Raw genomic sequence first — 72,089 nt, forward strand, 5'->3', positions numbered from 1 at the left:
TCCAGCAGATGAATGGACAGCATTCATTGTAGCAGCCACATCTTATAATATTTTTATAAAAACACAAGATATCTAGACAATGTTATAATTTTCTGTGCTGAATAAAATTCTAACCAATAGATTGTCTTATTATTCTCATTCATGAGATTCTTATTTCCAAAGCTGTAATGATTTCTTAGACACTTAGAGATCATGTTCTATTCTGATCCCATAGAAACCTAAAGAGCATGACTGTGACCAGTGCATAATTGTCTCCTGTTTTCTCATAAAGCACAAAGATAGTCTATATGTAGACAACAAATCAACAAAAAATAAATATACAAATAAATAAGAAAGCAAACATATGAATTGATTTCCTCTATGCATGTTTAACTTCAGGCTAAAATGTAACTCTTTCTAGAACCAGCTTTGATTTTGTCTTAATAACATCTCAATCAAATCTCCAAGGTGTTTATATTTAATCCTCTGATAGTAGAACCTTTATATATAAGCTTTAACTCCTATTATTTTAATGTAATTTTAGTCTTAGTCTATAATAATGCATAGGTTATGATTAAAATAATGCATTTTTCCAAAGTACCTTTATGTCTGTAATTATTTTTTCAGGTAAGAAACATCCATGGGTAATGGGCATATTAATCAGCTTATCTTCATTGAGTATGATCTCACTTATTGTCTATTTTCATTATAAAAAGAGAGGTATGTGTGATCAAAATAGTCAGAACTTCTTGAAAATATTTTCTTTCCTTAGTGGTCAGTATCTGACAAAATACCCAGCCAAAAAAGGAATGATAATTGTTGGGATAACAAGAACAATGAACAAGTGGACTACATAACTAACAATAAACAAATGGGCTACATGTATTCTAACCTATTGAATTTTTATTTTAAAAAGTACCATTCTTATGCTCCATAGGGGAAAAATATTTCACTCAATTTGATAGCTATGATTTTCAATAATACAGTCACCACTTAACCTAATAAATTATCAATTCTTCTTATAATTTTAGCCTTGAGGCGGTAATAATTCAATATATTTTAAAGTTTGGGAACTGCAGACTTCTTTTAGAATTTGATACAAAGCAAAAGGCATTCTTCTCAAATAAATTCATACGTTCACATATATTTTTCAGTATAAAAGCATGTGAGAAACATATAAATATGCTGATTCACTATTGTCTGAGCCCTTTGTCCATATCCACTCAGATCAATCTACCCCAGAAAAGATACTTTAGAGCGTTCATCTGCTTCAGTTAAGAGAGTCATTTTTGTAAACTGTGAGAACTCTTCCATTTCAGAGATGGAGCTCACTGTCACTCCTAAATATGCCCACAGAAGCTGATGAAGAATATAAAGGGGTGATGTGTCTGTCTGTCCTCATCTCAGTCCTTTTCCATCCTTAGCACAAACATACATCTCCTGGATGACCCACATAACCTAATCTACTTCTCCGGTCATATAACTCAGAAATGTGCAGTAGTAAGTCTTCAAAAAGTAAATATGTAACCAGCCTCCCTTGCTCTGCTGTGACCCTCCTCATTCTTGTATATCTCTCCAGCTCCTGTTTCAGTCGCACATTTCCAGTTGGATTCTATGTGGCTGGAAGATATAACTGTGATCCTGTGTATTTTGATTATCTTCATCACCATGCTTATTTCTTACATTTACTTTAAAGTCAGAGGTAAATGGGATTAAAAGGTTGCAAGCTAAAAACCACTCTACCTCTCACTAATATACAGTTGTCCAAAGGAGTGCCCTTTCTACTCTTAGTGCCCTAGCCGTGGAAGAAATAAATATGCTATATATATATGTGCTTCTAATTATAACCTTTTTCAAGGTTTCTGCAAGTGCTAGTGTTGTCTCAGTTTTAAACACAGATAGTTCTGACTTCTCAAATATGTCAGCTCTCTGAAAGTGAACTTGGAAGACTCAACCATTTATTTGTTTGCTCATGTATTTACTTTTTTTGTCATCACTTGAACTTCACTGCTCTTGGGTGACTTTTTCATATAGAAAGAGTGAAACAGAGAGAGGTGGGGTGAGGGTAAAGACACCACTGCACTGACACTCCCTTCAATGTGACAAAAGCCTAGTTTAAATCTGGGCTGTAAACATGGCAAAGCAGGTGCACTAGCTAAGGGAGCTAGGTTCCAGCTCACTCTGCAGTTTAATTCGGAAGCATTCACTAAACTCATTGCAAAACTTGAGTGTTTTCTTCTATTCTGAATTCAAAGGTATAATTGAAAACTCAAAAATATGTGAAAATTTAATCAGAGTAAAACAAAGTAAGAGAATAATTAAAATAAATTTAATGTAATATGAGAATATTTCTCTAAAGACTAGAAATATGGGCCAGGTAGGGCACACCTGGTTAAATGTTCACATTACAGTGTGTGAACTCATGTTCAATCTTACAGGACCTGGTCTATATCTAGGTTTTGGGACTTTGTTAGGAAGTGAAACACCTGGAATGGAATTAGAGAATACCATGAAAGGAAAGGTATCACCCATGTAATGACGGTGAAGGGTTGGCATTCCATGTCTGACATCTCTGGACACAGTCTGAAGTGAAGCATGCTGAGATGGTACTTGTTGAATAGATTAGGTTGTGATAGGCAGATGCAATATCATTTGGTATAACTTGAGAGAAGCATGCAGGAAAGTGAGCCCCACTGTAGAGGTTCCAGGACTTGGGGAAATATAGGCTCTATAGTGGAAGTGGGAGGTTCCTGCTGTCTTAGAGTTTAGAAGACAATAAATAGTTATTGCTATAATCATATTGTTTGGCAATTGGGTTAACTCTGAAAAAAATCCCTTTGTTAGGATTTGTTGTATCACACACACGGTCATCATATTTTATGTTCTTTGACATTATTTGTATATAGTTATACCACCGGTTGCTTCTGTTATCCCTGGACTAAACTTTTAAGAGGCTAACAAAGTCCCAAAACCTAGATATAAACTGGGTCCCATAAAATAGAACATATGTTCACATGTATCCATAAATTAGGGCAAAATATATACCTGAAAGCAAAAAGAAAAAAAGAAAAAAAAATAGTCTGTAGTGAGTCAGTATCAAGTTCATAATGAAATAGTGTCTACTTAGACTTAGATACCTTCCTCACCTACTTCCTATTACTGTTCTTTCACTCACTCCAAAGCTAACCTTAGCAAAGCAAGGACTGAAAAAGCTGAATAAGGGCAAGAGACTGGCATACTTTAATGATGACTCTTTAGTCACTATCAGGCTACCCCTCAGCTTGGGCACTAGTCTGGGAGTCCTGAAATTCCCAAACAGACATGATGGGCCTAGGCCTCAAATAAATCCCTCTCTCCATTGTTACCGGCCATTTCTATCAGGAACAACAAAATAGATCCCTTTGTGGGCCCCCATAGGACCTTGCCCTCAACCTGGATCAATAATGGTAGAGAATGTATATCTTTCAGAGGATGGACAACATACTCTATGCTACAGCTGAGGAAGATGGGTCAATATTGGGGCAGCATGGAATGTTCCTACTCATGACCACAGAATGTGAGCTCAGATCTACAGGGATGCAGAGATCACATAGGCTCCTGAGCTTATTATAGGCCCCAGATCAGATCAAATCGATGGGGTTTACAGTCAACAATATTTATACCCCTTTCCCATATTAGGGAGCTACTCTCTTCCCTGATCAAGCTTTCTTGTCCTTTTTCCAGCCATGACATCATCTCCCCAGACAATAACTCCATATTCCATCCTTTCCTATTTAACTCTCTGGGAGTATGGACCCAAGGTCATTGTGGGATGCAGAAGGTGGAAGGTGTGGCTTCTGTAATTGCTTCCCCACTGAACATGGGCATTGACAGGTAGATCCATACTCCCAGCCTGCCTCTCTCTTTCCCCAGTAGAGTGAGGCTCTGGGGAAGCAGAGCTCCAGGATACATTGGTGGGGTTGTCTGTCCAGGAAAGTCTGGTCGGCATCATACTAGCAGCTGGTGGCTGAAAAGAGTTAACATACAAAGCCAAACATATTGTTGAGCAACCACTATTCCTAAAGTCTGGAATAGTGCAGATGAAGAGTTGGGGGGTCCTCCATTTTGTAGATAGCTAGTAGGCATATTTTAGTTAAATTCCAAAGGACCTGTGACTATACTAATTTTTTGTTTTTTATAATCTTTCTGCTGCTTCTCCAGTCCTCAGGGTTTCTATCTTTTTAAAAAATTTTTTTAAATACTTATTTATTCCCTCTTGTTGCCCTTGGTTTTTTTTTTTTGTATGTTTGCTTTTGTTTTTTTTATTATTGTTGTAGTTATTATTATTGTCAACGTTGCTGGATAGGACAGAGAGAAATGGAGAGTGGAGGGTAAGACAGAGATGGGGAGACAAATATAGACACCTGCAGACCTGCTTCACCACTCCCATGTAGGTGGGGAGCCGGGGACTCGAACTGGGATCCTTGCACTGGTCCTTGAGCTTTGTACCACGTGCACTTAACTAGCTGCACTAATGCTGGACTCCCAGGGTTTCTATCTTATCAATAAAAATGTTAACTAGAATTTTCAGCAATAAATTCTTACATTCTTTTGCTGGTTTACAAAAAGGTATAGATGGAGAGAACAGATTAAGAGTGCACAGAGGTGCATTGTATTATTTCTTACAATTGCTAGAGCAACTATAAGTAATTCCTAAAATGCTTAGTTTTGTAATAGAGATTTAGAGGAAACTATGTATATGGAGTCTCCTCACCTGTGTCCAGAGCATTGAACTTGTGACCCCAAAGGAATGAAACTTCCAGCCATTGCCCTGGAGGAATAGGTGACAGGAGGTTAATGAACTGGGACAAACAAAAGGTAATTATTGGTCCTAAATTGACTGGAACTGTTTTACAAGGAGCAATATCTTAGAGGTGAATTTGTAAAAGAAAAGGACAAGGACTGGAAATTCACATCACCACCCTGTTCCTGACTGCCTTGTTTTCTGAGAATAATTAGGAGAGTTTACAACTGCTTAGTTACATGGTTACAACCCTTGTTTTAAGAGAAAATGCAAGGAAAGGCCATCAAGATCTTTAGAGTTCTTCTCTCCCCACCCCCTCCTCTCCTTTTCTTTCCTTCCTTCCTTCCTACTAGAGCATTCTTCTTCTTTTTTTTTTTCTTTATTGCTCATTCTTGTTTCTTTTCATTTAAAATCTTTTAGGTTAAGTTTAAACTTTTATTTTTTATTTTAAATATTTATTTTATTTATTTATTCCCTTTTGTTGCCCTTGTTGTTTTATTGTTGTAGTTATTATTGTTGTTGTCATTGTTGGATAGGACAGAGAGAAATGGAGAGAGGAGGGGAAGACAGAGAGGAGGAGAGAAAGATAGACACCTGCAGACCTGCTTCACCGCCTGTGAAGCGACTCCCCTGCAGGTGGGGAGCTGGGGTTCGAACTGGGATCCTTATGCCCGTCCTTGTGCTTTGTGCCACCTGTGCTTAACCCGCTGCGCTACAGCCCGACTCCCAAGTTTAAACTTTTTAAAAAATTATTTTTGGTAGTGATTTACTAATGATTATCAAGATTATAAAATAACAGGGATACAGTTCTACATAGTTCCTACCACCAGAGTTTTGCCTCCCATCCCATCCATTGAAAGGTTCTCTGTTCTTTATCCTTCTGTGAGTATATACCAAAATCTTTATGGGGTGCAGAAGGTGGGAGTTCTGGTCTCTGTAATTTCTATTTCCCTGAACATCGGTATTGGCAGGTCGATCCATAACTCCAGTCTCTTCTTTCCTTCCTTCTTTCCTTCTTTCCTTCCTCCCTTCCTCCCTTTCTTCCTTTCTCTCTCTCTCTTTCTCTCTTTCTCACTCTCTCTCTCTTCTTTCTTTCTTTACCATATTGGTAGGTGGCCATTTTAATAAAGTAGGAAACTTATTTAATAGTCATTGTCAAGGGCAGTTATTTGCCAGATTAGTATTTTTCTTTTTTCCCCCTTCCTTTTATTATTATTATTTTTTGTAGTTTATATAATTTATTATAATACTGCTTTTGTGGTACTGGATAGTGAACCGGTTTCTATACTCACTGTTGCAAGCAAGGTATAAGAGTAAGGACCCACTTGGAGAGCATGTCGGGGTTAGCAATAATTCTTTACTTATTTAGATGCCAGAGAAGGGTCACAAAATTCAGACAACACACACAGGCAACTCGATACCTATCCTTACTCAGTAGCTGTTTTCAGGTAAGGCTAACGATGTGGTCACCAGCCGCTGTGCTGCCCAACTGTAGATCCTTGTTTGCTGTAGATCCACCAAATGAATGAGGGTCTCTGGAAGCTGGGGAAACAGCTACTTAGCCTAGCCACACTTGCTTAAGTTTTTCAGCACCACCAGCAGAATCCTGGTTAGTAGTGATGACGGTGCTTCATTCAGCTGGTTTCTGAGCCTCTTTTTAAACTAACTTGCCTTGGTGTTTAAGGTTATATCACCATTGGCCAACCAGGTTCAGGCTGATGCCTTATCCTACTTATATATATGTTTCTGTCTTGTCACACTATGCAGGCACACTATGGTTACATGTTCACTATACTTACCCACCAAGTATTGAGTTTACTTAGAAGATTTACTGGGGGCTGGGTGGTGATGCTCCTGGTTGAGCACAAATGTTACAATGTGCTAGGACCTGAGTTCAAGCCCCAACCCCCAACCCCCACCTGCAAGGGAAAAGCTTCACTAGTGGTGAAGCAGTGCTGCAACTATCTGTGTTTCTCTCCCTCTCTATCTCTCTCTTCCCTCTCAATTTCTGTCTCTATCAATTAAAGATAATTAAAACAAGTTAAGAAGTTTAATTGCAGGAGTTGGGCGGTAGCGCAGTGGGTTAAGTGTACGTGGCACAAAGCGCAAGGGCTGAAGGATCCAGGTCTGAGCCCCCAGCTCCCCACCTGCAGGGGAGTTGCTTCACAGGAAGTGAAGCAGGTCAGCAGGTGTCTCTATTTCTCTCCCCGTCTCTGTCTTCCCTTCCTCTCTCCATTTTTCTCTCTCCTATCCAACAACAATGATATCAATAACAACAACAATGATAACTACAGCAACAATAAAAAGACAACAAGGGCAACAAAAGGGAAAATAAATAAATAATTTTTTTCAAAAAAAGGTTTAATTGCATATGCTAGGATAAAGCACACATACTACACAGATAACATCTATAACATATCTTATCTCAGGGTTAATATTTTGGGCAGTTTCTAGGAGCCAGGAATGTTAGCAGAATGCACATTCGTTTTGGACATTGAGGGGAGGAAAGGAGCCCCTCTTGCCAAAGTCCAAACTACCTGACAGTCAAGATTTGGTCATTTTTTCATTGCTCTCCCCAGCACCTATTATGAGAGTTTCTGAGAGCAGAGACTACTGTTTGGACTGGTCCGCTTGCTGCTTGCTAGAGCTTCTTACCCCAGCTCAACCTGATTCCTTTAGTAAAATTTCCAGTCCTCTGTTTTCCTCTGAATAGCGAAAGTGAAAATTGAAATATAAATCTAACATTCAGACTTTGGTATGGGTAGGACAGGTTTCTCTAGTCACTGGTATAAAGATGCCTGAGGTCACTGAGGACGAAAGTATTGATAGATAAGCTGGTGCTCCAGGTGATCTACAGTATAGCACACAAATAACAAGGGAGCAAGAGATTATGAGATACTGCTAACATTTCAGGAAGTATATTTGAACATATACTCAGACTAGTTGCCTTTCTCTGTATAAAATAAAAAGGAATAAAATTGATCCAGAAGTAGTAGCATCAACCATGCATAAGATTCAGACATTGCATACACACACACATACACACACACTCATACAGTTTTATTTATTATTTATTTTTTATTTATAAAAAGGAAACATTGATAAAGCCATAGGATAAGAGAGGTACAACTCCACACAATTCCCACCACCATAATTTGTGTCCCATCCCCTCCACTGATAGCTTTCCTATTCTTTAACCCTCTGTGAGTATGGACCCAAGCATTATGGGATGCAGAAGGTGGACGGTCTGGCTTCTGTAATTGCTTCCCCACTAAACATGGGTGTTGACAGGTCGATCCATACTCCCAGTCTGCCTCTCTCTTTCCCTAGTAGGGTGGAGCTCTAGGGAAGCAGAGCTCCAGGACACACTGGTGGGGTTGTCTGTCCAAGGAAGTCTGGTCAGCATCATGCTAGCATCTGGAACCTGGTGGTTGACAAGAGAGTTAGCATACAAAGTCAAACAAATTGTTGATAGTTATGTACCTAAAGGCTGGAATAGTGCAGATGAAGAGTTGTGTCCTCCATTTTGTAGATAGCTAGTAGGCATATTTTAGTTATATCCCAAAGGGCCTATGGCTATATTAGTTTTTTTTTTCTTTTTTCTTTTTCCCCCCTGAGCCTGAAATCTGATATGCATGTGTATCCAAGTTAAGGAACCAGGAGACAGCTTACCTGACAAAGTGCACAACTTTTCACAAGAGGACTGGTTAGAGACATGGTGTTGCATGGGAGCACCATGAATGATAACTAGCGGACCACCATAGATGGGAGAACAATGCTGTGCTAGCTCTCCTTTTTCTGTTTCTTTCCACTTCTATTTCTATCTGAAATAAAATGCAAATTCTCACCTAGTAGCAGTTTAATCACTGGAATCATTTTGAAAATAGTTTGACTTAATGTGACATTGGATATCTCGCCATCACTGGCATCCTTGGCAATAACCATTCTATTCTTTGATTTTTCAAATTCCACATACAAGTGAGATCATGCCATATTTGTCTATCTTTATCTGACTTATCTCACTTAGCATAGTGTCCTTCAGTTTCATCAATGCTACCTCAAATTATACCATTTTGATACCAAGAAATTTGTGTTATAGTTGACCTCAATGAACTACTTTATTCAACTTCCTCTAGTGCTACTGTGTGCTGGGGAGTAGGCACTGGTTTGCTAGAAGATTTTTTTCTCAACATGCTTGTCCTACCCAAGTTGTCAGATTTACTTTGATCCTCATAGTAGAGAAGTCTCTGTGTTCTGGTTCCTCCCTTAATAGTAACCTGCTATCACTTGTTGCTTAAAACTTGCTACCCTGGTTTGGGGGATGGAAGTGTGTTCTCTACTGTCTTAGTTTGTCTCACACACGGGAAGGTTTTATATGTTTAGGTTTCATGTGGGCAGGGTTTCCCAGATATTCTGTCCTCCAGTTTCTCCAGTCCTCCAGTCCTCAAATTTCTCCAGTAAGAGTTGTCTTTACAGGTTTAAAGCCTGCCCCTTCCCACCCCCTGCGCCTTATCCCCAGTAGAAAGAAATGTTTCTACTCCCTTAATCAGTCTTTACTTCTGACCTGTGGTTTCACAAGTTTTTTTTCTTTTGAACCTCTGTCATCTTAGTATCTATGCTTCATAGGGAGAAGATCTATTTGTAGTTTCTGTTTTTCCAGACAGCTGTAAAGTACCCTTTCTGCAGATTCAGTCACAGGAAGGATTTTCCAGTCTCTTGCCCTGTCTTCAATCATTTTTATAAATGCTAACTGAATTCTGCAGTATAGATCCTGTAAGTGGGTGCAAACTTCCTCTGTGTCTACATCTCCTAGGAATCTATATATTCACACTAGTCCACACTTGCTTTTTATCTATATATCAGAATTTTAGGTCATCTCTTTACACCAGTTTTTAGATTGACTCTTCTGTGTTCTGATCTAGGAAATCAGTGCTTGCAGCTTATATTCTTGGGAATTTTGGGTTACTTTCTTTTTCCATGAAAACTCAGAAACAATGTTTACTTCTTATAAAACTTTTCTTTGTAACTAGATTTGGAGAAACACTCCAACTTTACAGATGAAAGCAGAAGTCAAAAAACACTAGCGTTGTGTTTGAATGAGAAGATATTTAAATTTAGATGTGGTTTTATTCACCATTCCTTTCCTTTTGTACTTATTATTTATGTAAACAATCTAAGAAACATTTTATGATATTGATTTTTATGAAAGAGAGACAAGCATAAAAGAGAGAACAGAGTAGTGCTCAACTCTGGCTAATGGTGGTGGCAGGAGATTGAATCTGGCATCTCCAGGGCCTCAGGAGCAGGAGTCTGCTGTACTATCATTGCACAGAAACTTCTGTAGTTGAGAAAAGTCTTCCTACTTTTATTGGAGGCTTCTCATCAATCATGTTGAAGTTCTTGCGCTGTAGACTGAGAGTAAAGCCAAGTGGTCTCATTAGTGGAAATAATAACACATGAGCTCATTCCTCATCTGAAGATGAAGCTTACATTTTTAAACACAACAGCCTCGCATGGAGAGCTAGAGGATGATAATAGTTATCTAATGCCAGAGTCAATAGAAGTTAGGAATTAATTTGACACTTCCAATTAAGAAAACTCTACTATTTAGAATTCTTCCTGTCATTAAGTCCAGCAAAAATGTCAAGTGTTAGGTTACTCAGCTTTAGAGCCTCTGTTTTATTTATTTATTTATTTTTAAACTTTTTAACTTTACTGTATTTGATAGAACAGAGAAATTGAGAGGGAGGGGAGATAGAGAGGGAGATACCTGCAGCCCTGTTCCACTGCTCATGAAGCTTCCCCGTGCAGGTGGGGATGAGGATTGAACCAGGTGTGCCACAATTAGGCGCCAAGCCTCTTTTTTACATGAGTGACACCTGGGCTTGATATCTGACACCAAATGAAAGCAAAAATAGTAGAATTCCAAGAACAGTGAATTAACATTTATGTTCTCTTTCTAATAATCTATACCTCTGAGTTCAATTTCCACTTGTATGTATACTGTAAATTTATTAACCACTCATCTGTGGTCACAGGATATCTGGGTTGTTTGTAAGTTTGCTATTACAAATTTTTCTACTACAAACATAAGTGTACATAAATCTCTTTGGATAGGTGGTGCTGCTTCCTTTGAATAACTTCTGGGTCATAGAATAAATCCTTTTCTAGTACTGTGAGAACCCTCCAAATTGATTTTCACAAGAAAGGAATCAATCATGCTAAAGAAGATAAGCCAAAAAGAGGTGGGTGAATATTGAATGATTTCACCGTAGGTGGAAATTAAGAAAGAAAGGGAAACACACAACATGAAATGTGGACTGGGTATGGTATATTGCACCATAGCTTATAATTGTGGAAGAGAAGAAAGGAAGGTTGGAGAGGGAGTTGTGGCCCTGCATATGATAGTGGAAAAGTACCTAAGTTCGGGGTGAAACTATTTTGTAAACACTTAACACACTGAAATGAGACATATGTCAACAACCACACTGAAAACCAATATCTTCCTAACAAAATGATTTATAGAAGGAAGTGGGGGGGGAACATCATGTCACATAAAAAACAAAAGAAAAAATGAACTAGGAATGTGGTTTAGTGGTCAGATGAATCAGCTAATCCCTGATTTCTATCTCCAGCATGATATAAATAATTAAACATATCAAATACACAGCCTATATATTAAAAAGATTCAGTTTGTGTTTTGAGAAACTTTGAGACATACAATTGATTTTCCCCCTCTCATATTAATTAACTACTGATTTATATGTCTACATTTTGCTAGGAATGTACATAAACACCATTCCCACCACCAAAGGACTGTGACCCATCCCTCCCGCCCACTCCCACCCCCCACTGGCCCAGGAAGCTGCATGCCTATCCCTCACCACTTGATATGCGGACTCTCTCAAAAGCCTAGACCAAGTAGATTAGAAGCATCCAATAGCACAGCTATGTATAAGATACTGGATACTGTACAGCAAACCATAACAAAGGGACTTTTCAAAGTTAACCCAATTAACAAATAATGTGATGATAACATTAACTATCGATTGTTTTTTTGAACCCTAAGACAGCAGGAATCTCACATCTCCACTATAGAGCCCCTACTTCCCCCAGTCCTGGAACCATTGGATAGGGCCCACTTTCCCATATGCCTCTCCCAATCCAAACCAAATAATATTGCATCCGTCGATCACAACCTAATCAACACAACGATTGCCACCTCAACATGCTTCACCTCAGACTGTATCCAGAGACTTCACGTGTGGAATGACAACCCTTCAGCTTCATTACTCGGGTGAGACCTTTCTTTTTATAGTACACTCTAATTTCATCTCAGGTAGTTCACTTTCTAACAAAGTCCCATAACCTAGATATACACCAGTTTCTGTGAGAGAGAGCTTATGTGCACACGTATCCGTAAACTACTGCAAAATATATACCTGAAAGCAGAAGTACACTAGAGTTTGCAGTGAGTACCTCCCTAACACTTCCTCTCCACTATTCCAAGCTTGGGATCCATGATTGCTCAACAAATTGTTTGGCTTCATATGTTAACTCTCTTTTCAATCACCAGGTTCCAGATGCCACCAGGATGCTGGCCAGGCTTCCCTGGATTGAAGACCCCACCAATGTGTCCTGGAGCTCAGCTTCCCCAGAGACACACCCTACTAGGGAAAGAGAGAGGCAGACTGGGAGTATGGACCGACCAGTCAACGCCCATGTTCAGCGGGGAAGCAACTACAGAAGCCAGACCTTCTACCTTCTGCAACCCTCAACGACCCTGGGTCCATGCTCCCAGAGGGCTAGAGAATGGGAAAGCTATCATGGGAGGGGGTGGGTTATAGAGATTGGGTGGTGGGAATTGTGTGGAGTTGTACCCCTCCTACCTTATGTTTTTGTTCATTAATCCTTTCTTAAATAAAAAATTAAAAAAAAAAGAAAGGAAATAAAAAAAATAATAAAATAATAAATAATTAAACAAATATTTAATGTCACATACATTCTTATTAGCTACAAAGGATTAGTTTCTAGTCTTTGTGCAATAAACAATATGGGGGAATTTTTTAAATGCCAAAAACATCTTTAATCGTCAAATTTATAAATATGGAAACTGGGGCTATCTAAAAGTCATCTTGGAGGCTGCTTTCTTTACCATGTGTTTGATCTAGTTCTAGACCCTGGTCTACCACATGTGAGTACTAGAATAATAAGGAATAGTTTGGTGCCATGATATCTCTTCTCTCTGTATGTCTCTTGTCTCCATCTGACAGTGTCAGCCCAGCTCAGTAAAACATCCCGTGAGTACCCATTCATTGGGGAAACTGACGATCCTTCCTAGCCTACTGAATACACATGGATCCCAGTCACTTTCAAAGCCAGCAACAAGCAGCTCCTGACAGCTTTCAACCTGACGCTGTTGACTCGCTACTGAAGAAGGGCAAACGCTAGAAGAAGAAGTAAAGCATCACTGAGGGAAAAAAATTATCATAGATAACAGGAACTGGAAAGTGTAATAAATGGTGAAATATTGCTATGGAAATAGATTTGTAACTAGCATATTATTTAATCTAGTTAACCAAATGTCAAAATTTGGGAAACAACCTCAAAATATTCAATTTTCTCATTCTGTTAAATAGACAGACATAGACATAGACAGACACAGACACAGACATCACTGGGTTATCACACACATATGATTTTATTACTTTTTTATTTCATTTCATTATCTTTTATTCACCCAGGAGACAGTGAGAGAGACAAACAGAGAGGAGAGATACCACAACATTGAAGCTTCCCTGTTTCCCTAGCTCTTCTTATGTAGTGCTAGGACTTAAACCTGAGTAACCTGCACAGTAATGAAGACACTCTACCTGGTGAGTAACTCTTTCATTCCCAATTCTATATCCTAAATAAAAAAGCAGATGTTCCAGTTCTGCTTTGGATAATCTTCTAGTTCAGTTAGAATTTTCCCTGTAATATTTCCTGATTATATATATGTATGTATGAATGTGTATCATATATATTTACATGAATATATATTCATATATGTTTGTATTGTCTATATATAACATAGTTATATCTTTATAAATATACATAAACAAATACATATACAATACTTATATCTGTACATTTCATACATAGTTAAATATGTGCATGTAAACATTTAAATATAAATATTATTATGTATATATAAGCATGCATATTTAAGTATATTTAATTATAAATAGTTTTCTTCACATGTTCAAAGCTTATTTATGTGGATATAAGATAATAATCATGCATAGGTGTTATCTATATTATATGAGAATTTTGCATATGTGTGTATATATGTATATGGATGTACTATATGTACATTCCTTATAGTCACAAACTTCATCATTTTACCTATTTCTTTACAAGATCCGGCATGTTCAGGATGGTATGGCCATAGATCCTATTTCTCTCTATAGATCATATATCATTCTCTAATCATATATCTCTTTATATCCATAGTATACTACTTGAGGCTTTCTGAATTTACCTTCTTCTCTTGTTTCTTTTCAAGCTACTAGTACTTCAGCTTGGATGATCTAAGTTGCTGTTTTTCTTAACTGGGGTAACAGCTCATTTTCTTTCAAGGTGTCACTCAGCATATGACCTTGTTGAAATTTTCCTCAAATGCCTAATCCTAATTTATTGTCTTGTGTTTGTGCTTTTGCAATTCCCCCATTTTCCTAAGGATAAAATGCAAATTGTGTTTCTTGATATTGGTTCTTTTATTTGGCAAAGACTACTTGGAATGTATAAGTCAGGTCATAAGTTGTTTCCTTCCACAGTGAGGCATGTTAGCACTTGTGATGTCAATATAGTGATGCCAGGTGCAATCACTGAATTGGCAAAGACAGCAAGTCTCCTTGGAATTCCCCTTGAAAAGGGACGTAAAGCTAGGATTGCAGAAACATGTTTCAATAAGAAATGGCAGCAGTGAGAAAGGATTTTGGAAGATTGTTTGGTCCTCATCAACTCTGCTGCTGTCAGAACTTCAGGTGACTCTATCTGGGACTCTGTATCTTGTGACAAGATAGATCTGACTTGGGGTCATTGTACTTAAGTAAGTGTAAGATTTTTATGACACAATTTTCTCTGTATATGATTATTATTATTTATTTTTTGTCTTTTCTTCCTTGTAACTTCTGGGATGTATCTTTTGCCTACTTTTCTGTAGAGGTGGCAGACTAGTATTTGAAGACTACTTAAATTGAGGGGTTCCAAAAATATGTGATTTGAGAAGTCCCTACCACCTTGAAAGAAAAGCTATTCTCAATTCTTCTTTGTATCATTATTTGAAGTCTAACCCATAGTATTGTGTCACAGTGAGTAAGTATAGGCTCAATTTCTGGAGTCTTGTTTAATCAGAATAAAGTATGATTACTGCTTGTTATTTTCCATTCACATAATAATAAAGTGCTTAGTTCCAGTTGTACAATATTCTTTCAACCAGAATTTCTAAGCTGTGATGTGGCAATATAAAAAATATATAAATATTAATAGTTGTTATAGACCCAGCTAATAACAAAACTATATAAACAAAGTCATTCTATTTACCTTCTTCCACTGCTCATTCAGTCTTATATTTACTTTCTCTTTCTTTTTCCTTCTCATTCTTTTTTCTTTCTCTTTTACACCGGAGTCTCAAACATGTGCAATTTCACTACTCCAGGAGGACTGTTTTCAAATATATCTATATAGAGAAAAAGGCAGATGGGGAAAGAGAGAAAGAAAGAGTGAGAGAGAGAAAGGGAAAGACATCACAACATCAAAACTTTCCCTACTTCTGATGGTATGCCAGTGACTCATATCTGGGCCATGTACTTGGCAAGCCTGACACTTCCAGGTGAGTTACTGTACCTGTCTTTATCATCATCACTTTCAATCAGAAGCTGCATGAAATTCTTAATTTGGTGGGGCCCTTCAAATATTTGTTTATGTGGATCTTAGTTTTAAAATTTTTTAATATTTTATTTATTTATTTATTGGATAGAGACAGAGAGAATTTGAGAAAGAAGGGGCAGAGAAGAGAGACACCTGCAGCACTGCTTGACCATTCATGAAATTCTCTCCTGTAGGTGGGGACCAGGGATTTGAACCTGCATCCTTGCACATAGTAACACATATGAGCTCAACCAGGTGTACCATCTCCCAGCCCCTTAAATTGTTTGAACTTTTTTCAAATTCCTTCAATTTTCTTTTTTATATTTTTATTTGTCTATTATTGGATAGAGACAGAGAGAAATTGAGAGGGGAGGGGGAGATAGAAATTTAGAGGGGAGGAGGAGATAGAAAGGGAGAGGGAGAGGGAGAGGGAGAGGGAGAGGGAGAGAGAGAGAGAATGCCTCCTATAGCCCTGCTTCACCACTCATGTAGCTTCCTTCCTGCAGGTGGAAACCAGGGGTTTGAACTAGGGTCCTTGTGCACTATAAAGTAAATGTTTACCCAGGTGTAACACCTCCTGGTTCCTCAGTTTTATATTAACTATTACTAGTGGTGCAGACACCTATCTGGATCAGTCTCTCCAGCCCTTCACTGATCTTTTTTTTTTTTTTTGACTCTTGGTTCAGTGCTATGATAAGACATAAATGGCCATTGGATATTATCAGTATCCAATTAAAATTATATGAACTTGTGAAAAAAAAAGTTAGTCAAACTGCCTCTTGGATTTTATGACAACTATGGTGGTTGTATTTGTGTTGGGGGTGGGGGGCACCTTAATATTGTAATCATAGTTTCTTAACCTGATCCGCTTTTTTCACAGGTTGTAATGGAAAGTACAAAATTATCTTTCTCCAGATGCTTAGCTATTATGATACTCTTGCAAATGACAGCAAGTTCAGGTATGAAGCTCTTGTCCACTCCTATAAGCCATGGTAATATCTTGTATGAAAAAAAATGATACCAAATGAAGGATCATTGTTTTTTGATCTTCAATCCTCAGGTGTTTTAAATTTTATTTATAAAATAAAAAAAACATTGACAAGACCACAGGATAAGAAGGGTACAATTCCACACAATTCCCACCACCAAAACTCCATATCCCATCCCCTCCCCTAATAGCTTTCCTATTCTTTATCCCTCTGGGAGCATGGACCCAGGATCATTATGGGGTGCAGAAGGTGGAAGGTCTGGCTTTTGTAACTATTTCTCCATTTGGAATGGGCATTGGCGGGTCCATCCGTATTCCAGCCAGTCTCTCTCTTTCCCTAGCAGGCCTATGAAGAGGTGGGGGTCCAGTGTACATTGGGGAGGTAGTTTTCCTGGGGAAGTCAGGTTGGCATCATCTGCAACTAGGTTACTGAAAAAGCATTAAGATATAAAGCAAAACAAATTGTTTAATAACCAGGAACCTAAAGGTAAGAATAGAGCAGATGATATTTGGGGTCTCCATTTTGGGAAAAACTAGTACGTCTACTTTAAGTATATTCCAAGGGGCCCATGACTATTAATTTTTGATTAGCCCAACAGCTAAGATGCAGGTGGACCAAAGGTATTGTCTGGGAAAATGGTGTCAGAGTTGGAAATGATATTAGAAGGCTGTATCAGGGAAAAGAATAGCTCCCAAATATGGGTAAAGTATATAAATATTGTTAACTGTAATGAGGTCATCAATTTTATCTGGGGCTCTTATTCAGTGCAGGAACCTGTGTAACTTCTGCATCCCTGTAGTTCTGAGCTTGCATTCTGTGGTCACAGCTAGGAACATTCTGGGATGCACTCATTGCAGGACCCATCTTCCTTTTTTTAAAATTTTTTATTTATTAATTTTTTAGTGGTAGAGTATGTTCGGTATGCTGGCCCAATCTCCCTTTAGAGAATGGGGCAGTTCCTACTGTTGTTGAACCACATTGAGGGCAAGGTCCTGTAGGGGCCCATAGAGGGATCCATTATGTGGTTCCTGATGGAGATGACCAGTGACAGTGGAGATAGGGATCTGTTAGAGTGGGAGTAGTTAGCATAATGGTTATGCAAAGACACTCTGATGCCTGAGACTTCAAATTCCCTGGTTCAATCCCCTACACCACCATAAATCAGAGTTGAGCAGTATTCTGATAAGTTTTTTTTAAAGGGAAAGTTTAAACTTACCTCAAGAACATAAAAAGGATATAATTATGAGTGATCAGTATAAAACCCTTGTTAATCTAAGCAATAAAAGTACACTGGACAGTTTTATATAAAATGAATATTTACTAATTTTTAGAAGAAAATTCATATGTCATGGTCCAGGAGATGGTGCAGTGGATAAAGCATTAAACTCTTAAGTATGAGGTCCTGAGTTCAATCCCTGAAAACACATATACCATAATGATGTCTTTTTCTCTCCTCTTATCTTTCTCATTAATAAATAAGTAAAATATTATAAAAAATGTGAAAAAATGAAAATAAAAGGGAAGATCCAAGATGGCAGCTTGGAGACAACACCTGGCATGGGCTCTCCAAGGAGGCTGAGACTTGTTTGTGAATTATCTTGTGGAAGAAGTCTCACTCGGAATGGATTCTTTCTCTCTCTCCATTTTTTCCTTTCCTTTCTAATCCCACTATCTCTAGAATTTATATTTGATAGTTTATTTTCATAACTGTCTATTCTTGCTTTGTCTTTTTTTGTTTTTTTGTTTTTTTGTTTTTGAAGTGGAGGTGTTGCTTGGCTAGCTAGTTTTGGGAGAATTGCATTAATCTTTGCTTCTGTTGTTACAGTTGTCCTGTCTGAGGTTTGTGATTTCATTTGTGAAAGGACTTTGGTTTAGTGTGGCTTGACCTCACACAACACAACAACTGAAAGATGACAGGAAAGAAAAACACAAACCACACCAATAAAAAAAAGAGAGAGAGAAGAGAAAAGAATAGAAGAGAAAATTGACATGTCCTATGGTCTGACAATTCCTCTCCTGGGGATATATTTTTATGAAATAAACACATCCATCCAAAGAGATCTATGTGAACCTGTACTCATAGCAGCACAATTTTTATTTTTTATTTTTATTTATTTTTAAAAATTTTTTATTTATGAAAAGGAAAAATTGACAAAACCATAGGATAAGAGTGGTACAACTTTGCACAATTCCCACCACCAGAACTCTGTATCCCATGCCCTCCCCCTGATAGCTTTCCTATTTTTTTTAAATTTCTTTACTGGGGAATTAATGTTTTACATTCAACAGTAAATACAATAGTTTCTACATGCATAATATTCCCCAGTTTCCCATATAACAATACAACCTCCACTAGGTCCTTTGTCATCCTTCTTGGACCTGTATTCTCCCCAAGCACCCACCCCAGAGTCTCTTACTTTGTTGCAATACGCCAATTCTATTTCAGATTATACTTGCGGTTTTTTTTTTCTTCTGATCTTGTTTTTCAACTTCTGCCTGGAAGTGAGATCATCCCATATTCATCCTTCCATTTCTGACTTATTTCACTTAACATGAATTTTTCAAGGTCCATGCAAGATCGGCTCTGAAAGCAGTGGTCACCATTTTTTACAGCTGAGTAGTACTCCATACCACAACTTGCTCAGTCATTCATCTGTTGTTGGACACCTGGGTTGATTCTAGGTTTTGGCTATTACAAATTGGCAGCACAATTTTTAATAGCCCAAACATGGGAGCAACCTACGTGTCCAATAACAGATGAGTTGCAAAGAAAGTATATGCAGTGGAATACTACTCATTTATTAAGAATGATGAAGTCATATTTTTCACTTTTTCTTGGATGGAGCATGAAGGAATCCTACTAAGTGCGATAAGCCCAAAAAAGAAAAACGAATATGGTATGAGATCCCTTTGAGATCCTGGTATATGATGATGGAAAAGGACCTAAATTGGAGGTTGAAAATGTTGTGAAGACACCTATTATGGCAAGATAATTTGGAATCGACATGGGGGCTACGGAACCATACTGGGGCACAGTATTCTGCAGTGGAAGAGCATAATGCCAGAGATGATGATCGTAGTGTGGAAGTGCTCGCGCCCCATGAGGAGCTGGCCTTGCAATGCTGTTATTCCTTGCGCCCACCTTTGCTGCAGTTTTTATGAGATGTTTGTGAAATGACAGAGTGCGATCGAGAGTAACGCCAAGATAGACTGGCTGGCCTTCACACCGGATTCTCGTACCGCCAAGCTGCACATTAAGCTCACACGAGGCCAAGGCATGGTGTAGATGGAAAACAGATGATACCGTTTTTGCAGTGCTAGGGATTAGTCGCCATTTTTTACAGTAATCAGATATCAGAGACATGTCTTTCGTGAGTGTTTCCTCGAGGATGTTGAACTTGGATGCCTGAGTTGCACAGCAGATGTCATCGGCGTAGATGAACTTCCTTGAAGAAGTTTCTGGGAGGTCATTGATGTAAATATTAAATAGCGTAGGAGCCAGAACAGAGCCCTGGGGGAGGCCACTTGAGACAAGTTTCCATCTGCTAGACTTGTCACCCAGATTACGCTCGACCGGACCTGCCAATATACGCAGATATCTTCGCCCACCCTGTTCAACGCTTGACGTCTCATCACCCAATCTGGTCCCCTACGCCTACACTGAACTTCTCTGTTCCAGTCTCTTGGAAACAGAGCTGGCAGTCAGCTGAGGTAAAGAACAAACACCTCATCACAGACCCCTGCAAGCGTCAACCCGGCTTTGACCTAGCACGTTATGATTGGGCCCTCCTCAATCGCTATCGAACAGGCCATGGCCAGTGCACCACTATGTTCCACCGCTGGGGAGCCAGAGTCAACCCGAACTGCCTCTGCAGCTACAGACAAACTATGACCCACATAGTCAACGACTGCCACCTTTCCAGATTCAAAGGAGGTCTCGAAACTTTACATCACGCTCAACCTGCTGCTGTTGACTGGCTACGGAAGAAGGGCAAACGCTAGAAGAAGAATGGCAAGATAAAAAACTGTACCCATGTGTCAACAACTGTACTGTAAACCATTAATCTCCCAATAAATAGAGATAGTATAGAAATACTTTCTATGTAAATGGCAATTTAGGTTAGATAACCAGCAAATAAAGACACACAGTACTGAAGCTCCCTCCAGTACTAGGAGACTAGGCTCAAACCTCAGTCATGTATGTGGAAAAAAAAAACTTTACCCTTTCATGCTGGTTATCTATCTATTATGTGTCTATCTACCTATATATCATCTGTCTATCTATCTATCTATCTATCTACCTACCTGCCTGCTGACATACCTATCTATCTCTATTAATTATCATCTATCTACCTGAAAAAGTTGACTCAGAGAGGTGAAGCCCCAGTAAACACAACAACAAAGTCCAGGAGATAGCTCACACAATAAAATACACATCTTATTTTGCACAAGGTCTTATGTTTGAGCCCAAAGCCACACGAGGACACCACGTGGCACAGAAGTGCTTCATGGATTGTAGAGTGATACTTTGTTACCTTACTTCTCTTTCCTTTAAAATTTGTTTTATTTATTTATTTATTTTAACTAGAAACAGAAATGAAATGAAAAAAAGGGGGAAGATAGGGAATGAGAAAAAGAGACATCTGAAGAGTTGCTTCACTATTCATGAAACTTCCCCCTTTCAGGTGGGGTCCAGGTACTTGAACCCAGGTCCTTGCACATGATAACATGTGTATTCAACTGGTTTACCACTTCCCAGCCCCTCTTCCCTCTTTCCATATTTTCTGCTCTTCTCTCTTGCTCTCTTTCTCCTGTCCTCTCTCCCCATAAAAAAATGAAAAATTTGGCATAAGGAGGTGACTCAGTGATAACACAAACAAGTAAAATCTCCATACCTCATGAAAAAAAAAATCTTTGTGAAGAACTGCTCCAAGACAAACTCACATTCAGGCTTGTGATTGTTCCTCACAAAACTGTGCACAATCAATTTCAAATCATTATGTGTAAGTAACTAAAGGTGATAAAAAATAGGAGTAATTATAAACAATAAAAGGATGATGATATAATTTTAAAATCAAAATTTAAACAAAGAATGATTAAATTAGATAAATTTTGTATATTATGCCATACTGATTTTCAAATTGCTACTTAATTGTAGAGAACTTATAATGTGTGCCTTAAACCACTAATCTTCTAATAAATTGATAAAAAAAACTATTGTTATTTAGAAATTACTCATAAATGGGTTACTAAACTGTTACTTTTCCATTAGTCTACAAAGTAAAATAATACATGGATAATGGATAAAATCATAGGGTAGCTAGAGTAGAACTACCTCTCAGAGAAATTCCACAAGGTGTTGTATAATCCTGTAAGGGATAGAAAAACAGTGTTTTTAAAATTAATTTATTTGGCCCGTTAAGAAAATTTCACATGAAATAAAAAGAGAAGAGTTAGAACACCTTCTGATATTTTTAATGCTGGGAATTGAACCAGGAGCCTCAGTCATGCAAGTCTGATGCTCTACCAAATAAGAAAATTCACCTGCCATGAGTAGATGTCATTTTTCAGGGTTTTCTGTAGTGAACAATAATTGAAGAAAAGATGAATTGATCTGGTGTCAAAATCAGTTTGAACTTAAATTATAAAGCAATTGTGGGAGAGATAGACACCCCACACCTCCCACCCCACCCCCGGGCTGGGTCAAGGCCTATCATTTCTACATCCAGTCTTGAAAGGGTAGACTGAGCCCTCCCCAAGAGAGGTGGTAAGCGTATCCCTTCTCGATCATGTGGACCAAAGATGGCACCTAGATTCCAGACTGGGGGCGGAGACTCCCTCATCACAAGTTCCTTAAGTCAAGACCAAGAGTATGGCCAGCACCTGTTAGGGACGTATATGTCTTATGCTATGGGCATGGTGGTATAGTATGAGGTGTGGCTCTGTGATTGGATCACTACTACTTCCCCTTCCCTAAACCACAGTATATTAATCCCACCCCCTGTACAATAAACTAGCTGTCTCTCTGAAGCACTCCCAGAGGTTTGTGTCTTTCTCTGCACATTCACCCTCACCACTGGTTTCCCTGCAGTTGTGTGTTGCCCTTGTGGTGGTGTGTCACCCCTTGACCAGAGCAGGCTGCCTGCATGAAACAGGCGACAAACAATGATCACAAATATGTGTATATGTGTATGGTGCCAGGGAGTGTATCTCTGATTTTTAACTGAAAAGCATATACTCAGTCCCTGAACCTTAGAAAATAATTGAATTTCCCTTGCAAAGCAGTCACTCAACATCGATTAATTAAGGATTAGATAGTGAAGAATCCTTTGTTAATGACTAAGTTTAATGAAATACACTTACTTATTGGCATATGTTCTTTTTTCCTGATTTAATGAAATTTCTCTCTTGAAACTATTGTTATTAAAATATGTATCATTTTCTTATTTTTTCTCTCAAATAATTTCATTAGGGGGAATAATGATTAATAACACAGTGTTGATACAGAATATAATTTTTCTTCTTCCTGTGATAGATGTCTGCAAACCTTGAAATTATTTTAAAATAATCAAAGAAAAGGAAAATACTAGCAATTCACAGGCATGGTACTGAAAAGTAAGACAATCCTGCAGGTGTTATTTGGAAGTGATGAATTCCCATGGATTCCTAGAAAAGAGCTCAGATTATCTGTAATAAATTATGTTGTTAAATTAATGTGAAATTACAATGTGTAAGCTATTTAAATGTGGTAGAATGTCCACCAAAGCTACACTGTGACATGTGTAATGCTGGTGTGTATTTGTGTGTGTTGTGTATATGGATAATTATTTAAACATTGCAGAGAAGGCATTCAAACACATGCTCTAAATTTTGGTTCCCTTCTCCTTTCCCAGAACAGTTCACAGTGAATGGCTTACAGAGTCAAATTATAGCCCCACTTGGTGGAAGAATTGAGCTCAGTTGCCAGCTTTCCCCACCACAAAGTGCAGAACACATGGAGATACGGTGGTTCTGGGATCGCTACACACATCCCATTCACTGGAAAAATTATTACCAAGTATGGAGCGGACAGAGCTCCTGAAAGAATCCATTAAAGAGGGTAAAGTGACCCTCAGGATCCTGAATGTCAGTGTTGAGGATGATGGCCAGTACCACTGCTTATTCAAGGATGGTGAATTCTCTGATGAAAACATCTCAGACATGAAGGGCACAGGTAGGTATTTATCCTTCGGGACTTTCTACACATCTGTGATTCTCAGCCCAATAGAAACTGAGTATCATAAATTTTTTCAGTATTTTGTACCATTTTCTTTCTTTTTTAAATATATTTTTAAATATTTATTTCCTTTTGTTGCCCTTGTTTTTTTATTGTTGTAGTTCTTATTGTTGTTGTTACTGATGTCGTCATTGTTGGATAGGACAGAGAGAAATGGAGAGAGGAGGGGAAGACAGAGAGGAGGAGAGAAAGACATCTGCAGACCTGCTTCACCACTTGTGAAACGATTCCCCTGCAGGTGGCAAGCTGGGGGCTGGAACCAGGATCCTTCCACGGATCCTTACGCTTTGTGCCATGTGCGCTTAACCCACTGCGCTACCACCTGACTACCATCGTACCATATTCTTTTTTTTTAATTTTATTTTTTATTTAAGAAAGGATAAATTAACAAAACCATAGGATAGGAGGGGTACAACTCCACCCAATTACTACCACCCAATCTCCATATCCCATCCCCTCCCCTGATAGCCTTCCCATTCTATATCCCTCTGGGAGCATGGACCCAGGGACATTATGGGTTGCAGAAGGTGGAAGGTCTGGCTTCTGTAATTACTTCCCCACTGAACATGGACTTTGACTGGTTGGTCCATACTCCCAGTCTGCCTCTCTTTCCCTAGTAGGGTGGGTCTCTGGGGAAGCAGAGCTCCAGGACACATTGGTGGGGTCTTCAGTCCAGGGAAGCCTGGCCGGCATCCTGATGACATCTGGAACCTGGTGGCTGAAAAGAGAATTAATATACAAAGCCAAACAAATTGTTGAGCAAAGATTTGAATAGTGAAGAGGAAGTGTTGGTGGGGTACTCACTGCAAACTCTAATGTACTTCTGCTTTCAGGTATATATTTTGCACTAGTTTATGGATATGTGTGAACTTATGCTCTCTTTCACAGAACCTGGTCTATATCTAGATTTTGGGACTTTGTTAGAAAGTGAACCACCCGGGATGGAATAAGAGAATATTATGAAAGGAAAGGTCTCACCCGCATAGTGAAGCTGAAGGGTACCATTTTCATGTGGTTTGTTTAGCAAGTTTTAATTAACGTACTTAGTCTTTTAAAGTGTGTGTATTTACATTAAAGAGAGAGAGAGAATCACTCTGGCAAATCTGATGCCAGGGATCAAACGTAGTGTCCTGTAACTGCAAATCTGGATCTCTAGCCACTATGCTATGTCCAGATCACTCAAGTATTTAATCTTACAGTTGTAAAGGGTGAAATAATAAGAAACTAGGAGCTGGGCAGTGGTACACTTGATAGAGTACACACCTTACCATGTGCAGGGACTGAGGTTCAAGACCCCAGTTCTACTTTCAGGGGAGGAAGCTTCATGAGTAGTAGAACAGGCATCTCTGATATAAAAGAAAGAAAAATGAAAAAGAATGACCACCAAGAGCAGTGAAGTCATCTTGTAGGCACAAATTCCCAGTGACTAAATAAATAAATAAATAATAACAACAGGCATAAGAGAGTATACTGAGAGAGACAGAAGATAATTCACACTTAAACATGCTCAGGGACCAGGGTTCAAACTCTTTGCCACCACATGGGAGCATTTGTATTGTTAGACTTTTCATCAGCAGTAAAGCAGTGCTGTAATGTCTCTCTTTCTCACTCTCCCTATCTTTTTTGTTCTATAAATAAATAAATAAGTAAAAAAAAGGTATTTCTTGCCCTGAATTTTAAAAAAATTTAAAATTATTCTTAGTTATTTACTAGGGAGAGATAGCCAGAAATAGAAAGGGAAATGGTGATAGAGAGGAAGAAAGACATAGAGACACCTGCAGCACTTCTTCACCACTCACAAAGCTTTCCCTCTGCAGGTGGAGACTAGGGGTTCGAGCAGGGGTCCTTATGTACTGTAACAGTTGTGCTCAACCAGATGTGCCACCACCTGGCCCCTCTTTCCATAAATTTTTATGAAAAGGATATTTTAATGTTCATTTATTTATTTATTTTGATAGGAGTGAGAGGAATTGAGAGTGAAAGGAAGATAGAGAAGACAAATAAGGGTGAGGGATATAGCATAGTGGTTATGCAGAGAGATTTTCATGCCTGAGGCTCCAAAATCCCAGGTTCAATCCCCTGTACCACCACAAGCCAGAGCTGAGCAGTGCTTGCCGGGCTAGCTTTGCGGGTGGTAGAGAGAGACGATCAGGAACTCATGGATGAGTGGTACGCAGTTCAATCTTTATTCATGTGGAACGCAGCACAATCTAAGCTGTCTCTAATCACAATCCTGTCATTATATATATTCGCCAAGTAGGGTGGAAACAGGATGTGACATAGAAAGGGTAGAGCGAAAAGAGACTGGTGAAAATCAGGGTGTACTAGGAGAGGGGGAAGAGAAAAAGACATCGTGAACCAGTGGGATTAAACCAATGCCCTGGAGGCAGGGTGGTGCTTAGTTAACAGTGGTTTATGTAAATAGAATACAATGTTAAGCAGGGGGGGTTAAACCAATGAAACAGAAGGGGTCTTAGAAGCACACCAACATTTCCCCCTTTCTTTTTTAATTAATGGCCATTAATTAAAAAAAGTTTCAGGAGTGTGGGGTGAATAGAAACCTATATCGTACAGGTGTTTTCAAAAGAACAGGCATAAGACATGGAGGAACAAAATAGGAGAGCAGCAATAATCAGTGTGATGCCAAGGGGAGGCCTGAAGGGGTGTTTCTTGCCTCAAAGGGCAGTGCCTAGCAGGCAAAAGGGCATTTCTTGCCACTGGGGGCATCTATTGCCTCAAAGATCGTTTCCTGCCTCTGTGGGCATGACCCAGCAAGGAGGGGTTCCTGCCTCTGTGAACATTGCCTGCAGGTGAGGGGATGTGGCCTATAGAGTGCCAAGGCTCTGGCTGCAAAGTCCATGGACTGATGCAGTCAGTCTTTGAGAAACCCAGCAGCATAAAGGGAAGCTGCTGTAAAGTTGTATAAAGTGTCTAAGAGGTGTACCAGTAAGTTCAATAGAAGTGTCAGTCCAAAGAAGATGACCACTGAAGAAATGCCAGGGGATGTAACGCTGCACTTCTGTCTCGATGGGGAATGTCAGCCACTGGAATTCCTCTTTTCTGTATTTAGTGAGCTTTAGAGTCTGTGGATCTGTTTCTTCAGGTCGTGCCAGGTCACATCATTGGTTTCGGGGGGGGGGGGCTGCTGTAGTCGTGCCATCTTGTGGGCAATGTCAGAGAATAGGGGTCCAAATGGATTTCCGGGGATTTCATTTGAGCAGATGCTTTTTCATGTGAAGACTTGACAGCTATAATTCACTTACTTGTCAAACAAAACTTGTAGCAGATTAGAAGTTTACTATAATTGACAACTCCATTATAATTGGAAGTCCTTTCTAGCATGATTTTCCAAAGCGAGCACATGATTTTAAGGTTGTTTAAACAGTTTAAACTCAATAAAATGTGGAAAGGTAAACAGAAGAACCATGGTTAGAAGCCTTAAGCATGATAATAATTAGCATAACCATTGTGCTATCTACCCCACCCATACTCATTCAATTTTCAGGATTAAACAGTTCACGTTTATGACAAGATGTAAAAAATCAAAAGAGAAGAAAACAATTTTTGGATTGTTTCTGGGTGTCTCTAGAAATAATGGCTGCATCCAGCATTTTTTTTTAAGTCAATGTCATACAAAAATTCACTCATTCAAATCACTCTCTTATGAAACGCAACTGAAAGCAGACAGCAAACTTAAGATACTCAGAAAGAACAATGAGGGGGGAATTGACAGAAAAGCGGTAGGCAGTTTTTGCTTCTTTCACCTTGAACCAGATTATCCAGATCTCACCATGTAGTACCATGTAGTATCATGAGTCCCCGGAGGGCGTCCTAGTCCAAAAAGCTCCTCGAAATTCCATTTAGGGTGCTTCTGACGGTTCCTGCTGGATTGCTGCAGGCACCCATTTTTAAAAATGTCTTCCTATTGAAGAAAGAATCAAACCAGGAAGGTAGAACTAACCATGTGTCTCCATTCTTGGGGACTGCCAGGGTTTTCATGGGTATAGTTTCAGTAGATCCTCTACTAGATCCTCTGCCTCCACCAAAGCCAATTGCCCTGCCTCCTTCCATCTAATAATCACTATAGTTATCACAAAGTCTAGGAAATGGTATGGTTACTGCTTTTTTGCTATTAACAGAAATGTCCTCATCAAAAGAAATGAATATACATTATTTTCATTGCACAAGGAATATTCCTGCAGACTGACTCAGATTGGCTATACATTGTAATAAAAAATAGTCTTAATATGTATGTGAAAATTAAAATCAAAAAGTGCCATTCTATCTATAATAGCATAAAGCTAGGTTGTAAATAGTGTAACTATTAACAAATGAATGCATGCACTCATCCAAAAATGTGTTTCATGTCCTTTGTATATATAAATAGGAGAGTTATTGCTACATCATAAGGTATTTTTTTGTTTGTTTGTTTAAAGGTTTTCTATACTGTTTTCCATGGGGCTGCGGATGTTTGCATTCCCACTAACAGTGTAAAAGAGTTCATTTTCCCTCACACCTTCACCACCACTTATCATTTATTTCATGTCTTTTTGATGTATCCTATTTTCACAGGTGTGAAGTGGTATCTCCTAGTGGCTTTAAATTGCAGTTCTTTAATAAAAACTAATGTGGAGCTTTCCCCCCCTTTTGTTGCCCTTGTTATCATTATTTTTGTTGTTATTGATGTCATTTTTGTTGGGAAGGACAAAGAGAAATTGAGAGAGGAGGAAAAGACAGAAGGGGAGAGAAAGACACCTGCAGACCTGCTTCACCTCTTGTGAAGCAATCCTCTGCAGGTGGGGAGCTGCGGGCTTGAACTGGGATCCTTATGCCGGTCCCTGCACTTGGTGCCACATGCACTTAACCCATTGCGGTACCACCTGACCCCCCAGAGCACTTTTTAAAAATATCTCCTTTTTGATGTATGCCATTCTTACAGGCATGAGGTGGTATCTTAGTATTGTCTTAATATGCATTTCTCTGACAATCAGTGACCTAGAGCAGTTTTTCATATGTTTGTTAGCCTTTTGGATCTCCTCTGAGGTGAATGTTTTGTTCATAGCCTCTGCCCATTTTTGGATGGGGTCATTTGCTTTTTTGGTGCTAAGTTTGCTGAGCTCTTTATATATTTTGGTGATTAGTTTCTTGTCTGATGTATGGCATGTGAAGATCTTCTCCCATTCTGTGAGGGGTCTCTGTTTCTTTAATAGTTTCTTTGGCTGTGAAGAAGCTTTTCAATTTGATGCCGTCCCATTGATTTGTTTCTGCTTTAGTCTTCCTTGCAATTGGGTTTGATTCATCAATGATGTCCTTGAGATGTAGGTGGGAAACTGTTTTAACAATGTTTTCCTCTAAGTATTTGGTCTGACATCCAGGTCTTTGATCCATTTGGAGTTGATTTTTGTTTCTGGTGAGATAAAGTTTTTCAGTTTCATTCTTCTGCATGTTACAACCCAGTTTTCCCAGCACCATTTATTGAAGAGAGCCTCCTTTTTCCATTTAATCCTTTGGGCCCCCTTATCAAAGATTAGATGTCCATAGGTGTGGGGATTTATTTCTGGGCTTTCAATTCTGTTTCACTGGTCTGTTGCACTGCTTTTTAATGTAGTTACTATCTCTGTGTCTTTCACTGAACAAATTTAGTTTTTTCATTTAAAAGTCAATTATTGCAATTCTATGCTTTGTGTATACCACACAAGTTCCTATACTCCATTAGCTTACCGCACATACATAAAGACTCAGCAAGGCTTAAACATTTCTACAAACCCAGTGCAATTTCTGAAGAGCCTTTGACATAGTATCAGTTTTATTGTGCAGTAGACTCCCCAAAACAAATACAATATATGATTTACTGTTAGCTAAATTATGGGGTACAGGGAGACAGAGGTAAAAGGTATTCTTGATTATATTTTCAACAAGATATATATTTTCTTCAGCTTCACAGAGATTATTTGCAAATTATATCAAAGTCCTTTCTAGAATGCCTCTATTCCTTGCTGACTCACTTCTTCCAGAGATTTCTTTGTCATTGAATTAAGTTAGATAAATCAAGTTAATGGTCTCTAAATCGAAGTTTTCTTTGCTGTGTCTTTCAAGATATGTTTTTTAAGCAATTCTGTTCTCAAAAATGTTCTAATTTAAACTACATGTCCTTTTTGGGATGTGAATGTACATTGCCTTAAGTGAGTTTTCCTTCCTTGACAGATATTCTACAATTCAGGGTGAATATTGAATGAGTGGTCTAGAAAAAATAACTGACGTGGCTAGTGGACTTGGTTTGCCATGCACTCAGTCCAGCTTTGACTCAAATCTCCATCATAAGGAGGAAGTTTTAGTGCTGCGCATCTTCCCCAATCTCTGTCTCTGTTGGAAGAAAAAGTCTGTCTGGAGCAGTGAAGTTCCAGTGATGAGGGGGAAAAGTAACTGAACAAGCAAAAAAGACTCAACTGAAAATCTGAACAGAGAGACAACAGTGAAAAAAATAGGCTAAAAGCTCAGATACAAGTAACTGTGGGCATAGCATTTTATTTATATTCAAATAAATGTCAAGTAGCGGGTAAACACAATATATTTGTATATTCAAATTTATATTTCTTTGCACTACTATAAAATTATGTGTACTTAAAATTATAGACTTGAGGAAAGAACTGCAATATAGCAATATCTAAATGGAAAATTGGTTGAACTATCACAAAATAAAAATAAATGTTTGCCATTAACTATCAAATCTATAAGTGATTTATCAAGTTAAAACTATTTTCAAATCTATGACATTCACAGGAGGCTTCTCTGATGATACACTCTTAAGTCTTATAGAAGCTATATAAGGACATGAAAATAAACATAATTCTGTAAGTACTGAATATCACTGTGCCCCTTGAGAAATCAGCAAATCAAATGGTAGAACCTTATTCAAGGTTTGTTATCTTTCTTTTCTTTTCTTTTTTCTTTTCTTTTCTTTTTCTTTCTTTCTTTATTTCTCTCTCTCTCTCTTTCTTTCTTTCTTACCACCAAGGTTACTGCTGGGTCTTAGTGCTGAAGGATTGAATCCAGTAGGTGAGGAAGGTATCTAAGTCTAAGTAGACACTTTTTCATAATGAACTTTATAGCTTCTTTTTAGGTCTTTGTACTTGCTTGCTGCATATACTGACTAACTACAGACTATTGTACATTTTTGCTTTCAGGTATATATTTTGCCTTAATTTATGGTTACATGTGAACATATGCCTAATCTCATGGGATATACCTGAAACTAAGTAATCTTCTTTAGGGACCTTTGAGGAGAGGCCAGGTAGTGGCACATCCAGTAGAGTGTATGTGTTACCATGCTCCAGGACCTGGATTCATTCCCCAGAGTTCTTTGCTTTGGAGTAATACACCAAATTCAGTTCACAAATTGAGTTTTCCCTTTGTGTCTTTATATCTTAAGTTCCACCTCTAAGTAATATCATCAGTATTTATCCTATTTTTGTCTTGTCTCATTTAATGGCTCCTTCAAGCTCCACCCAAGATGAGGGAAAGAATATGGCTTCATGATTTTTAACAGCTGAGTAGCATTCCATTATGTTTTTCAAATGCCACAATTTCCTTAGCAATTCATTTCTCATTGAACCCCTGGATTTCTTCTGAGTTTTGACTATTCTAAATTGTGCAGCTATGAGCCTAGGTGTAGAAAAATATCTTTGGATGGGTGCTTTGCTTCCTTTGTTTGTATCTTCAGGGGAGGAGTTGCTGAGTCATAAGGTTGTTCACTATTAGCATTCTAAGAAATCTCCAGACTGCTCTCCAAAGGGGTTGGATCACTTTTCATTCTCACTAGCAGTGTATAAATGTTTCTTTTATCCCCCAACATTCTCAACAACATTTACTACTATCCTTTCTGAAGTATGACATTCTCACAGAATTAAATGAGTATCTCATCATTGCCTTTATTTCCATTTCTCTGACAATAGGTAACTTTGAACATATATTCATATGTCTGTTGGCCCTAGAAGAAACCATTGACAGAAAACATCATGATCTATGCTTCTAAAATATCTTCAAAAACTTAAGTCCAACAGCAAAAATAAGTAAATGTGACTACATCAAACTGAAAACCTTCTGAAGAGCAAAGGGAACCATCACCATAAAGAATGAGAGAAGACTGTTATATGCTAAACATAAGAAAAAGGTCTATTAGCTAAAGTATTATTTTAAAAACCCTCATTAAACTCTGAAACTAAAAAATAGCCCCATTAATAAATGGAAAGAGGACACTGACAGATCTTCGCCAAAGAAGAGATCCTCAGAGTTTTATATCATCTTCATAATCTATCACAATTTCTATATGCCTCATGAGATGCCCAATATTCTTCAAGCAATAAATCTGCTAAGGAATATATGGGTATTATTAGAGGCATACATACTTTATAATTTTTAGGTAGAAGAGCCTACACTAGAGGCTATACTAGTATTTGTAGACATGTAGAACACAAGAAATCAGGGTCAAAATCTTTAATTTTTAGGCATAAAATTGGAACAAGAAAACCCCTTCAATTGAATTATGTTATAGATAAATTTAAAGCAGAAAGAGTATCAGTGAATACTTTTGTGTAAATTACATATATCATTCAATAATCTTTGAATTGAGATACACAAAACAAGCAAAGATACTGTTTTAAATATAATGATTTGAATATTATTCTTATAAATTGACAGTATATTATTTAGAAAAGGAGATGGAGTCTCTCTGAGACAACTGTTATTCTAATACCACACTGGGATATTGGGATATACCAGTAAAAAAATAAATTAAATAGTTGGGTTTGGTAATAGAATCTTAACTCATATGCCACAATTATGGTCCATTTTTGCGATAATTGCAAGTCAGAAAAAGAAAGCTTAATATTATGCATTTTTGTTTAATTTAGAAAAAAGAAACAATAAAAAACAAACACTGCCTCACTCTTAGAAAAGAAAGCTTATGGTTCATGGGCTTAGGGGAATAATAGCTATTTTTGAACACCAATGAGTTGTGATAAATTTAAAGTTTATCTGATTCTCTTTCAGGGATAGTGGGAAATCCTTAAATAGTGACAAGAATTAGTCTATATTTCAGTGAGCATAGTCCTTCTCTTATTCTTGTGCTATTACTTCTGCTCTTCATTTTTAATGGCATGTGATACATGGAAATTGTCTTATTTTATTATTTATCAACCATTTAAAATGGTTGATATTTTACTCCTCATTGCATGTGTATGTTCATTTTCACAGCTGACAGAAACCAGAACTTAAATGGAAATCTCTATAGGGAAAAATACATATGTGGTATATTTCTTATCCTTGTCCCAAGTCTTTTCCAGCCAATTGTATTGTGCTTAAACCAGTTTTTGCTAGACTGAATATAAGTAATTTGGTATCAGTTTAGCTCATAGTTAGAGACTTAATTCAAAGTTAAGTAACTATAGTCCAAATCTCTACCTACTGATGTTTTACTCTTTTGTAGAAATTCCTTAATACTTTAGTATTAGAAATGGTAGCATTCCTAGTCGTGGCGAATTTCATAACATTCCTTAAATCGTAATTTTTGGTGTTACGACTGGATAGTACATAATAAGATTCAAGGACTCAGAAGCTTTTGCCTGCCAAAGTATTTCTATCTCTCTCTGTTACTAGTATTTAAAATTGGAAGAAATGCTTAGTAAATAAGCTGAAATTTACATGCCATGGCGTACAGGAGAGGAGACACTTCCAGAATTAAATATCAAACTTCAAACAAAATGAAAAAATATTCAGAAAGAGAAATATTTTTTCTAACATTTTATTCATTCTCAGAAGGGCAGAGTATGAAGCTTAGAAGTAGTCTCCGTTTTCTTAAAAATTCTTAAGGAAATTACATTTATTACATTTTAATTCCACGCAAGTACAATGGTTGGATAATCAATTATCTTTTGAAGCTATGACACTTAGAATGCATTTAAAATACATCACACTAGTTATTCTGCTATAGTATTCACTCCTTTTTTTTCCCTTTTGCTTATATGTGACTTTTAAATGATAGTTGAATAGCATGTTACATGTGCCTTTTTCATAAGTTTCAATTGAATAAAGAGTTCTATGAAAACGTCATGAAGAACTTTCCTTGTGGATTTCAAACAAAACTTTTAGGCTGGCTTGAGATAAATTGTTTCTCTGGTGCCAGTGACTCTTCAATATAAATAGAAAAACCCATATCCTCATATTTAGGTATTGTTTTATCAGTGATGAGAAACTTGTCAGCTTAATGGGACAAGCATAAAGCAAGATAAGGTATATCCTAAAATGCCCCATTCCTATGTAGATGAAAACAAGTGGTAACACAAGATTCTGTTTTTTTTTTTTTCAAGTTTACTTGATCTGCTAACAGAAGTTTATAGAGTTCAGGTTACTCAAGGGATTCAAGTGAAGGTATAGAAGATAGCTTTCTCAAAACTCCACTGCTTACTTTCCCACTTACCTATCAGAGAGCAAAATAGAAGAAGAATTAGTGAAGTGAATATCAACATCTCTAAGCACAAGATTAGGTGTATATCATCCATCCAGAAATTATATAACAGGATTGTATTATCTGAAACAGAGACTAGAAGAAAGATGTTCATATACATATATGTGTGTGTGTGTATATATATATATATACATATATATATACATATATATATATGTATATATATATGTATATATATATACATATATATATATATGCCAAACAAAGACAACAGATGTGTAGAGAGAGCATAAACAAAGGAAATATGCCTTTTTTATTTTTATTTATAAAAAGGAAACACTGACAAAAACCACAGGATAAGAGGGGCTACAATTCCACACAATTCCCACCACCAGAACTCCTTATCTCCTCCCCTTCCCTGATAGCTTTCCTATTCTTTAACCCTCTGGGAGTATGGACCCAAGGTCATTGTGGGATGCAGAGGGTGGAAGGTCTGGCTTCTGTAATTGCTTCCCGACCAAACATGGGAGTTGGCAGGTCGATCCATACTCCTAGCCTGTCTCTCTCTGCCTTATAGTCAGCTACTTGCCCCCCCCCCCACATCTAGTTTGGGATAGCAATTCTGAGCTTTATGCAAAGAAAAAATACCATGATAGTTTAGATTCAGAGAATGTATGCTATTTGTTCTGAGTCAGAAATGCAAACTATGAGGCATCACTACTACTCACTAATACATAAATAAACAGATCATTTGATTTTATGTTCTTGATATTTCAAAAAGTTAAGAAAAATTATGTAGCATTATTGGAATAATAATAAATAGAACCAATGGTATCAAAATATAATACCTGAAATTAATAATTAAAATAATGTATTACACAATTAGCTACATTTCACAAGAGAATTAGTAGAATCTATAAAAAGGGAAGGTATAACCATGGAGTCAAAAAATGAAAATTAGAGAAGAGACACTAAAGATGGATTACAAATTCTGATGGATAGTTATTTAAAGGTAAAAAAGAAGAGGAGATAAAGAACGTATGAAGAAAAAGAACTATATGCACCAATAGTAGTTGAGAATTGTAGAAACCTGGTAGAAGACACTAATCTATAAAATCAGAGAAACCAAAAAATCCTTCTTGTTAAACATAACATTTTCCCTTAAAGATGTACAGAAATAAATTATTTTAATCATAATTTTTCTTGCTCTTCAATTTTTAAAAATGGAAACTACTTTAAACTCATCCACATTGGGGTAAGAACTCAGAAGCCATATATATATATTTTTTCCAAGTGCCTAGAGAAGGTTCATATACAACTATGTAAATCGCAGTGTATACCACTGCTATATTTGAATACTTGAGAAAATGTCATTTCTTTGGTGCATAGCAACTATGAAAATGAGAAGATAAACATTGGAAGATGACTAGTTGGTATAGGGTGTGATGTGTTGACACCTATTATGAGGCAATAAGAACTGTGCATATGTGACCTTAGCCCTATACATCATTTCCACAGTAAGGTGATTAAAAAAACAGAAACATTAACAACAGACTTAAGTTTGAGTTTCAAACAGTTCAGGGAATAGTCTTAAGCCACGCAGATGTAACGTAACCCTGATCTGATTCTTACTCCTTTCTTGCTATAAAGATTCCCCAAGTTTATCTAAATACATCTTAGTAAAGAGGCTACCAGTCAAAGAAGAAATAAACTGAAATAATCCATTTTCTTCATCCAATTTACCTTTATTCCTGAAGTTTAAGTATAACGTAAAGGTGAAAGCATGCATCATAAAAGGAAGAAAATTTAAAAGGAGACACCATATATTCTGCTTATCTGAAAAAGAAGGTTCTAGAGAAAGGTAATTAGAAAGCTAAGAAATTTGAACACATTTTGGAATAATAACTAAGATGCTGGATACTGAAAAGATGTTAAGGTCTTTTAGGTCTATTCAGCCTATGTTAAAATTCAGACATAAGGACAGAGTGGTCGGTGAAAATAGGTCTTAGAATAAGAGATGAGGGGAGTTGGGAGGTAGCTCAGCAGGTTAAGCGCACATGGTGCAGAGCAAGGACCAGCGTAAGAATCCCAGTTCGAGCCCCCGGCTCCCCATCTGCAAGGGAGTTACTTCACAGGCAGTGAAGCAGGTCTGCAGGTGTCTATCTTTCCCTCCCCCCTCTGTCTTCCCCTTCTCTCTCCATTTTTCTCTGTCCTATCCAACAACGACGACAACAATAATAACTACAATAAAACAAGGGCAACAAAAGGAAATAAATAAATAAAAAAAATATTTTTTAAAAAAGAATAAGAGATGAGGCTAGATTTTACAGTCATTAGTTGAGGATAGGCCAGGAGAGTGTCTTCCTATTTCTCTACCACACATTCTGTAATCATGTAGTAAGTCTAAAAATAAATTCTGGAACAAATAAAACCCTGATCATCATAACCTGTAAATGCCTAAGGACCTATGGTTATAGTACTAACAAAATGGGAATTTGGGGAAACTGAAAACTGTTAGTAGCAGAAGATGTATATGCCTGGAAAGTCAAGAATTTCACAATTTTAAGAGCTGAACTATAAAACTCTTCTCTGTAGGCCACCCCCGCCCCTTGCTACTCTGCCTTGGCTATCAAGCTGACATTCTATGGAAAGATCATTTAAAAACTGTACAACTCATCTAATTAAGAGAGGATGCCATATATCAAGCTAGATCTAAAGATTCATTTATTGATTCATAAAATTTCTGGAAAAAAATGACAACATGAGTCATTTCTAGACATACCATTCAAGCAACTTTCTGATAATTCTCAAAAGATATCTTATAAATTATTTATTAGTGTGAATTACTCTTTCAGAGTTTCCAAATTAACCTTTTTCCATCAAGAACTTTCTTTAAATGTGTATCATCTCCTTTCTTTCAAGAAATATAGTATTTCACAGATCCAAGAAGGATGACAGACCTAGTGGAGGTTGTACTGTTATATGGAAAACTGGGAAATGTTATGCATGTACAAACTATTATATTTACTGTCGAATGTAAAACACTAATTCCCAATAAAGAAATTAAAAAGAAAAAGAAGGAGGAGGAGGGAGAAGGAGGAGGAGGAGGAGGAAGAAGGAGGAGGAGGAGGAAGGAGGAGGAGGAGGAGGAGGAAGAGGAATTTCAGATAGCACACTGGGTTGGATACCAAGTGTCTGTGACCTAGGCAGGCTTGAACACCAGCGCCACATGATCATAGCACCAAGGGGAGCTCTGGCATCTGTCTCTCCTCTCTTTGTGCCTCTCTGCCTGCTCTCTGAATGAGAAGGTTGGCACAGGAGTGATGGAATCACACATGCACAAGACCCTGTGCTTCCAGCAGAAGGAGGAGACAACAGTGCACCACAGTTTTGCCAAGCTGAACCCAGACCTTTTCTTGGCTTTTTAATGCTAGTTTTCCTAACTCAGAGACCAGGTTGCTTTGGTGTGATGTAATTTCTCATGTCTGGACTTTTGTTTGTTTTCTAGTATCTGCACTTCTTGTATTTTTTTTTTCCAGAAACTGTTTTATAAACAGATGATGTAAACAAAACAAAATAAAAAGTGGAGTGATAAAAAAAAAAAGTGGAGTGATGCAATCTCCAATGAAATAATCAGGGAAGCCAGAGAGTTGGCTCAGAGGCAGAGTGCATGAGGTTCTGGGTTCAATCCCTGGCACCACATAAAACAGAAAGACAAACATAAACAGGACATCAGAAATGGCAGAACAGTGTTCTGCTCTTTCTTGTCCTCTCCTTAAAGAGAGAGAGAGAAAAAGAGAGAGAGAGAGAGAGCGCAGAGCTGGCAGAAGTGAACATGAATAAAATGCAGATGAATCCACACTGGCCATGGGCTGGTAATTACTCAAGCTGGACAATATGGAAGTGCATTGCGCTATATGTTTAATGTATAGCTATTTGAAACATTCTGTAGTTAAAGATTGCCTTATTTTAAGAAACATAAAAAATGAAAAAATCAGACTTAAAAAAAATAAATATAGTATTTCATCTCATAAACTGTCACTTCCTAAGGTCAACTAATCAAGGAGTCATTCTAAAATATCTCTGTATTTCTCTGCTCTGTGTTCTGAGCTCATTAAATTAAGTTTCCATTTCCTGCTCCCAAAGGGGCAGAAGGAGCATAAGTTCAGGCTAAATAAAACAAAAACAAAAACACCTAAAAAAGGAGTTGAGAGGAGACCGGGAGATTAAAAAGTAATCAGTTAAGATAAGATACTAAAGCAGTATGATGAGTCAGGCGACCCAGATGTGGCTGATCATCTCATTGCCTCCCTGGATGCAGCAAGTCAAGCCCGCTGGCAACAATTCACGGAAAGTCTGAACTTCACCCACTCAAGTAGGAAGGAAGGCCTGGAAGCTTCTTCACAGTCTGGGTGCCGGTAACTAACCCCCTCCCGTCTCCCATCCTCCTGTATCTCCAAACTCAGTGGCCAGTCACCTAACTCAAGTTGGACGTGCTAAGATCGACCCAGTCTGGAAAAGAGAAATTTTCCATGAGTGGTCATCCCACTTCCCGTTATCTTGTCCATCTCCAAAACTCTCTCCCTTTACACTGTCTGAACTGGAAGACGCTTTGAAGAGGGTTAAACCGGGAACAGCTGCTGGCTATGATAACATCACCCCAGAACTCATTCTTAACCTGGGCCCCGCGGCAAAGAAGTGGCTCACTTCATTCCTGTCCCACATCTTGGAATCTGAGTCTATGCCCAAAGTTTGGCGTCGTGCGAAGATAATAGCGGTTTTGAAACCAAAGAAAGACCCAACACTGGCCGCCAGCTATAGACCAATTTCTCTCCTCTCTGTGTGTTACAAACTCCTTGAGAGGCAGCTTCTGTCATGTATTTCTCCTCTTACAGAGAAATTCCTATCACCCGCCCAAACTGGTTTCTGCCCAGGAAGATCTACCTGCGAACAAGCCCTGGCCCTCTCAACTTACATTGAAAATGGATTCCAGAAGAATTTAAAGACGGGTGCTGTCTTTGTTGATCTCACAGCAGCCTATGACACGGTCTGGCACCGTGGTCTCCTAGTCAAGATCTCAAGATGCCTGCCTCCATGGGTGGCCAACACTATATCATTTCTTCTCCAAAACAGAAGATTCCGGGTGCATCTGGGTGACAAGTCTAGCAGATGGAGACTTGTCTCAAGTGGCCTCCCCCAGGGCTCTGTTCTGGCTCCTACGCTATTTAATGTTTACATCAATGACCTCCCAGAAACTTCTTCAAGGAAGTTCATCTATGCCGATGACATCTGCTGTGCAACTCAGGCATCCAAGTTTGACATCCTCAAGGAAACACTCATGAAAGACATGTCTCTGATATCTGATTACTGTAAAAAATGGTGACTAATCCCTAGCACTGCAAAAACGGTATCATCTGTTTTACATCTACACCATGCCTCGGCCTCGCGTGAGCTTAATGTGCAGCTTGGAGATACGAGAATACGGCATGAAGCCCAGCCAGTCTATCTTGGCGTTACTCTCGATCGCACTCTGTCATTTCACAAACATCTCATAAAAACTGCAGCGAAGGTGGGCACGAGGAATAACATCATTGCAAGACTGGCCAGCTCCTCATGGGGCGCGAGCGCTTCCACACTACAATCATCATCTCTGGCATTATGCTATTCCACTGCAGAATACTGTGCCCCAGTATGGTTCTGTAGCCCCCATGTCCACTTGGTCGATTCCAAATTATATTCCTCCATGAGGAGAATTTCTGGAACCATCCGTTCCACCCTGGTTCCATGGCTGCCAGTTCTTAGCAACATCGCCCCACCAGATATTTGTCGGGATGCGGCATCATCTAAGTTCATTTCCCACATCTACGCTCAACCAAACCTGCCAATATACGCAGATATCTTCACCCACCCTGTCCAACACTTGACATCTCGTCACCCAATCTGGTCCCCTATGCCTACACTGAACTTCTCTGTTCCAGACTCTTGGAAACAGAGTTGGCAGTCAGCTGAGGTAAAGAACAAACACCTTATCACAGACCCCTGTAAGCGTCAACCCGGCTTTGACCTAGCACATTATGATTGGGTCCTCCTCAATCGCTATCGAACAGGCCATGGCTGGTGCGCCGCTATGTTCCATCACTGGGGAGCCAGAGATGACCCAAACTGCCCCTGTGGCTACAGACAGACTATGACCCACATAGTCAACGACTGCCACCTCTCCAGATTCAAAGGAGGTCTCGAAACTTTACATCAGGCTCAACCTGACGCTGTTGACTGGCTATGGAAGAAGGGCAAACGCTAGAAGAAGAAGTTAAGATAAAGAGTTATTTATTTTTCTATCATTTATTAACAAGGTAAAATCATCTGAAGAATTTCTCTAATAAGTCTAAAGATTTATAACTTCCTATGAAAGAGAATATTGTTATAGAAATTATAAAAAAATGACCCCAGAAATAATGTACCTGAAGGTTTGATGAGATATTAGTAGTAATAGACAATACAATAGCATAATTCAAAACACTGAGACTTGGCAATTATAGCAGGTGTGAACTGAGATACAGGTTTATATAGTTTAATATAAACCTTCTTTAAGCACTCAATATCAAATAAATAATGACTTTTGAGATCTTTACCTTCCATGGATGAAATAGGTTTAAGTTTTAAAACCTGAATAGCAAGCACAAAGATTAAGTAGACCAGAGGGGATATAATATTATTTGACATCATCGACATATATTCTGATTTGAATAGAACATCTGAAAGAGAGCAGAACGATTTAGTAAGTAGGGGAGCTAGGTAAGTAGGAAAGCTAAATCATAAGATTCCTTTGAGATAGAATATTCCTTCTAAAGAAGTAGATACCCAATTTGAAGCTCTAAATTATACCCTGTATTGTTATTATGTGTTTAGACAAGGCTTATTGGGCAGTGGATTAAGACCTAGAGCAAACACTAGAATTTCAGATTTACTGAACCACAAAAATAATAATAGTAGTAGAGTAGCATTCTATTTGTAGTTTTGTATTCTAAGGGTGAGATCTGTAAAATGAGTGAAGTCAAACTAATGTAGGATTTGGAGAAACCAGTGACTGTGGAACTAAATGAAAAGTGCTCTAGTGAAATTTTAGGAAGTAAAAAAAAAATTGTAAGAACTCTGGAATTCCAAATAATGTCCAGATGATTTTCTGACATTCAATGTTTAAATATCCTGTATATTGAACCAATATTGCAAAAAAAAAGTTTCCTAGAAGAGAAAATTTAATATCCTGATTTTAAAATATTGAAGTAATGGACATTTGAGTGGTGATAAAACAAAACACTTCTTAAATTAATTGAATTCCACAAAATGGATAAAATACAAAGTCAGAATCTGATCTATATTTAGTAATTTCTATACCTCTATATTTCCCTCTACCCTATTAATTTCTGTCTCTAGACAATAAATAAATAAAAACACTGTATAAATCAACCTTAACCCTATATATTGGTTTATGTTTGATGAAGTCATTTAACTTACTATAGTTCATTTCATATTTAAAATGCTACATATGTTATCACTTCCAAGTGAAAAATACATCATGTTGAAGGATATATGATATTTAAAGTAATAAAGTTTAAAAACAGCTCATCTCGTGTTCAAATGACATATAATTTATGCAGCCTCACATGCAAAACCAACTAAGAGCTCTTTCCCTAATTATTTTGATATTTAGTATTTGGTGCCATCTTTGCTCCCAACAATTTAATAATATTTAAATATTAAATGTATACAGCAGCTCACAGCTCATAAAGCCATTTCAACCTTTATTATTTCAGTAAATTTGGGACTCTAGGCCGTTCCCCACCCACATGCAAATGCCTGTCTAGGCAAGTACGCCCCCCAGAGGCAAGAAATGTTTTTTTTAAGCTGATAAAGTTTTGCCCACAGAGGAAAAAAAAGGCTCCCTCAGGCCTTCCCTTGGCAGCACACTGGTTCTTGTTACTTGCTTACATGTTTCTCCATGCTTGTGCCAGTTTCTTTTTTTAAAAATGCCTGTACGATATAGGTTTCTGTTCACCCCACACCCTTGATACTGTAGTCATTTAGTTAAAAAGAAAAGGGGGAAGTGTTGTATGCTTTACATTGGGTTGTTCTAGCTCTCCCCCGCCAAGAAAATTGGATCAGTCCTGCTAATTTCGCGGGCCCGCTTGGCCCCGCCCCAAGGAACCCCGAGAGGGTTCCAGAGTTCCAGAGTTCGAGAGTTGGAGAGTTGCAGAGTTCGAGGGTTCCAGAGTTCCAGAGTTGGAGAGTGCTTGGCGCCGTTGCGGGGGAAAGAGGCAACAGAGTTCTGTTTGGTGATTAGTTTGGGTTAGTTTATGAATCGTTGTTCCTGAATAAAGAAATACACCTTCCCTGCCCAGCCATATGTCTCTGGTCGTCTCTGTTACCTGCCCGTGAAGCTAGCCCGGCCAGCTAGAGCCTCCGAATTTTAACAACAGATTCAAACCCAATTGCAAGGAAGACTAAACCAAACAAAAAAACAAACAAACAAACAAACAAAAACAATGAAACTATATGAAATTGAAAAGCTTCTGCACAGCCAAAGAAACTATCACACAAACAAAGAGATCCCTCACAGAATGGGAGAAGATCTTCACATGCCATACATCAGACAAGAGACTAATCACCAAAATAAACAAAGAGCTCAGCAAACTTAGCAACAAAAAGCAAATGACCTCACCCGAAAATGGACAGAGGATATAAACAGAACATTCACTACAGAAGAGATCCAAAAGGTTTACAAACACATGAAAAAAATTGCTCCAGATTGCTGATTGTCAGAGAAATGCAAATAAAGACAACATTGAGATACCACCTCACCCCTGTGAGAATGGCATACATCAAAAAGGACAGCAGCAACAAATGCTGGAGAGGTTGTGGGGACAGAGGAACCCTTTTGCACTGCTGGTGGGAATGTAAATTGGTCCAGCCTCTCTGGAGAGCAGTCTGGAAAACTCTCACAAGGCTAGACATGGACCTTCCATATGACCCAGTAATTCCTCTCCTGGGGTTATACCCCAAGGACTCCATAACACCCAACCACAAAGAGGTGTGTACTCCTATGTTCATAGCAGCACAATTCATAATAGCTGAAACCTGGAAGCAACCCAGGTGCCCAACAACAGATGAGTGGCTGAGAAAGCTGTGGTATATATACACAATGGAATACTATACACCTATCAAGAACAATGAACCCACCTTCTCTGACCCATCTTGGACAGAGCTAAAAGGAATTATGTTAAGTGAGCTAAGTCAGAAAGATAAAGATCAGTATGGGATGATCCCACTCATCAGCAGAAGTTGAGAAAGAAGATCTGAAAGGGAAACTAAAATCAGTATCTGACTAAATTGAAAGTAGGGCACCAAAGTAAAAACCCTGTGGTGAGGGGTAGACATGCAGCTTCCTGGGCTGGTGGGGGTGGGTGGGAGGGATGGGTCACAGTCTTTTGGTGTTGGGAATGGTGTTTATGTACACTCCTATTCATTTGTAGCCATATAAATCACTATTTAATTAATATGAGAGGGAAAAATTGAGTGTCTCAAATTTTTTAATGCACAGAACATAGGCTGAGTCTTTGATATGCTGACTCTCTTAAAAGCTTAGACCAGGAAGAACAGAAGCAACCGGTGGCACAACTATATACAAATAATTTCAAAGGACATAAATTATGGTGATGTGTATGACACAACAAATCCTAACAAAGGCATTTTTCAAAGTTAACCCAACTGCCAAATAATATGATTATAGCAATAACTATCTATTCTCTTCTTAAACCCTAAGACAGAAGGAACCTCCCATTTTCTGTATAGAGCATATATTTCCCCCAGTCCTGGAACCTTTTTGGTGGGGCTCATTTGCCTGCATGCTTCTCTCAATTCATACCAAATTATATTGCATCCACTGATGCCAACCTAACCAATGCAGTGAGTACCACCTCAATATGCTTCACTTCAGTCTGTGTCCAGAGATATCAGACATGGAATGTCGACCCTCCAGCCTCAGGTGAGATCTTTCCTTTCATAGGATTCTCCAATTCTATTCCAGGTGGTTCACTTCCTAACAAAGTCCCAAAACCTAGATATATACCAGGTCCCATGGAATAGGGCATATATTCACATGTATCCATAAATCAGGGCAGAATATATACCTAAAAGCAAAAGTACACAATAGTCTGCAGTGAGTCAGTATAAAGTTCATAATGAAATAGTGTCTACTTAGACTTAGATACCCTCCTCACCTACTTCCTATTATACTTCCCTCACTCACTCCAAAGCTAACCTTATCAAAGAAAGGACTGCAAAACTTGATTAAGGGCAAGAGACTGGAAGACTTTAATATGACTCTTTAGTAACTATCAGGCCACCCCATCATCTGGGGCCCTATTCGGGGAGTCCTGAGATTCCCAAACAGACAAGATGGTTCTAGACCTCGAATAAATCCCTCTCCCCAGTATTAACAGTCATCTCTATCAGGAACAGCACAATGGACCCCATTTGTTGGCCCCCATAAGACATTGCCCTCAACATGGATCAACAATGGTAGAGAATGTTCTATCCTCTGAAGAGAGGACGCACAACATACTCTATGCTCCACCTGATCAAGATGGGTCCCAAAATTGGGACAGCTTGGAACATTCCTACTCATAACCACAGAATGTGAGCTCAGATCTGCAGGGATGCAGAGGTCACATAGGCTCCTAAGCTGAATATGGGACCTAGATCAGATCAAATCAATGGGGTTTACAGTCAACAATATTTATACACCTTTCCCATATTTGGAAGCTACTCTCATCCCTGATCCAGCGTTCTGGTCCTTTTTTCCAGCCATGACATCGTCTCCCCAGACAATTACTTGGATCTACCTGAATATCCGATTTCAGGCTCAGGGAAACAAAAATACTAGTATACTGAAGGGCTCTTTGGAATACAACTAAAATAGACCTACTAGCTATCTACAAAACAGAGACCCTCAACTCTTCATTTGCACTATTCCAGCCTTTAGGTCCATGATTAGTCAAAAACTTGTTTGGCTTTGTATGTTAACTCTCTTTTAAGCCACCAGTTTCCAGACGCTACCATGATGCCAACCAGTCTTCCTTGGATAGACGAGCCCACCAATATGTCCTGGAGCCCCACTTCCCCAGATCCCTTCCCCACTAGGGAAAGACAGAGGCAAGCTGGGAGTATGAATCGGCCTGTGAACTCCCATGTTCAGCGGGGAAGCAATTACAGAAGCCAGACCTTCCACCCTGTGAACCCCGTAATGATCCTGGGTCCATACTCCCAGAGGGATAAAGAATGGGAAAACTATCAGGGTTGGGGATGGAATATGGAGTTCTTGTGGTAGGAATTGTGTGTAGTTGTACCGCTCTTATCCTATGATTTTGTCAATGTTTCCTTTTTATATATAAAATTTTTTAACTCATTGGTAGTAAAATAGGTAATAATAATAATAAGTGGAAAATAGTTAAAAAGAAAAATCTAATTTTTCTTAAATAATAATAATCCACTGTTTTAAAAAGCCAAAACTAAAGTAAAAATTCCCAAAGCTTAAAAATCATGGCAATACCACATATCAGAATGATTGTAACTTTACATTATTTAAATCTAGTATGAATTGGTGCAATGATTTTGATGGGCAATTGACAGACTAATTTGAAGATACTTATATGCAATCTCCTGACAACTTAACTTTTAGTGATATGGCCCAAAGAAATGTAACACAAATATTACATTATTCTAGGAACATAAACTTCCCTATCACTTTAATGCCTACTAATAAAGGAGGGAATACATAAATCAATAGTCACATGTTATGGGATGGAATACACTATTGTTAAAAAGAAGGAACTTTACTGAAAAATGTATGGATGAATATAAAAATAAAACGTTTCAGTAATACTCAGGTCAAAAGAATCTATATATATCCTAGTAAATTGTTAATCTCATGAAATAATTATGGATTCCTGCACCCAAAAATATCTGAGCTAAATAGTTCCTTTTTTTATTTGCTTGCTTGTTTAAAATATTTTTTAGTTTATTTTGGGTAAGGACAGACTGAAGTTGAGAGGGGAGGGGAAGATTAAGAGGAAGAAAGATAGAGAGAAACCTGCAGCACTGTTTCATCATTCATGAGATTCCCCCCCCTGAAGATGGACCAAGACCAGGGGGCTTGAACCTGGGTCCTTGATCATTGTAATGTGTGTGGTCAACCAGATACACTATCAGTCAGCCCTTAAATGGCTATTTCTTGGAAAAGAAAAAAAGTAAAAGGTGCCATAGAGGAGTACAATGGTGACTTTAATTTGTTCTGAAATAAACATGAAAACTTGTTATCCTCAGTATCTGAAATATTATAACATTGTATTCCTCTGTTAAAAAATCATAATACTTAAAAATCTCAATATTAGGACCAGTAAGCTCACATGTCTATTTTGTAATGTGTAAAACAAAGGTTTGAGCCCAGCCACTACACTGGGGAGATTAAGCTGTTATGGTCACTATCTGAAAAAGTTGTCCTAGAAGAGTGACAACAGCCCTATAGATGACAACAATAAAAAGTCACAATATTCTTAAATTTTCTGATGTCATTTCATTTCCTCACAGGCCAACATCATGGGGACAGCTGAATCACTGTGGAAAACTGGAGATGACTCCTGCTTTTACCTGCCACCATCAGCTCTATCATGGCCTCTTCAGAAGTGTCACCTTCTCTAAAGAAACAGTGATACTGCCCCTCATCAGAAGCACTGATATTGTAGATTCTGAGGGTCATTCTGCCCTCTCATAGGTTATCCTTCAGGAGCACTGTACGATTCATATAGTTGTTAGGGATCTTTCTAGAGGCTTCTTCTCTGTTCTCATGCATAAAGACCTGTTGGGAGCGGTGGTCCAGAAACCAGCCCACCTTCATGTGCTCTGCACTCTGTGGTGGGGAGAGCTGGCAGCTGAGCTCAGCCTGTTCTCCCACTGGGACTACCTGCAGTCTCCTGGAGCTGCTCACTGTGAAGTGCTCTGTGGAGGAAGTTGGAGACCAAGAATTTAGTCCGAAGGCTACCAATGAATACTTCTTCAGACTCCCCTACTAAGAGCACATTGACTTTCTTTATGATTCTTTTTTCCCCTATTATTTGATAGAGACAGAGAAATTAAAAGAAAAGTGGGGAATAAGGATAGAGAGACAACTGTAACACTTTCCACCACTTGTGAAGCTTTCTCTCTACAGGTAGGGGCTAGGGGATTGCACCAAGGTCCTTGCCCATAGTAACATGTGTACTCTACCAGATATGCCATCTCTTGGTCACCTTACTGATTCTTGATACCAAGTCTTTTTGTATTTTGTAATTTTCCTTTTGGAGTACTTGTACTCTGCTGGAAGCAGAATTCTTCTCAGAGACACATCCATGACTGCTTTCCTTCTTGTCACTTGGGTCTCTGCTTGTATTTAAACTTCTTAGACAATGTTTTTTGTTTGTTTGTTTGTTTTAACAAGAGCCATTCCACATTTCCTCATATTATCTAAACATTTTCATGGGAACGGTTTTTTTTTAAAAAAAAATTTATTCCTTACAGTTTCTCATAGCCTACTATTACATAAGTCAGGCAAGAGTCTCTGATATTTTTTTCTTTTTTAAATTCACTTTAGTTTTTCCAGTGCACAAAACATTTCCTGGACATAGGAGACACTTCATCAGTATTTAATAAAAGAATGGAAGATATTATCACATTTGAGAAGTGTAATATGGATCACTGTTGCTAAATGAGGGTTTTTATTAAATATATGAACTGATTTTTTTTCAGTATCCAGTTTAGGTGGATAAAAGACGGCTGCAAAACTTAATTTTATTCTGTGCCATTAAAAAGGGTCTATGTTCCCTCCTCCTGAAACTGTGTCTTCTGTGGTTGCTTTTGATCAGTAGAATATGGCAGAAGATAAGATTCAATAATTTCTGGGCCTATCTTAAGGAATGAACAGTTTTAATTATTTTTTCAGACTGTGAGCTGTCATATATAAAATCTGACTGCTATGGCTGCAAGGCCATCTGTTGACATGTCAGTTGATAACCCCAGTCTCCCATGCATTCTGGCCTGATCCACCAATGTCCCACACATGTGAATGAAGGCATCTTGGACCTTTAAGACCATTTCACCCACCAACTGAATATACATAAAATTTCTCTGTATATCATGTGGAGCAGAAGAGTTACCCAGCTGAACACTGGCCAGTATGCTTAACCCACAACTGATTCTGCTAAGAATGTTTATCTTGAGGTGGGAAGGTAGGGCACCTGGTGAAGTGCATGCAATGCCATGTGCAATGACCTTGATTCAAGCCCCAGTCTCCACCTGTGGGAAGGAAGCTTAAGGAGCAGTGAAGCAATGCTGCAGGTGTTTTTCTCCTTCTTTATCTCTAGCTCCCCCTTCCTTCTCAATTTCTCTCCATATTATCAAGTTAAAAAATAAGAAATAATGGGGGGGGGGGATTTAATGGTACATTTAGTTGAGCACAAATGTCAACATGTGCAAGGACCACAGTTCAAGCCTCCAGTCCCCACACTCAGAGGGAAAGCTTCACAAGTGGTGAAGCAATGCTTCAGGTCTCTATCTTTCCCTCTTTATCTCCGCATCCCTTCACAATTTCTTATTACCCTATCAAACAAAAACTAATTAATTAAAAATAATGTTGGGGCCAGACATAGCACACCTAGTTAAGTGCAAATGTTACCTTTGGCAAAGATCCAGGTTTGAGCCCCATCTCTCTATCTGCAGCGAGATGCTTCATAAGTGATGAAGCAAAATATTGCAGGTCTCTTTCTTTCTCTGTCTCTCACTTTCTCTCTCTCTCTCTCTCTGTCTTTCTCCCTCCCTGCCGGGATAGCCTGAGGGTACTTCTTCCCGAGCTAGTGCTCTCTGGCTTGGAGAGAACTCAACTGGAGCCGATCTAGGCTGCTGTGTGGGAGAGGGATCAGGAACTCATGCCGCACTAACTTCCGCAGGAGATACACTCTGGAACTCTCGGAGCCGGAAAGCAATTTCCAGGTGTCTTTAATCAGAAGAGCAGCTGTTTTTATACTCTCCAAGTAGGGTGGAAACAGGATGTGATATAGAGAGGGTGGAGAGAAAAGTGACTGGTGAAAATCAGAGTGTGACAAGGAGGGGGCGGAACAGGCGAGAATCCTATCACTGAACCACCAATGCCCTGGAGTGCTTTATGTAAAAGTGATTTATGTAAATAGACCAAAGCTTTGGATCAGTAAATCCCTATATAGGCATATGGTTAAGCAGAAGCCAGGGGGAGGTGGCATACTACCCAACACCTCCCCTCTCTATTTCTCTCTGTACTATCAAATAAAGAAATAAGGAAAGGGAAGGGGAAGGGAGAGAAGGGAAGGGAAGGGAAGGGAAGGGAAGGGGAAGGACAAGAAGGAAAGGGAAGGAAAGGGAAGGGGAGGGGAGGGGAGGGGAGGGGAGGGGAGGGGAGGAGAGGAGAGGAGAGGAGAGGAGAGGAGAGGAGAGGAGAGGAGAGGAGAGGAGAGGGGAGGGGAGGGGAGGGGAGGGGAGGGGAGGGGAGGGGAGGGGAGGGGAGGGGAGGGGAGGGAAGGGAAGGGAAGGGAAGGGAAGGGAAGGGAAGGGAAGGAAAGGAAAGGAAAGGAAAGGAAAGGAAAGGAAAGGAAAGGAAAGGAAAGGAAAGGAAAGGAAAGGAAAGGAAAATGGCTGCCAGAAGCAATGGCTTCACCCTGTAGGTAGGTATTGGGCCCTAGTAATAATCCATGTGGCAAAATACATAATAAATAAATAAATATAATATATATAATGTATATCCTTCACACGATAAGGAATGTGAATAATTACACCTGAAGGCCATCCTGTTATGAAAAGCTTTTGAAGAGTTCTGACTTATACCAACTTTTTAAAATCTAAGGTCTTCCTAAACTTAGAATTCATATGACCAAATACATCATTATTTGTGTTATCAGTATAGGTTAATCTTCATCATTATTTGACAGTAAGAATTTGAATTCCCTGAGGAATATGTTAGGCATTTATCTCATTCCTTTCCTAGGCATATCCTTCCCCTAGGCAATCGAAATACTGCAGCACTGGGGCTGAGAGAGTGTTTTTAACCACAAGTTACTTTAACATTCATTTCTTTTTTAACACTGAAATATATTTTATTATAAATAAAGAATGTTGAAATTAATTCATTAGATGTTCTTCAAACTTTAAAAACAATGAATAAATAGTGTCAAATCTTTAATACCTGTTGAGTTTAAAAACATTTTTTTACTTAAATGGGTATGCTCTTCTCAATAGTTGTAACACTCATTTCTTTTTTTTTTAATATTTATTTTATTTATTTATTCCCTTTTGTTGCCCTTGTTGTTTTATTGTTGTAGTCATTGTTGGATAGGACAGAGAGAAATGGAGAGAGGAGGGGAAGACAGAGAGGAGGAGAGAAAGATAGACACCTGCAGACCTAATTCACCGCCTGTGAAGCGACTCCCTTGCAGGTGGGGAGCCGGGGTTCGAACCAGGATCCTTATGCCGGTCCTTGTGCTTTGTGCCACCTGCGCTTAACCCGCTGCGCTACAGCCCGACTCCCGTAACACTCATTTCTATCCTTAAAACTAGTGCACAAATAGGATAATATTGGAAGCAACAGTGAGAACACTGTATCTCCTTCAGTAATTTTTTAACCTCTATTATCTTTCTTTACAAAAGAAACATAGCATAGAAAGAAACTGAAATCTCTACCTGAGGTGATTCCATTGGTCTCTAAAGCAAAGATTAGAAAGTATCTAAGTACAAAGGAAAATGAAAACTCCATCACACCTAAAAAAAAAATGGTAATTATATATTAGACCACAAAGATTATGATAACATGAAGAAAATAAAGAGACAATTTTCAGATCTTTCCTTTGAAGGAAATGAATGTGCAAAATCTAAATTAAATCGCATCAAGTCAATTGCAGTTATTAGTGTAGATATAGACAAAGAGACAAATCAACAAAATAGAGATCTTAGTAATGGACACAGGTGCATGTGCAAATCTCATCAATGCAACGTTCTTTATTCCATAAAAGAAAGAAGCAAACCTTCTTTTCCTGCCCTACTCACAATCTACTTTTTGGATTTTGTAGTGGAATTCACATGCTGAGGTTGATGGAGCAACAAATGAAGCAGAAGGAACTAGAGACCTGAATTTATGAAGCTGCTCCATCAGCCCTGGAAACTGACCTTATGTCTTGTTTAGTACGAAAACATGTTTGCATTAAATGGGTGTAGCTATATAGTTGTTCAATTTACTATTATTATTTATAATGAAGGTATTGGTAACATTAACACCTACTTAAATTTTATTCTCATTTATCTTTTTCAAAAGAAGATGAAAGACCAAAGATGAGCAGCTCAAGACTAATAGTCCAGCTTCCTTAAAATTGTGTCCAACCATGTTTCCTCTTTATATTTATGATACCCATCCCCTTAAGCAGACATATATTTGTTTAGAGTAATTAAAATTATTTTATGAGGATTGATTATGTAAATATAGAGAATCTTTGTAACTTATCAATTAACAAAATGTATAGACAAATATCTCAAGATAAAAATCAGTTCATTAAATGCCTGTTCGTATTCTCAGAGAATTAGTGTTACTTATGGCACAATCTTGGCTTCTATTACATCTAGAAACAAAACAATTAGTTTACTATGTACTTATGAATATCTTGAACAGAGGCACTTCTTTATCATTATCTACTTCTTTATTATTATAATTGCTGTTATATGATGCAATTTAGGAGCTACTCTCTTCCCTGACCCAACTCTCTAGTCCTTTTTCCAATTATGACACCATCTCCCCAGACAATAATATGGGTCCACCTGCATGTCAGGCTCAGGCAAAAACTAGTAAAGTCATGGGCCCCTTCGAATTTACCTAAAATAGACTTAATGGCTTTTCCCAAAATGGAGACTCCAAATCTTCATCTGCAATACTCTTGCCTTTAGGTTCATGATCAGTCAACAATTTGTTCTGCTTTATACCTTAATTCTTTTTCAGTCACCAGATTCCAGATGCTACCATGATGCCAACCTGACTTCCCTGGGCAGACGACCCCACCAATGTGTCCTGAAGCCCTGCCTCCCCAGATCCCTACCCCACTAGGGAAAGAGAGAGAGAGAGGCTGGAAGTATAGATCAACCTGCCAACACCCATGTTCAGCAGGGAAGCAATTACAGAAGCCAGACCTTCCACCTTCTTCAACCCATGATGATCCTGGGTCCATACTCCCAGAGGGATAAAGAATAGGGAAGCTATCAAGGGAAGGGATGGGATACAAAGTTCTGGTGGTGGGAATTGTGTCGAAATGTACCCCTCTTATCCTGTGGTCTTGTCAATATTTGTTTTAAAAAAAGAAAGTTGCAAGAACTTTACATTTGGAAGTAACAGATACACAGTATACCCTATTTTTCTTAATCTCTTAAACTAACTTTTATGCAAGGGAGGAAGTAAAAACAAAATAAACAAAATGAAGAACCCAGGCAGAATATAAAGAACCAAAGATAAAGAACAACTGGCAACATTCCTTGCTGAATATATGACTAAGCAAATGAACAATTCCAGTATTGGACAGCTTGAAATCATCTTTAATTTTGCCACTTACTTGACCCCAGAAAACAGAGGGCAGGTTTAGGAAGCACCCCAAGACCTTTGAACAAAGCATCATCTCAGTAACTCACAGATATATGTATGGGATTTGCTGAGTTCCTACTACAACAGAAACCAGTCTCAGATGTGCAGTATTAACACAGCAACTAATACAACTTTTTGTAAAAAACCCTAATGAACTTAAGTATCAACAGATTATTTTTCCGACCTAATACGTATATCACTTCACAGTAGAATTTTGACAGTGGTAGCCTCACCCAATGTGTAGGATTATTTATTAAACTCATTTTCACCACCATGATTGAACAATAATTACCAAACACATGTCTCAACTTGACTTGCCTCTCCACAAAAAAATTTATGAAACAAGATTGCTTGCCGTATGTCATAAGATTGAAACCATTTAAATATTCACTGGTGGTGAAATTAAAATAAACTATCTTAATAAAATTCTGTCAGGGAATATTGTGAGTTATAGTTATAGTTTGAAAATGGAGATAAAAAATAATTTCTATCTTGATAAAGATTATAGATTTTTTAAAAGACCCCCACAATTCTAATTTAACAAGAAAAAATTGGGGATCATTATCTTTAAATCTAGATAGTTAACTAATTTATGTAACACAGTAAAAAAATAAAAAGTGTTATTGTGACATAAATATTAAAAGAAGAGTAAATAAATGTGTATAATGAATGACACAGAAAAAGATAAAAATAGATATAAATACATTTTCAAAGCAGTTGTTTTATAAGTAAACTAAGTATTTATGAATTCTCTTTTGAGTTTTAAATTTTTGTTTTATATGCCTAATAACTTTTTAACCACATCATGCTTATGAATTTGAAAATGTTAACATTATAAATATAGAAATTACCTAAATATTAAGATACAGATTTAATAAAATTTTAATGCAGTCCTAGCAGATTAGGCATAATATTGCAATTCAAAATTACATAACAGTATTAATGCTTACTATTTTTAATTAACTATAAAATAATGAAAAGTTTCTTAGTTTACTAGATGTTAAGACATATAATAAAGGCATATAAACATTAAAAACACATTAATTCTGAACACTATTAGTATTATAAGTACATATTCAATTAGAACAGACTAGACATTCTAGAAAAACTACAAGTATTGTAATAGATTTGATATGGTTAGGTCTTTCTCTGTTTGTTCCAACAAATCTATGTTCACCTTTATCCTGTAACCTTCAGAGCTAACCTCTACCATGCCAATCATCTGGAGTCCTTCTCTTTCTTTCTTATGGGTGTCGTCTGTAGAAAACTGAAGGGTAGAAGGAAAACAGGACAACCTACCTTTCTCCTCACTCCTTCCTATTTTGGCCTACACACCTAACAACAGACCTGTCTTCATACAACTATAGGTCCTGTTCATGGTTTATGTCTCCTGACTCTAGACCTCTGAGGCTCTCACACCACTGTTACATGCCAGGCTGTTAATGTTGAGGAATAATAACTTCTCATGTCAATCAGCTTTTGACAGTTTACATAATTTGTCACTCTTACATAAACACTTTCATTTGACTATCTTCAGAGCTGTATCTAAACCTGCTTGCCAAACCCTCACTAAAACACAGGTAGTCTCACTATCAGTTGATATTTTATCAACATCAGCCCCTGAAGAAAGCCAGCTCACTCTGTGGGGATATACAAATGTAGGACAGGTCTTTGTGCCATGGGATGAAAAGATTTTCTTTTTTCTTTTCTTTTCCCTTTTCCTTCTTTCTTTCTTTCTTTCTTTCTTTCTTTCTTTTTTTTTTTTTTTTTTTTGCCTCCAGGGTTATTGCTGTGTTGGCAATACAAGTCCACTGCTCATGGAAGCCACATATTTTTATCTTAATTTTAATTTTTTTATAAGGCAGAGAAATTGATAGGGGAGAGGGAGGTAGAGAGAGAAAGACAGATACCGGCAGACCTGCTTTCCACTCATGAAGCCTCCACCCCCACAGGTGGGCAACTGTGGACTTGAACCCAGATACTTGCACAAGTCCTTGCGCTTTGTACTATGGGTGTTCAACCCAGTGGTTGAAAACTTTAAATAAAGTAATTATGCTGATGACTGGTTTGTCAAACACAAAGGGGTATTGTTCAGTGCTTATAGCTTCCAGGCTCTGTTTAAAGGAAAGTCTTGATGCCATGCCCAAAGAACATGAGCAAATAGTGAAATTGGATCCAATTAAACCAGCCCAGATAAAAATCAAATGCAAATTAGACTATATTATTTACCCACATTAACAACTTAATTAGTCCTTCTAACTTAACAACATAAGGAACATATACTTTTATGAGTAGAATTAGTATTAAGTGCTTAGAAGTAGCAAACGCATATGTGATATGTGACATGCAATCAAAGTTCACAAGGTATGAAAAAAAATAACAAAATGGAACACATTATCAGAAGAATCAATAGAAGCAGAACCAGAAATGGTCTAGATGTCTGACTTAATAATAATAATCTCAATGATAAGTTGTACTGTCCTATGATATATCAAATAAAAATTTTAAAAGGAAAAATATACAACAGTAAGTACAAATTGTCCCCAAAAACACTACAAGAACAAAACATGAATGTTAGGTAAAGATGTGCAAACAGCCACAAAGTACTAATTTGAAGCTATTAACAACAAACAGAGTACCATGGAAAAAGGAGCAGAAAACTTGTAAATTGATAGAGAATTTCTAATTTGAACTGAAAAAAAGATAAAGAATGTATAACATAAACAGAACAAGGGACAGTAATCATACCACCTTCTAAACAAATGTAGGAAAAAAATATTTGACAACTCAATGCATCATGAAAACTCTCAAAATATACATGGAACAAAACTACACCTGGTCAAGAGCATATATAAAAGAAATCTACAGCCATACTTAGTAGCTAAAAACTTTTTGGTTAAATAAGGACTAGCTTAAGGATGTCAGTACTTACAACTCCTATCTAGCAATGTACTTGCCCTACCCAATACAAGAAGGCAAGAGGATCAGAGAGAAGCAAGCAAAACTTTTTGGTTATATAGGTTTGTATATATAAAAGTCTGCGGAGTAAGCAATAAATAAAATTAATAATTGATTTTAATAAGACTAAAAGATAAATATCAATATTTTTCATGTTCTATAAAAATTAAATTAAAAAATTAGCTAACAAAGGTACCACATACTAATTATATAAGAATTAATTTAATAAGACTAATACAGAAAAAATATTGTGGGAACTAACGGTTTGCAGTACAGACAATTATTCATCTCCCCATGCTTCATACAACAAAGCCTCAAGTTGTCCTCCACTCCCTCTCTCCCTTCCTCCCTCCCTTTACCTATCTAGGGTCCTTTGCTTTGCTGCAATACACCACACCCAATTCAAGTTTTATTTGGTGACTTCCCTAGATGTCTTTATTTCCCAATTTCCACCCATAAATGAGATCATTTGGTATTTTTCTTCTCTTTTTGACTTATTTCACTCAACATGATGTCTTCAAGTTCTATTCAAGAAGAGACAAAGAAGATGACTTTATTATTTTTAACAGCTGAGTAGTATTCCCCTGTGTATATATACCATAATTTTCTTATCCACTCACCTGTTGTTAGACATCTTAGTTGCTTCCAAGTTAGGTTATTACAGATTTTTACAAATACATAATTCTATTCTAATAAGTGTTTTCATTTCTTTTCGATAATTCCCCAGGAAAGAAATTGCTGGATCATAATACATGTCTATCTCTAGACTTCTGAGAAATCTCCAGACTATCTTCCATAAGTGTTAGCCCAAGTTACACCAGAAGTACAGAAGTGTCCTTTTTTCCCACACCCTGTCCAACATGTGTTGTTTCTATCCTTTTTGATGTTATGGCATTCCCACAGGTGTAAGATAGTATCTTGTGATTGTCTTTATTTACATTTCTCTAATGATAAATGACTTTGATGACTGTCTCATGTGTCTCTTGGCCTGCTGGAGCTATTCATCACTGAAGTTTCTGTCCATATCCTCAGAATATATATATATATATATATATATATATATATATATATATATATATATATAGTTTACAATCAACAATAAAATACAGTAACAAAAAAACAAAATACAGTAGTTTGTACATGTATAACATTTCTCAGTTTTCCACACATAACAATCCAGCGGGGAAGCAATTACAGAAGCCAGACCTTCCACCTTCTGCATTCCACAATAACCTTGGGTCCATACAACCAGAGGGTTAAAGAATAGGAAAGCCATCAGGGGAGGGGATGGGATACAGAGATCTGGTGGTGGGAATTGTGTGGAGTTGTACCCCTCTTATCCTATGGTTTTGTTAATGTCTCCTTTTTAAATAAATTTTAAAAAATTTAAAAAAATTTAAAAAAAGAAAAGGAAAGGAAAGATGACAACACCTTAAATTTGAGTTATTCCAGTGTAGAAAAATAACATCAATCATAAGGGAATATCATAATGAACCATTTTCTTATAAAGGAATGAGTAATGTATCAAAGACTGTACTGTGAAGTATTATCTCCCTAATAAAGTAGAGAGAAGAAAAAGAGGGCCAGAGGCAGGGGAGATAGTATAATGGTTATGCAAATATACTTTGCTGCCTGAAGCTCCTAGATCCCTGGTGTAATCCACACTCCCTCTACAAACCAGACCTGAGCAGTGAGCTGATAAAAACAAAAGGGAATGAGTATACAGTGCTTTTTTATCCTGCACCTGAACATATATCTACTAGCTGCACTCATTCTGACCAAAGGGAAAGCTAGACTGATGATTCTGCTTTTCCCAGTATCTGCTTGCTACTGAATGCATTATGGGGCTTGAAGTGTCTGTCTCCATGCCTTTATAAATTTTCCCCAAAATGGACTAATAGCAGACTGCCTTTCTTGGAACAGATCAGAAGCCAATAATGACAAGAACAATTAGATGTCTTTGATAAATCACAGAATAGAACCTGAAGGTGAACACTGCCTGATTGAAAAAGAAAGAATAAACTCACCAGCATATGATTTAATCCATGCAAAATTGTAAGGCATACTTGTTCTCTCCAGGTTCCCAGAAACATCATCTTGGCAACCGTTGCTGGTATTTGGTGAAAATCGTATGGGGCAGAGGTACACAGCATGCAGCTCACTCAACAATGGGTGATTCCAGTGAACAGCCTAAAGTCAAGTCAAGGCAAGTCACCACCAGCAGTGGAAACCGGAGCAACAGAAGCATAGCTTGAGTATAAACCAAACTCTTAAATGGAGGAAATCCCCTCTCAAAGTGTCACTTTGCAAAAGTCAGGTTGATATTTTTTAATATGTTAGTGATGATCTTCTTTCTTCTGGGATTAGTAGTTATCCTCGAGAGGAAAACAAGACTTATAGTCCGAGTAAAGAGGAGTCACTCAGAGAAGACACTTGAATTTGGCAATTACAAACAAAGAGGTGGAGAGATTAGCTACTGTGTAAATTAGAGACCAGAGTCAGGATGCATTTGCTCATCTGAGGGTAGGCATTCCATGTGCTCCACAGGGACTCCCACTGTTCTTGCCTTAATGAATCTCAGTGCAAAATGTAGTCAGGCTTAAACATACATTTTCCTCATTTGAGTTTGCTCCTGTATGTGGTTTGAGTCTGTCAGACCTCCCAGTCTCAGCATTGGAGATTTCATGTACATAAAACCCACCTGATTCTACACAGCATCCACCTAAAATCCCTGCTTGCTGGTCTATTGGTTAACAGCATGAGGAGGAGGACACTTAGGCAAACAAGTTTACAAAATTAAATATTGGTTGTGATAATAAAAAGTATGTGAGAAAGCCTGCAAATATGAAGGTAAGGTTAGAAATTAATCATTTGCACTTTGAGAATTCAGGTAGATAAAGGAGTTTCTAGTGATGATGACAGAGGTGTAATTGGCTAAAAACTGACAGCTCCTTGTCACCAGTGAAATGGCTGGTTACATGTGGGCACAAAATGGGCTTATTAGTATTCTCTGTCTGCTGTCCCTCTTTATCCCAATATACTGGGACACTTGAAAGAAAATGTGTGTTTGAAGATCAGTTACAAGAAGCTGGGCAATAGCATACCTAGATGAGCACACACATTACAATGAATAAGGACCAAGGTTCAAAGTCCTACTTCCTGCCAACAGAAGGGATGAAGCAGGTCTGCAGGTATTTCTTTCTCTCTCCTTCTCAATCTCCCATTTCTCTCCTAATTTCTCTCTGTCTTATCAAATAAGAAAGAAAAAAGGAGCCCCCCCACCCTGTGAGCACTGCATTCATAGTGCTGGTACTGTGACCCAGTGTAACCATGGTGGCAATAAAAATTAAATTAATAAACAAAGAATAAGTATACATTCTAGGATTTTAAAAGCTCAAGGGACTTAAATCACTATAGTAACTGCTATTGCACAAATTATCTCCAAGCAAATTGAGAAATGTGGACTAATGTCACCATCCATCAATAATACCTCCTTTCCTGCCATAATAGAAGCAACATGGTAAGGCAATTAGCAGTGTTTGGCGGAATTTTTCTTCTCACAGAAGTCACAGAACATAAAAATCACAGGAATGACTTTCTTATGTGTTTTCCTTTTTACTGAAATATTAAAATGAGTTGGTGGTAAATGGCTGAGGAATTTTAAAGAATAAGTTTCCCTCTTGTAAGCTAGCAAAATATAGACATTTGTGTGGCAGTGAGTGGCCAGTGATTTCCTGTGAAAAGATTTTGGAATTAAGGTCAAACTTTGAGGCCAGTGGACTAATAGAGGCTTATTTCCTTATATGGCCACACAAGCATCTTCCTTTTTATAAATAAATAAGAAAATAAAATCAAATGACAGCTGGGAATAATGGATTCATCATGCAGGCACCGAGCCCAAACAACCACCCCAGTGGCAATTAAAAAATAAAATAAAATAAATTTAAAAAAAAACAGAAAAGAAGTAACCCAGTTCTACTGAGAATTTAGAAAAGCTGAATACATTCTGTAGAACTTTCCCAGTGTTGCCGAAGGGTAAATAAGCATGACCTATTCTGTAGAAGTGACATGCCATTGCCAAAGGGCCTAGCCAGGCTGGAGGTTCTGAGTAGCTAGCAGTAAAGATAGTCATCTATGAACACTGCTGGAGTTCATCCACATGGCTGCTCAAGTTGTTGGGTGGAGTTTTTCGTATATTTGGACCAGGTAAGATTGTACAGTGTTTTTTAAATCTCTGGTGACTTTCTCACTGTTTATCAGTCATTTTCAGAGAGAGACAGAGAGAGATTTGAAATACCAAATAAATATGTGAGTTTATATATTATATAATTTTTAGTTAAATCAGCATTAACTTCATTGTATTTCAAACAGCTATTAGTAAGCATACAAATGTAAATACATACTGTTTTTTTTTTAACAAAAGGAGAAAGGAATTCTGCAAGGATGTTACTCCTACAACCCCAAAGGCTGAACAATATCAGGAGGCCTGATATTGACATCTAAGACACTAATTGGTCTGGTGACAAAGGATACAATCTCCCACTCCCTCCACCAAGATATATAAACAGGAAAATCCAAACCTTAGCCACAGGTTTAAAAAAAAACCTTAGCTGGCACAACAAAAGCCACAAAAAATGCAGAAATAAAGAAACAGACAGAAATCACAGAAACTCCAAATGACTAGACAGACAAATATGGAAAATCTGACAGAGATAATGTTCAAAAAATGCATTAGGAAATCAATTCAAGAACACATTTAACAAAAGTATTACAAAGTACATTTTAAAAACTCCAAACAGGGGGCCAGATGGTGGCACACCTGGTTAAGTGCACACACTATAGTGCTCAAGGGCCTGGGTTCAAGCCCCTGGTTCCCACCTGCAAGGGGAAAGCTTCACAAGAGGTGAAGCAAGGCTGCAGGTGTCTCTCTGTCTCTCTCTATCTCTATCTTCCCTCCCCTCAATTTCTCTCTGTATCTAATAATAAATAAATAAAGCATTTCCATTTCATGTTAAAAAAAAAATTCCAAACGGGGCTGCAGAGAATGAAGGCCACTTTGAATGCAATTCAGGCTGAAGTAAGAGATTTAGGAGGTAAATCAAATCAGGTGGAGAAGAGAATATCCAAGCTAGAAGACAAAGCCACCATACACTATGAATTTAAGACTGCTGGAGAGGAAAGGTTTAGGAAAAATTAAGCACTTCTTCATGAAAGAGTAGACTCCATCAGAAAGATATGTCAGAATTAGTGTGATCCCTGCGAAAGAAGAGAGGGAGAGATAAGTTAAGAAAATAGTCAAAGAAATTATAGCAAAAAAATTCTACAACTAAATTATGTTCAAAACATAGAGCTGACTTCCAGAGGCGGGCCTACGAGCAGCAGCAGATCTGTTTCTCTCTTCTCCTCTCCTCTCCTCTCCTCTCCTCTCCTCTCCTCTCCTCTCCTCTCCTCTCCTCTCCTCTCCTCTCCTGGATCAACTAGGAATACCAAAGGAGACCACCTGAACAGAAACAAGACAGGACTAGAACAACTACAGGAACCCACCAAATCACTGGTGAGTGCAAACATGTGTGGCTGGTGACAGAGAGGAGCCTAGAGAAAGACTAAGTGGCTGGTAACAGTCCGGTGGTTTATCAGTTGAGACACCACCTCCAATCTGTTCCACCAACAAGGGGACAGCTGAAGGGAGGAGAGGACTCCCCGTAGACTCACCAAGTGCAACTCTGAGTCTCCATTGTTACTGCCCTCAGAATCTGGAGCAACGGCAGGGAGGGACACTGGGGGACAGAGATCTAACCAGGAAACTCAGGAGAAGGCCTATACCTCGGTGGCATAGCTGAAAGTCTCTTCACATAACCACTGGACTATCTCTTCCATAGCCTGCCTTATCTCTTGGTCAGGAGTCAGTGATTAAGCTAAGAAGCCTACTTACAGTTTAGAAGCCCTCAGGCTCCCATAGCCTACAGAGAAGAAAAAAAAAAGAGGCTTTTAAATCACTGAGCTCCAACTCAGGGATTAAAATACTATTGAAACAACTGTTAACTTCCACCACTGTGAGCCCTTTAATTACCTTACTTAGACACAAGTCAATCCAGGAAATAGTGATCAGTAATTTGAAAAGCACTAAGAGAGGGAACTCACAACATAATATATAAAATGGGTAAACCAACAAGAAGAAATATTGGAGAAATGAACCAGGACAACAGTCCAGCTAAAAGCCCCCCAAAGGGTGAAGCACAAAAAATGAGTTCAACATCCAAACATTACCTAAGGAAATAATCACAGGAGTGAGTAAAGAGTTTGAAAAAATTGTAATCAGAAATACAGGAACAACATACGAGGCTCTGGAAGAAAACACTTACTATCTCAAGGTTATTAGAGAGCTGAAAGCTGAAATAGCTGAGCTAAGAACACAACTAGCTGAACAAGCTAAAACAGTATCAGAACAGGGTAACAAAATTGATGAACTCCAGAAAACAGTAGAGGGAAGAGAGAATAGAATCAATGAGGCTGAAGACAGAATCAGCAAGATCGAGGACGAATTAGAGACAATTAAAAAAGAAGTAAGAGATCTCAAAAAGAGATTAAGAGATGCTGAAAACAACAACAGAGTCCTATGGGATGACTTCAAAATAAACAATATACGTATTATTGGCTTACCAGAGGAAGAAAGTGAGGGAGAGGAAGAAAGCATTCTTCAGGCCATATTAGCTGAAAACTTCTCTAGTCTAGACAACATCAAAGACATAAAGATTCAAGAAGCCCAGAGGATCCCAAACAGAATTAACCCAGACTTAAAGACACCAAGACACATCATATTTAGAATGGAAAGGAATAAGGATAAAGAATGGATCCTGAAGGCTGCAAGAGAAAAACAAAGAGTCACCTACAGAAGAAAACCCATAAGATTCTCCACATAAATACTACAGGCCAGAAGTGAATGGCAAGATATCTATCAAGTCCTCAATGAGAAAGGCTTTCAACCAAGACTACTGTATCCTGCTAGACTGTCATTCAGACTAGATGGAGGCATCAAAACTTTCTCAGACAAGCAACAGTTGAAGGAATCAACTATCACCAAGCCTGCCCTGAAAGAAGTTCTGAAAGGTCTTCTAGAAACAGTCAGACAATCATAAATAGGACATATATCAGAAAAATCTAAAATGCTACAAGAATGGTGTTAAAGTATCTTCAATCTTTGATATCAGTAAATGTCAGTGGCCTGAATTCACCTATTAAAAGACACAGAGTAGGAAGATGGATCAGAAAATACAACCCAACAATATGCTGTCTACAGGAAACCCACCTAACTCAACAAGACACACACAGACTTAAAGTGAAAGGATGAAAAACTATCATACAAGCCAATGGCCCACAAAAAAGGGCAGGAACAGCTCTTCTCATATTTGACACAATAGACTTTAAAGTAGATAAGATTTAAAAAGATAGGAATGGACACTACTTAATGCTCAGAGGATCAGTCAATCAAGAGGACTTAACAATTATTAACATCTATGCACCCAATGAGAAGCCATCTAAATACATCAAACATCTACTGAAAGAGCTACAGCAATATATTAACAGCAACACAGTCATAGTAGGGGATTCAACACCCCACTCTCTCAACTTGACAAATCATCCAGGCAAAAAATCAATAAAGACATAAGGGAGCTAAATGAAGGGATAGATAAACTAGAACTATTGGACATTTTCAGAGTCATTCATCCCAAGAAACTGGAATACACATTTTACTCAAGTCCACATGGGTCATTCTCAAGGATAGATCATATGTTAGGCCACAAAGACAGCATCAGCAAATTCAAGAGCATTGAAATCATCCCAAGCATCTTCTCAGACCACAGTGGAACTAAACTAACACTTAACAATCAACAAAAGATAATTAATAGTCCCAAAATGTGGAAGCTCAACAGTACAATTCTTAATAACCTCTGGGTCAAAGAGGAAATAAAAGAAGAAATCAAAATGTTTCGAGACTTCAATGAAAATGAAGACACAAGTTATCAAAATATTTGGGACACAGCTAAGGCAGTACTGAGCGGGAAGTTCATAGTTATACAAGCACACATTAGGAAATAAGAAAAAGCACAAATAAATAATCTGATTGCACATCTTAAAGACCTAGAAGAAGAAGAAGAACAAAGGAACCCTAAAGCAACCAGAAAGACATAAATCACTAAAGTTAGGGCAGAAATAAATAACATTGAGAATAGGAAAAACATACAAAAGATCAACAAAAGTAAATGTTGTTTCTTCGAAAGAATGAACAAAATCGACAAACCGTTAGCCAGACTCACAAAACAAAAAAGGGAGAAGACTCAAATAAATTGGATACTAAATGAAAGAGGAGATATAACAATAGACACTGCAGAAATTCAACATTTCATGTGAGGCTTCTATGGACAACTATATGCCACCAAGCTAGAGAACCTGGAAGAAATGGACGATTTCCTAGATACCTACCAACTTCCAAAACTAAGTAAAGAGGAAGTGGATAACATGAACAGGCCCATCACAGCTAATGAAATTGAAACAGTTATCAAAAATCTCCCCAAAAGAGGTTCCTGGAAGATGGCGGACTGAGAAGCTGCTAGTGGCTTGAGCTCTGACCACATCTCCTGGAAATGGTAGGATTTTCTGCCTTTAGTAGGCCAGTCAATAAGGGGTCCCAGTGGTGACACCAAGGAGGTGACTATAACTTAATTTGGGTTAAGAATTAGAGTAGGAAAAAAGGGGAAAAAATTTTTTTCCTTTTAATTTTTAAGCATACCTCCTCCCCCTCCCCCCACCATAATCAGTCCCTAGGGACCAGCTCCTAGCAGGCTCCCCTGCTGAGCTTCTGTCTCTACCAAATTCCTGTCCCACCAGGGAGTATCATTCATTCTAAGTCTATACCCTTCTGAAACCTCTGGCCTTTTTTCTTTCTAAGTAGCCAACCCCACCATCTCACCCCGCATAGCTAATTAAATAATTAAAAATAAATAAAGTTAAAAAAAAACCCTTTCCTTTCACTGCTCTTTTATGACTTTTCTTTTTCTTATCTTTTTCTTTTTTTCTCTCTCTCTCTTTCTTTTTTTTTCTTTTTCTCATTCTTGTCATCCTTTCTTCCTTACTCCTACAGCTCCTACTCCACAGCCCCCAGCCCCCACACCACCAAACAGTGTGCTTTTTTTAATTCACTGATACACATTTGGGAATTATTTTGGGGAAGAATCTGACTCAGTGTGGACTCTCACTGCGAGTGTATCTGCTCAACTTCCCTTCCTCCTTTAGCCACCCCTAGAATATACAGTGGATAGTAGATTTGCATAACTGCCTATTTCAGCTATCCTTGTCTAGTCCTGAGGTTTTGTTTTTTTTCTCATTCTTAACAATCAGCTGCCTCTGATCACAAGGTTTGAGGTAATCTTGGACAGGTTTTTATTTTATTTTTTGTTACCCTGCTCTAGACCTCTTGGACATTTTCAGAGTCCTTCACCACAAAAAACTGGAATACACCTTCTTTTCAAATCCACATAACACATACTCTTCAACATAGTATTGGAAGTTCTTGCCATAGCTATCAGGCAAGAGAAAGGAATCAAAGGAATACAGATTGGAAAGGAAGAAGTCAAGCTCTCACTATTTGCAGATGATATGATAGTATACATAAAAAAACCTAAATAATCCAGCAGAAAATTACTGGAAGTTATTAGGCAATATAGCAAGGTATCAGGCTACAAAATCAATATACAAAAATCAGTGGCATTTCTTTATGCAAACACTAAATCTGAAGAAGAAGACATCCAGAAATCACTCCCATTTACTGTTTCAGCAAAATCAATCAAATACCTAGGAATAAAGTTGACCAAAGAAGTGAAAGACTTGTATGCTGAAAACTATGAGTCGCTACTCAGGGAAATAGAAACTGATACCAAGAAATGGAAAGATATCCCATGCTCATGGATTGGAAGAATAAATATCATCAAAATAAATATTCTCCCCAGAGCCATATGCAAATTTAATGCAATACCCATCAAAGTTCCATCAAGCTTCTTTAAGAGAATAGAACAAACACTACAATCATTTATCTGGAACCTGAAAACACATAGAATTGCCAAAACAATCTTGAGGAAAAGAAACAGAAATGGAGGCATCACACTCCCAGACCTTAAACTATATTATAAAGCCATCATCATCAAAACAGCATGGTACTAGAAGAAAAATAGGCACACAGACCTGTGGAACAGAATTGAAAGCCCAGAAATAAATCCCCATAACTATGGACATCTAATGATTGATAAGAGGTTCCAAAGGATTAAATGGAAAAAGAAGGCTCTCTTCAATAAATGGTGCTGGGAAAACTGGGTTGTAACATGCAAAAGAATGAAATTGAACCACCTTATCTCACCAGAAACAAAAATCAACTCCAAATGGATCAAAGACCTAGATGTCAGACCAGAAACAATCAAACACTTAGAGGAAAACATTGGTAAAACACTTTCCCACCTATACCTCAAGGACATCTTTGATGAATCAAACCAAATTGCAAGGAAGACTAAAGTAGAAACAAACCAATGGGACTACATCAAATTGAAAAGTTTTTGCACATTCAAAGAAACTATTAAACAAAGAGATATCTCACAGAATGGGAGAAGATCTTCACATGCCATACATCAGACAAGAAACTAATCATCAAAATATATAAAGAGCTCAGCAAACTTAGCACCAAAAAAGCAAATGACCCATCCAAAAACAGGCAGAGGATATGAACAAAACGTTCACTACAGAGGAGATCCAAAAGGCTAACAAACATATGAAAAACTGCTCTAGGTCACTGATTGTCAGAGAAATGCAAATTAAGACAACACTAAGATACCACCTCACTCCTGTAAGAATGGCATACATCAAAAAGGACAGCAGCAACAAATGCTGGAGAGGTTGTGGGGACAGAGGAACCCTTTTGCACTGCTGGTGGGAATATAAATTGGTCCAGCCTCTCTGGAGAGCAGTCTGGAAAACTCTCACAAGGCTAGACATGGACCTTCCATATGATCCAGTAATTCCTCTCCCGGGGTTATACCCCAAGGACTCCATAACACCCAACCAAAAAGAGGTGTGTACTCCTATGCTCATAGCAGCACAATTCATAATAGCTAAAACCTGGAAGCAACCCAGGTGCCCAACAACAAATGAGTGGCTGAGAAAGCTGTGGTATATATACACAATGGAATACTATACAGCTATCAAGAACAATGAACCCACCTTCTCTGACCCATCTTGGACAGAGCTAGAAGGAATTATATTAAGTGAGCTAAGTCAGAAAGATAAAGATGAGTATGGGATGATCCCACTCATCAACAGAAGTTGAGAAAGAAGATCTGAAAGGGAAACTAAAAGCAGGACCTGACCAAACTAAGTAGGGCACCAAAGTAAAAACCCTGTGGTGAGGGGTAGACATGCAGCTTCCTGGGACAGTGGGGGGTGGGAGTGGGTGGGAGGGATGGGTCACATCTTTGGGTGGTGGGAATGGGTGTTTATGTACACTACTAGTAAAACGTAGACATATAAATTACTAGTTAATTAATATGAGAGGGGGAAAATCAATTGTATGTCTCAAAGTTTTTCAAAACACAAACTGAATCTTTCTAATATATAGGCTGTGTATTTGATATGCGGACTCTCTCAAAAGCCTAGACCAAGTAGATCAGAAGCATCCAATAGCACAGCTATATACAAGATACTGGGTACTGTACAGCAAACCATAACAAAAGGACTTTTCAAAGTTAACCCAATTACCAAATAATGTGATGATAACATTAACTATCGATTGTCTTTTTGAACCCTAAGACAGCAGGAACCTCACATCTCCACTATAGAGCCCCTACTTCCCCCAGTCCTGGAACCCTTGGATAGGGCCCACTTTCCCGTATGCCTCTCCCAATCCATATCAAATAATATTGCATCTGCCGATCACAACCTAACCAACGCAATGATTGCCACCTCAACATGCTTCACTTCAGACTGTGTCCAGAGACTTCACGTGTGGAATGACAACCCTTCAGCTTCATTACTCAGGTGAGACCTTTCCTTTCATAGTACTCTCTAATTTCATCTCAGGTGGTTCACTTTCTCACAAAGTCCCAAAACCTGAATATACACCAGTTTCTGTGAGAGAGAGCATATGTTCACACGTATCCATAAACTACTGCAAAATATATACCTGAAAGCAGAAGTACACTGGAGTTTGCAGTGAGTACCTCCCTAACACTTCCTCTCCACTATTCCAAGCTTTGGGTCCATGATTGTTCAACAATTTGTTTGGCTTCGTATGTTAACTCTCTTTTCAGTCACCAGGTTCCAGATGCCATCAGGATGCGGGCCAGGCTTCCCTGGATTAAAGACCCCACCAATGTGTCCTGGAGCTCAGCTTCCCCAGAGACCCACCCTACTAGGGAAAGAGAGAGGCAGACTGGGAGTATGGACCGACCAGTCAATGCCCATGTTCAGCGGGGAAGCAATTACAGAAGCTAGACCTTCTACCTTCTGCAACCCACAATGACCCTGGGTCTATGCTCCCAGAGGGGTAGAGAATGGGAATGCTATCAGGGGAGGGGATGGGATATGGAGATTGGGTGGTGGGAATTGTGTGGAGTTGTACCCCTCCTACCCTATGGTTTTGTTAATTAATCCTTTCTTAAATATAAAAAATAAAATATATAAAAAATAATAATAAAACAAATACATAAAAAAATAATCTCCCCAAAAATAAAAGTTCTGGACCAGATGGTTTTACAAATGAATTCTACAAAACGTTCAAAGAAGAACTAATACCTCTACTTTTAAAAGTCTTCCAGAAGATGGAAGACACGGGAATACTCCCTGCTAGTTTCTATGAAGCCAACATCACTCTGATACCAAAAGCAGACAGGGACACAACCAAAAAAGAAAACTACAGACCAATATCTCTGATGAACATAGGTGCTAAAATACTGAACAAAATTCTAGCCAACTGGATACAGCAGTATATTAAAAAGATTGTTCATCATGACCAAGTGAGGTTTATCCCAGGCATGCAAGGTTGGTTTAATATATGTAAATCAATCAATCTGATCCACCACAGCAACAAAAGCAAGACCAAAAACTACATGGTCATATCAATAGATGTAATGAAAGCCTTTGAAAAAATATAACATCCCTTTATGATCAAAACACTACAAAAAATGGGAATAAATGGAAAATTCCTGAAGATAGTGGAGTCTATATATAGCAAACCTACAGCCAATGCCATACTGAGTGGTAAAAAACTAGAAGCATTTCCACTCAGATCAGGTACTAGACAGGGCTGCCAACTATCACCATTACTATTCAACATAGTGTTGGAAGTTCTTGCCATAGCAATCAGGGAGGAGCAAGGAATTAAAGGCATACAGATTGGAAGAGAAAAAGTCAAACTCTCCCTATTTGCAGATGACATAATAGTATACACAGAAAATCCTGAGGAATCCAGCAAGAAGCTTTTGGAAATCATCAAGCAATACAGTAAGGTGTCAGGCTACAAAATTAACATTCAAAAGTCAGTGGCATTCCTCTATGCAAACACTAAGCTAGAAGAAATTGAAATCCAGAAAAGAATTCCTTTTACTATAGCAACAAAAACAATAATATATCTAGGAGTAAGCCTAACCAAAGAAGTGAAAGACTTGTATACTAAAAATTATGTTACTACTCAAGGAAATTGAAAAAGACACAAAGAAGTGGAAAGATATTCCATGTTCATGGGTTGGAAGAATTGACATCATCAAAATGAATATACTACCCAGAGCCATCTACAAATTTAATGCTATCCATATCAAGATCCCAACCACATTTTTTAGGAGTAAGAAAAAGTGCTACAAATGTTTATCTGGAACCAGAAAAGACCTAGATTGCCCAAACAATCTTGAGGAAAAAAAAAACAGAACTGGAGGCCTCACACTCCCAGATCTCAAATTGTATTATAGGGCCATTGTCATCAAAATTGCTTGGTACTGGAACATGAATAGACACACTGACCAGTGGAATAGAATTGAGAGCCCAGAAATGAGGCCCCACACCTATGGACATCTAATCTTTGACAAAGGGGCCCAGACTATTACATGGGGAAAGCAGAGTCTCTTCAACAAATGGTGTTGGAAACAATGGGTTGAAACATGCAGAAGAATGAAACTGAGCCACTGTATTTCACCAAACACAAAAGTACATTCCAAGTGGATCAAGGACTTGGATGCTAGACCAGAAACTATCAGATACTTAGAAGAAAATATTGGCAGAACTCTTTTCCACATAAATTTTAAAGACATCTTCAGTGAAACAAATCCAATTACAAAGAAGACTAAGGCAAGCACAAACCTATGGGACTATATCAAATTAAAAAGCTTCTTCACAGCAAAAGAAACCACTACCCAAACCAAGAGACCCCTCACAGAATGGGAGAAGATCTTTACATGCCATATATCAGACAAGAGTTTAATAACCAACATATATAAAGAGTTTGCCAAAATCAACAAGACAACAAATAACCCCATCCAAAAATGGGGGGAGGACATGGACATAATATTCACCACATAAGAGATCCAAAAGGCCGAGAAACACATAAAAAAATGCTCAAAGTCTCTGACTGTCAGAGAAATGCAAATAAAGACAACAACGAGATACCACTTCACTCCTGTGAGAATGTCATACATCAGAAAAGGTAATAGCAGCAAATGCTGGAGAGGTTGTGGGGTCAAAGAAACCCTCCTACACTGCTGGTGGGAATGTCAATTGGTCCAACCTCTGTGGAGAACAGTGTGGAGAACTCTCAGAAGGCTAGAAATGTACCTGCCCTATGACCCTGCAATTCCTCTCCTAGGGATATATCCTAAGGAACCCAACATATCCATCCAAAAAGATCTGTGTACACATATGTTCTTAGCAGCACATTATTTGTAATAGCCAAAACCTGGAAGCAATCCAGGTGTCCAACAACAGATGAGTGGCTGAACAAGTTGTGGTATATATACACAATGGAATACTACTCAGCTGTAAAAAATAGTGAATTCACCATTTTCAGCTGATCTTAGATGGACCTTGAAAAATTCATGTTAAGTGAAATAAGTCAGAAACAGAAGGATGAATATGGGATGATCTCACTCTCAGGCAGAAGCTGAAAAATAAGGTCAGAAAATAAAATAGAAATAGAACCTGATGGAATTGGCATATCACACCAAAGTAAAAGAATCCGGGGTGGGTGGGTGGGGAGAATACAGGTCCAAGAAGGATTCAGAGGACCTAGTGGGGGTTCTATTGTTATATGGGAAACTGGGGAATGTTATGCATGTACAAACTATTATACTTACTGTTGAATGTAAAACATTAATTCCCCAATTGAAAAAATAAAAAACATAGAAATATAAGACACTGAATGCACACCTAAATTTCTAAATCCAAAATAGCACAATTCAAAACACATCATAGAAAAATTATCCAAAAGCAAGGAAAATGAAAAAAATGTGTTTCAAGCTGCCAGGGAAAGAAAGAAACATGACTGACTGAATGTGACTTTCTACTTAGATACCCTCCTCACATACTTCCTGTTTCACTTCCCTCAATCACTCTAAGGCTAACCTTGTCAGATAACATAAGAAATGCAAAACCTGGATATGGGCAAGAGACTAACACACTTTAATGATGGCACTTTTGGTCACTACCAGGCCAACATCATCTGAGGCCCCTGCTAATGGAATCCTGTGATTCCCACATAGATATGATGGGCCTACCCCTCTAACAAATCTCTCTCTCCACCATCACTAGTCATCTCCAGCAAGAACAACATCATAAGCCCTCTTGTGGGCCTCTACAGGACCTTGGTCTCAATGTGGAACAGCAGTGGTAGGGACTGTTGCACTCTCCAACAGGAGGTTAAGTCAACATAATCTGCCACTTGATATGAGTGCAGCCTAGAATGTTCCTAGCTATGA

General features: G+C 38.2%; 1 protein-coding gene across 1 annotated transcript; it reads left to right on the top strand.

Annotated features, from left to right (window-relative positions):
* Positions 1-16,562: 16,562 nt before the first annotated feature.
* LOC103112027 (selection and upkeep of intraepithelial T-cells protein 1-like) lies at positions 16,563-58,346 on the top strand. Its single transcript, XM_007521387.3, is given in 4 exon segments — positions 16,563-16,635; positions 23,559-23,702; positions 23,705-23,878; positions 58,171-58,346. Coding segments are annotated over 4 exon segments (567 nt in total).
* Positions 58,347-72,089: the final 13,743 nt, after the last annotated feature.

The sequence above is a fragment of the Erinaceus europaeus genome, chromosome 13 (assembly GCF_950295315.1).
Source record: "Erinaceus europaeus chromosome 13, mEriEur2.1, whole genome shotgun sequence".
Classification (NCBI taxonomy): domain Eukaryota; kingdom Metazoa; phylum Chordata; class Mammalia; order Eulipotyphla; family Erinaceidae; genus Erinaceus; species Erinaceus europaeus.